Source organism: Anolis carolinensis, chromosome 4 (assembly GCF_035594765.1).
Source record: "Anolis carolinensis isolate JA03-04 chromosome 4, rAnoCar3.1.pri, whole genome shotgun sequence".
Classification (NCBI taxonomy): domain Eukaryota; kingdom Metazoa; phylum Chordata; class Lepidosauria; order Squamata; family Dactyloidae; genus Anolis; species Anolis carolinensis.
Genome location: NC_085844.1, coordinates 92,235,461 through 92,307,549, shown reverse-complemented (window position 1 = coordinate 92,307,549; position 72,089 = coordinate 92,235,461). Strand labels below are relative to the sequence as shown.

Below are 72,089 nucleotides of genomic sequence, written 5' to 3'. Positions count from 1 at the left end.
ATAGGTTGCAAATTGGGCAAGAAAATTGCTATCAATACTAAATAGCAAAAATAAAATATCTGCAGAAGGGTATTTATTTTAAATCATTGACAATAATATAATCATAATATCTATTAAGAATATAAAATAAATACTGTGCCACAGATATAAAAACTGTAAAACTGTAAAACAGATATAAGGGGTAGTTTCATTTTTTTCTCTGTTTATCTTAAACACTGTAGCCATTTACATGCGTTGAAAATTAGTTATAATTCTACTGAATCATATCCAGATCAGAACCTCATCAGTTCTGAGCTTTGGCAGAAGTTTCATTTAAAGGACAAGCATGCTGAAGTTAGAAACATGTTTGTGTCTTTTTTTCATGAATAGCCCATGTCTATTCTCTATGAAATTGATGTCAAAAAAGTATTATATATTTTCTGTGGGAAATAGAAGGCTGCCCTCTACTATCCTTGTCAGGTCGTCGTATCCTTTTAATCATACTTTTCATTTCAGTACATTGAAATTTCCGTTACCAAGGACAACATCATAAATAAAAGTGTTTGTGAAATTTTTACCTGCAGCTTCCTAACTTTGTGCATTAAGCATGAGACTAGCAGAGAGGTGGTCAAATGTGAAAATTTATAATCATTTATTACGTACGGCTGAAGCGAGAAGGGAATAAAAGCGTGAAGGCATACATCTATAAACTGGAGCAGAAAAGCTTAAATGAAAAGTAAAGTGAATTTCTGTGTCTTGTCATAAAGTAATGAGAAGCTAGAGCTTTTATTCATAGCAACCAAAGATGCATTTACTCTCAATCTAGCTTTAGCAGTAAATGCTCCCCTGATGTATTGCTTCGGACTTACAAAGAAATATTTGTGCTCTACATAATCGTATAGTTAGGAGAATTACTGCATGGTTGAGAAGATTCTATAAAGGTTTATAGCTGGTGATGTTACTGTAATTTAATCGCGATGTAGCTAATGTAGTACTTTAATATCGTAGGTTACTTTTTTTTATTTACCATTTATTAGTAACTGACAGAGTCAATCATCACTACATCATAAACAAATCACAGAGATTCTGCCAGAGCCCTACAATCTTGGAATAGATGTACTGTAGCCTTTTTATCAAAAACACTCCATAATGAGTCAACCATGAAATTATTATTTAACCGAGGAACCGTATAAGTCAGGTTTCTTGTTCCCAGTCCATTGGCCACAGAAAACCCTGGCGCGTGGTTTACTCAATGAATACAATTAGTGTTCTGTGTGGTGCAAAGCATACCAAAACATCTTGTCAATCCATTATTGGTAGTGTCGGAGATGTCAGGTTGGGAAAATTAAGCATGCTCCAGTGAAGAAGACTTTTTTTACACTTCCTTTAGCATCTGAATGGTTTTACCCTAATGATCAATACTAACTGCCACGATTTGTTAATAAGAAGAAATTGTGGTTGAAATTTCACTGATACTACATCTTCCACAAGGGTATTTCCAAATGCTGCTCAGGATCCACTCAACATATAGATCCTATGGGATGATAATCTTAACTGGCAAGTATTAACTGACAGGTGACAATGGTAGATGGGGCAAAAACTGAGAATATCCAATCTTGAACCGCAGGGAAGGGATGAATTTCTGGAAAGTGGGGAACCAACATGAGAATGTTGTTTGGTCATATGCTTGGAAAGTTGTTTAATTTGGATAGTAGAGGAGACATTGGGTGACAGTGAGCTGACATGTTATTGGAAAATTGTTTTATAGGGAAATGCCAGGACTCTTTACTCTGAGATAAATCCCACCCAATTCAGATAGAAGTAGGGAATGTGTAATTTATGAACTCAGAATGGTGGGGCTGAAGCTTGTATGATTTCTAGAACCTCTTCCTTGATAATCCTTCATCTAAAATATAATGGTAGGAATGCTGATGCCAAGATAAACACAGAGCTTTGTGAAGCTACTTTTTCTGATCATGCTTGATGATGGATTCTGGGAATTGTAGTTCAAAAAAGTATCATTTTGAAGCTGACAATAGACACATTGTGCACATACTCAGATATTTTCACAAGAACCAGAAATGATCCCTGGCACTAAAATGACAACTGGAACCGAGATCAAAACAGTATATGACACAGGTTTAATTTTATTTTTAAACAGTCACAACCTCAGGGCTGATCAGTCTCTTTACACCATTTCCACACATTGTTCAGATCACTACCAGTACCAGAAAGAGAAAACAAATGTACAGGGCAGCCCACTGATAGTCTGATGCAGCCCAGTTTAGTCATTTCATAATAACAAGGCACTGTAAACCCAGAGAGAAGAGGACCAGTTTAATTGTGACCTTGCAGAATTTGTTAGACTTTTCTAACCAGCACAGCCAATGGTGAGAAGTATTGGAACCTGCAGTCCAGACTCGTGCTCTGCTTATAATTGTCTTATAAGACAGAATGATGAATAAATACAAAGGAATGAAAATTTGATTAAGATAATTAGTTTTGTGACTTGGTTTTGGTGCCTAGAAGATCTTTGTTTATTGGGTAGAATATAAATTGTTAAACAAACCAACTAATACATATCTCCATACACCCATATTCCTAAAGTGTCCACTGAATATCAGAAGGGCATGTCTTTGTCAACTTTTAAATGTGCATATCGTAGAAAAATGGTCTCAGATGCTATCATATCTACGAGAAAAGCAATACATATGAGTTAGAGCATGTTTGTAGTTTCATCTACCGTGTTTCCCCAAAAATAAGACAGTGTCTTATATTAATTTTTGCTCCCAAAGATGCGCTAGGTCTTATTTTCAAAGGATGTCTTATTTTTCCATGAAGAAGAATTCACATTTATTGTTGAACAAAAAAGCCCCCATTTATTATATACTGTACAGTAGTTGTCATCACAACCAGACAAACTGTGAGTCCTATCAAGAATTTCTTGTTACTACCACTATTTCCATGTACAACACTCTATGGTACTTACATTTACCAATCCTGCATGTTCTGGTGTTCTGTTCGTTGGGCATGCTTCCAAACAAAAACCTTACTAGGTCTTACTTTTGGGGGAGGCCTTATATTTAGTAATTCAGAAAAACCTCTACTAGGTCTTATTTTCTGGGGATGTCTTATTTTAGGGGAAACAGGGTATATATATAAAAGGGTAATGAAATTTCGGCCTAGGACAAAACAACAAAACTACACATCCCAGAAACACTAAACTTGGCAGCACAGCCCCTCATCCATGCCTCTACGTTCATACAACAAAAGGAAAAGAAAAATAAAGTCCTAATTAGAGGGAGAGGAAGAATTGTTTTATCCAATTGCTGCCAGTTAGAAGGCTAAGCTCCGTCAGGGGAAAACCTTTACCCTTTACCTTAACTACCACCAATACCTCAATACTTTATTTCCCATATCACCATACTTCGCCACAGCAACGCGTGGCCGGGCACAGCTAGTGATTTTAAAATTCTTTGGCTCTTCTTTATTGCCCATGGTTTTTCAAAATACCATACCACCCAAGCTTTTCTTTGAAAGAAAAAACAGCTATTGAGCACATGGGAGGAGGGGCATTAAAAGTGATTAAAAGCTACCCTTTTAAATATCTAAACATCTTCTCATTTTGGTGATGCTGCAAAGTTGTCTTCTTCTTTACTTTTTGTGTCATACGTGTTTCCATATTGCACACTTGAATAGTAAATCATGGAACAGGGATTCCTGTGTCCTGCGGGTGGATTTCAACTTACCATTGTACAATTATTATTGAACCACAGTACCCCCCCCCCCCCCCAAGATTTATAGTTTCCCAAGGACTAACAAATATATGATTTTTTTCTTTTTTTATATTAAAAACCTTTTTCTGGAAGGTCCGGAGTTGTGCAAATTCAAGGTTTCAAAAGATCAAGAATAAACCCAACAGGAGCTGTACCCCTATAAACTATATCGTATCTAACCTTTTAATAAATTGTATCCACTTTATCATTTGGTGTCGCTTGTATCTTTCAACTGTGTACTGTATCTATTTCTTGTATGAAATATATATGAACTGCTTTATACCATGTATCAAAATGTAGCTCAGAAAAAGCAACTTCTTCATGACCCTGCTGAAATAGTTCCCTGAGAATGGAAAGGTTGGGCAAATCCCTCTGGCTATTTCCCGAGCCAGGTAATAATCAGATTCATTGTGTGTATGCGGAGATAGGTGATTTCGTTTGCCATCAAGATAAGCCCAAAATGTGTGTAGAATTCACATGAAGCTGAGAGTCTGCTGCTCCTTCACGGAAATAGAAACTTAGAGTATGTGCATTCGTAAACTCTTTTATTTACAGCCAAGCCCTTGATTACCTAAGATCAGCACCTTTGTCTCTTGAGTCTTGCACCTTTGTTTTCTGAGCTCCATACCTTTGTTTGGCATGGAACTGGTAATTGTTATTCCTGAACTGCACCCTCCTAGAGGGCGTCTCTGTAGCTGATTGGTCCTTTACTCTGAACCAATTCCTGGCTGCCATTCTCCCTTTGAGCCAATCCCAGCGCGGATCCGAGCCTGCCTCCTTTTCAGCCAATCGGGGAGGGAGTGCGAAGTTTGAATAGCTGTCAGAACTGTATAAGAGCATCAGAAGGTGTGTATTTCTTTTTATTCCTAAGGAAACAAAAATGAGGTGGGTTTTTTTGGGAGGGGGAGAGAAGTTTTAAAAAGCCTTTTCTGGCTACTTTTAGAGTTTGAAAAAGGGAGAAAGAAAAGAGGTGGGAAAGGGCAGGAGAAAAGAGGACAAAGTTGTTTTTAGGGGGGTTTTGCTTGCATTTCTTCCTTGAGCAAATGCATGCCCCAAAGCTTCTAAATATTTATACAGATGTTCCCCCTACAAATACATTAATATATGAATTTTCCCCTCATATGTTTACAGGTCTTTGCAAATCCTATGTAAATATAGATAACTAGAGATTTCCATGTACCTGTATATCTGTTCCTATATGTATAATTAATTTTATATATGAATTTTATATGAATTTTACCCTCACATGTTTGCAAGTGCAGAAGGAAAATGCGCGTAGACACACACACACACACACACACACACACACACACACACACACACAGATGTCTAGATAGATATAAACATTGATAAATCGGGTTTGGAAATATTGCAGGAGGAAAATGCACATAGGATTTGCAAAGGTTTCAGGGGGAAATACACATGTGAAATTAGTATATATAATGATAAATCTATATCTAGCTCTGCATTGTTTATGTAGGCATTATATGTTTGCCTATTACTATGTTGGAAGCTGGCCTGAGTTCCCCAGGGGAAGATAGATAGGGCAGGGTACAAATGGAGCTGTTGTTGTTGTTGATTATTATTATTATAAAGTTATTGTTGCTTTTCCACTTATAGAGTTAGTTTACTGTTTTTCTTTGAAATACAGTAAATATTCAAAACATTTAACCCACTGATGCCTCAATTAATGTAATTTTATTGGTATCTAATTTTATTTTTGAAATTGACCAGTAGCTGCTGCATTTCCCACCCTTGGCTTATACTTGAGTCAATAAGTTTTCCCAGTTTTTTGTGGTAAAATTAGGTGCCTCGGCTTATATTCGGGTCGGCTTATACTCAAGTATATACGGTAAGTTGTTTCTCCAGTATTTAGTGTTTGAAAAGTGTTACTCTAAAGTGTACTGAAAGTGTTTTCAGTACAAATTTGCCGCATTTCAAGGCCTTCCAGAGAAGTATGTGTGTTCAGTTTTTTTCACTTTTCTTTAGAATTTCTGCCTAATTATGCAGATACATAATTATAACACTGATCAACTCACAGTTTGGTGTTTCAAATATCAGACTTGTTTCTGGGTATAGTTGACCTGCTGGTTCCAAAAATGGCAACTTTTCTCCCTTATCAGCTTTAATTTTTGAGATACAGAACATATCCCATCTACCAGTCACCATCTGCTCACCAAAAGAAAATCATGATGACCATACCTAAGAAACTAGAGAAGATGTGGTCTATCCAATGCAATTTTCTGAATCAGTACCCCAAATAACTCTAGGAGCAGGCCTAAAAACCAAGTCACCAAGTCACCAATCTAGAGATGGAAAAGTCACCAGAAAAGGGGTTATTTAATTGATCATTGTTAAACAAACAAACAAAACCCCAATTACCTGTGTATTACTTTTCATTTAATTAATTACCAACAGAATAAATATGAAGATAGACATTATTTTCAGCATGACCCTCATAACTTCATCCTGGAATTATGTTATTGCTGAAATTCCTACTTAAGAAAAATCACTTTAGTTAAAATAAGCATACAGTAGAGTCTCACTTATCCAAGCTAAACGGGCCGGCAGAAGCTTGGATAACCGAATATCTTGGATAATAAGGAGGGTTTAAGGAAAAGCCTATTAAACATCAAATTAGGTTATGATTTTACAAATTAAGCGCCAAAAACATCATGTTATACAACAAATTTGACAGAAAAAGTAGTTCAATGCGCAGGAATGTTATGTTGTAATTACTGTATTTATGAATTTAGCACCAAAATATCACGATATATTGAAAACATTGACTACAGAAATGGCTTGGATAATCCAGAAGCTTGGATAAGCGAAGCTTGGATAAGCGAGACTCTACTGTACTTCTTTTCATTAGTAAATCTCTAACTTTATTGATAATTTTATTGATTTTATCAGAGAAATTGCTCTTTAAACTACTGCTTGTTGTTGAGGTTTCCTCATCCATGTTTGTAAACTACACAATTCATGTCATTTCATGCAATTTTCTGTAAACTTGAACAACGTATCCTAGCTTTTACTTTGAGATATAAGATCAAGATCTAACATGTAAGCCATGTCTTTCTCTGTGTGATTTTTTAAAAAGAAATACAATATTTTAATTATCAAACTGAAGAAACAACCCTATTAGTTTGATTAGTAAGAGCCTGCATTTAAGATAGTGACTCATTCATACATATATGAAGATAGCTTGGAGTATGTTGTCAAGCCCGGAAATGATAAAATGTTTTATACCTTCATCAAGAGGAACTTTTGATATAATTTCCTGTACTCTTTGCTGTATTATTTGTATAAATAATATGACAAATATTTGTCTAATCTAAGCAAGGATGTTTTTTAAAGATTCCATTTGATAAATACTTAGGAAAATGTGCCTTCACATTGGTTCATAGACTAATGAGCATAATGAATTCAGGGTGTCTTCATGTAAAGTATTATCTTTCTTTGTCTATCTCCCCATGCTGTATGTATATAACAGTAAGTATCTTTCAGCGTAGGAACTTATTCCTCTAATAAACAGTTTTATTAGGTTGTTAATATTAGATGCAGACATTAAAGTGCTATTTATTTGTTCATATCAATAGTTTATTTGCTGAGGGTGAAATCCTGATTTTGTATGTTTCCTTCCTGTTTTATTTTTAGTAATTGAAAAATGTAAACATTAAAGTTAAAGCTGTCAACTGCTACGAGGCATTCAAGTGTCTTAAATGTCTTTATTTTTAACTGATTGGTCAATTAATATACAATTAAAATAAATATTGCAGCATCCTAGCTCAAGTTAACATTTTGAGAATGTCTAATCAGCTGAACCATTTAAAGACTAGCAAATCATTCCTTCTTTGAGATGAAATGTTAAAGATGTTATTTCAAGGAGGAGAAACAGGGAAACAGCTTCGAAGCAATGACATAGAATTTGCTGCTCTACATTTCTTGAAAAGAATGAGGTGAATTTCTTGTGAGTGTCTCGAGTTCATTCCAAATTTAGCTCATTTAGTAGAAGATCTTGCCTGTTTCTGCCCAGCATTCTCAATATTACATCCAGAGCCTAGGAAAATTATGTTTTTGGCCCACAAATCCATGGGCATGCTGATCAAGTAGTCTACACTCTGTTAAATCAGTTCAGGGGAGAGTTGAGATTTTTGGGAAATGGAAATCTCCATAATCTTTTGGAGAATTATGATCTTTGGAGAGGCATGACCTTGTTAGAAATCATAACTCTTTGGGAAAATGATGCCATAACCTTTTGGAAAATGGCATTCACCACCAATTTGAGAAAATCAGGAATCTCCCTGGGAAAAGTTAAAAACTCGTTTGAGTAAACCTTCTCCAGAATGGTAAATAACCACTAGTATTCCTGCAAAGCAATTAGGTTTCTGAGCTGTTAAATCAATATGCCTAGATATCTCTTTGAATTGTTAGGGACAAAGATATGCCAGTGCACGAATACTATATACAGTAGAGTCTCACTTATCCAACACTCACTTATCCAACGTTCTGGATTATCCAACACATTTTTGTAGTCAATGTTTTCAATGCATTGTGATATTTTGGTGCTAAATTCGTAAATACAGTAATTATTACATAGCATTAATGTGTAATGAACTACTTTTTCTGTCAGATTTGTTGTATAACATGATGTTTTGGTGCTTAATTTGTAAAATAACCTATTTTGATGTTTAATAGGCTTTTTCTTAATCTCTCCTTATTATCCAACATATTCGCTTATCCAACGTTCTGCCGGCCCGTTTATGTTGGATAAGTGAGACTCTACTGTATATCTAATAGAGTTTCAGAAGTGTTCTTTTCAGTTGCCTAAAAAATCTTCTCTTCCTTAAAATATCTTGGTTTAAATCATGCTCTCAAGAGTAAATAGATTTCTTTAAAAGTAACATAGTTGGTTTATTCACAAACTTCATACAGGTTCATTGCTTATCTATCCAATTACATATATAATTTGAATTAGTTTCTCTGTGCAGATAACACAAGACATCTTTCTTATAATCTTAACAGTCCATAGTCTAAAGCAGTGGTTCCCAAACTTATTTGGCCTACCGCTCCCTTTCCAGAAAAAATATTACTCAATGCCCTGGAAATTATTTTTTTAATTTTTTTTTTAATAGCAATTAAACAGAAAGATATATGTACCTGTGGCCATCACCGCTCCCCTGGATTGCTGCAGCGCCCACCAGGGGGCGGTAGCACCCACTTTGGGAATCACTGGTCTAAAGCATCTCTCTGTTCTGAGAGTCTAATAGAGTCTCTGTCTAGTCTGAAAGTCCAATGGAGTCTGCTTCTACTGCATCTAAAAGCATACTGTTTCTAAAATGTAGTCTGAACCCTGCTCAATCCCAGATCTGATCACATGATCTGCAGCATCTCCCACAACATAGAGTCAAAGAAAACTGCATACCAATACACTCATATACAATACAGTAAGCAATCTAAATTATATACAAACTAGTGGAGGCTTGAAGAAGGTTGTGATTTCCAACAGAGATGTGTGTTACCCTTTCAATAGGCCCAGGCAAATTAAACTGCTGCAGCCCTTTTTAACGTGTGTGTTCTTTATCATTAAGAAGTTTTGTAATTGAGATCAAACTGTAAGTAAGCATTTGAGGTCTTTCCATTAGTTGCAATTTTAATAATAATACAATATAATAATATTATGTATGATATATTACATGTAAAATTACTAATAATATTGCATCATAGTGGTATAGTACAATATAGTAATATATATTGCTTATATTGTGCAATGCCAATAATATAATATATTGTATGTACCTATAACTTGTAAGCCGCCCTGAATCCCCTTTGGGGTGAGAAGGGCAGGATATAAATGTCGCTATCTTCATGACCGTGTCATCCCCTATGAACCCACGCGATCTCTGAGATCTTCCGGGGAGGCCCTCCTCTCGCTTTCACCCTCTTTACAACTACGTCTGGCGGGGGCGAGAAAGAGGGCCTTCTCGGCTGTGGCCCCCCAACTCTGGAACTCCCTCCCCAGGGAGAACAGGTTAGCTCTCTCGCTATCCTCCTTCAAGAAGCAGCTAAAGACTTGGATGTTTTGGTTGGCCTTTGGTGAGACAAGCATTAGATAGCAAACCCCATACAGTATTATCTGGTATTTATTAGGTCCCTATTTTATTATCTATGCATTTTATCTCATTATTTATCTATATTGCATAGATGTTTCAATTCCTCCACTTGCGTAGACGACAGAACTGTATTTGGTGGTTGACTGATACTATTAGCTATTATAATACCTCTGTTTTATATTGTATTTTGTTTTTATCTTGTAATATTGTGAATTGTATGTATGTTGTTTTTATCTGACTATGTTGTTCGGGCTCTGCCCCATGTAAGCCACCCTGAATCCTCTTGGGAGATGGTGGCGGGGTATAAAGTATTAATAATAATAATAATAATAATAATAATAATAATAATAAATACATATAACACAAATAGGACTGTAGTGCGTTCTTCATAGAGAGTGCGTTCTTCACTTTTGATTGAGGGGTTTGCAAATATGACCATATAAATCAGCTTAACCTTTTCCTTTTACACAACAATGTCTGCCTCACTGGCAGTACTCATCCTATATTTGCCAACTTTAGTCCCTTCACACCATTTCTTCCCCCTCCTCCTCACCCTTCCCCTTCACCCCGCCTCTAGCATTTTGCATTTATAATCTATAATTTTCTGTTTGGCTCAGGGCCAGGCAATTTGCAGGGTGATGTCTTCTCATTTGGGTCTGCTTGAGCTTTAAGATCTTTAGGTGAACCACTTCTTCTCTTTCTGAATGCCACACGTGGAACGGACCTATTGCACCAAGGTTTACTTGTCTTGTGTGTTGAAAACACCATATTCCTTTTACCTGGTTCTGACAGCATTTAGAGGCAATTTCATTTCAATGGGAATTTACTATGCAACACCTATATTTATTCCTACTGGACACAGATTTGAAGTTCAAGTCTTAACTTCTTTATGTAGGCTAGGGAAAAACTATTCCTGAATTAGAGCACTATTGACTTTATGGACTGCATTGAACTAGCTAGATCAGCTGCCAGAAATCTTAAAATTATAATACAGTGTTCCCTCACTACTTCGCGGTTCACTTTTTGCAGATTCGCTGTTTTGCGGTTTTTTAATAAACTCTAAAAGACTATTATAAATCATAAAAAATTACAATTTACAACCTAAGGAAGGGAGGAAGGAGAAGCCAAAGGGAGAGAAAAGGAGCCCAAAGCGGCAATAGGAGGAGAAGGAGGTGATTTATTAACACACTATTGGTTAATAAACTATTAAAATAATGTATAAATATTAAAATAAATATAGTGTCCCTACTTTGCGGATTTTCACTTATTGTGGGTGGTCCTGGAACCTAACCCCAGTGATAAGTGAGGGAACCCTGTACTACTTTATTTGTATTCCGTCCTATTTCCCTGAGGGGATTCAGGGCGGATTCCAGCAAACACAGACACAAGGCAATCATTCAATGCCTAGAAACAACAAACACAGATGAAGGGAAAGGTTTCCTCTTCCAGCTCTGAGGAATGCTGTTCATCTCCGGCTCTGGGGGGTGGTGCTCATCTCAATTTCTAATCTGAAGAATCTGTGTCGTCCATAGACACCTCCTAAGTCATATGGCCGGCATGACTGCATGGAGTGCATTTACCTTCCCGCTGAGACAGTACCCATTGATCTACTTGTTTTCAGACTGCTAGGTTAGCAGAAGCTGGGGCTAATAGAAGGAGCTCATCCCACTCCCTGGATTCAAACTGCTGACCAGTTTCGCAATTATGGCAAAACAAAAACAAAATAAAATCCATTGAATGAAATAAAAGCAATGTTTCATGATGTCCTCTTTGTCATCCTGGTTGGGAGTGGGGGAGGGGATGAGCTCTGCCCTTGCTCTTGCAGTTTTAAATGTGCCACTTCTCGGTCCTTTGATGCTTATTGATGTATTTTTGATGCTTTTATTCTGTGGTCTGATGCTTTTATTACCCTATATACTTGAGTATAAGCCTACCCGAATATAAGCCGAGGCACCTAATTTTACCACAAAAAACTGGGAAAACATTGACTCCAGTATAAGCCGAGGGTGGTAAATTTCAGAAATAAAAATAGATACTAATAAAATTACGTTACATCAGTAGGTTAAATGTTTTTGAATATTTACATAAAGCTGAAATTTAAGATAAGACTGTCCAACTCTGATCAAATCATTATTCTCATCTTCTTCAATGTAAATGTGCTTATGTATCCTTTTAATAATAATAGAGTAAAATAATACATGTAATAATAATAATAATAAATGCAGGAAAATAATACATGTAATAATAAATAGAGTAAAATAATAAATGCACTAATAATAATAATAAGATCAGAGTGAAATAATAAATGTATTAATAATAACAATAATAATAAAAATAGAGTAAAATAAATGTAATAGTAGCAACAATAATAGAGAAAAATCATAAATGTAATAATACCAATAACAATAGAAAAAAATAATAAGTGTACCATAATTTCTCGAGTATAAGCTGACCCAAATATAAGCCAACCAGGACCCTCACCCGAGTATAAGCCGAGGGGGGCTTTTTCAGTCTTAAAAAAAGGGCTGAAAAACTAGGTTTATACTCGAGTATATACAGTATATTGTTGTTATGCATCTTGTTTTGTGTTACAGTGTTCCCTCTGTGTACTTCGCGGTTCACTTTTTGAGGATTCGCTGTTTCGCGGTTTTTCAATAAACTCTAAAAGACTATTATAAATAATTAAAAATACAATTTACAGCCTAAGGAAGTGAGGAAGGGGAAGCCAAAGGGAGAGAAAAGGAGCCCAAAGCGGCAACAGGAGGAAGAGGAGATTTATCAACACACGATTGGTTGATAAAGACTTAAAACAGTGTATAACTACTAAAATAATGTATAAATATTAAAATAAATATAGTGTCCCTACTTCGCGGATTTTCACTTATTGCGGGTGGTCCTGGAACCTAACCCCAGTGATAAGTGAGGGAACACTGTATTTTATATCTTGTATACCGGTACTTCTTTTCCGAGCTTCGTCCCCATGTAAACCACCCCAAGTCCCTTCAGGGAGATGGAGGCGGGCTATAAAAATAAAGATTATTATTATTATTATTATTATTATTATTATTATTATTATGAGAACCATGCACACTCACCTTATTTGATTGCTAGAATAGCAGAACTGCAGCAAAATGAAGCTAATGCACCAGGAACAATAGTTGAAGAGTAGCAATACTGGAGCTATTAACAGGTGTTTTTTTTTACCATCACTGAAAATATGGCCCTATATCCCAGGTTCCGATCCCAGGTTTTCTACTTTAAACTACGAGGGTTGAATGAAAAGTAATGCCCCCACCTTCGTTACTTAGGTTTGGATAGGAGTATTTTAATAAATCAGACACAGAAACAATCCTTGGGATGTGCTCTTTAACCACCACTATTCACTTTCCACATAATCACCAGACAATTGGATACATTTCTGACAACGATGAACAAGTTTTCTGAAGCTGTCACGGGAAAAGTCGACACACTGTTTCCGCAACCAGCGTCTCACAGTATCCATCGTGCACAGATCTTCTGATGCAAAGCAAGACAATAATGTGACCCACACGTTCTTGTGAAATGCTGATTATGCTTGAAATTTCTCTCCAAGTGATACGACGATCGTCCTGAATCAATCTGTCAACCTTTTGCTTGTGAAACTCGGTTTTTGTTGTCACAGGACATCAAACTCTTTGTTTGTCACACAAGTCAGATGTTCCCACCTCAACATCTTTAAACTTACTCACCCAACGACACACATTACCACATAAACACAATTACCATAAACAGCTTGCATTCTCTGATGAATCTCCTTTGGGGTGACAACGTCTGCTGTCAAGAATTTAATGACTGCACGTTGCTTAAGTCGCATTGACTGACCATCTGCGCAGGATTCCATACTTTGCACTTTAACAGCACAACCGTTCAATGCTAAGGGTTTCTGCCGAATGGGACTGTAGAGGAGAGTCTACTGAACAAGCCAGTACCTGCCACATACCAGTACTGTCATCTGTTGAGGAGTTACGAAGGTGGAGGCATTACTTTTCATTCAACCCTCGTATGAGTCCACACTGTCAGATAATCTGAGATAAACAGAAAACCTGGGATCAGATCCTGAGATATAGGGCCTGTCAAGAAGAGCCCTACGTTCAACAAATGTGATCAAATGTATTATGATGGCTAACTTGATTCTCATGGGTTGCAATGCAGTTTAACCTTTGATTCTACATACAGTAGAGTCTCACTTATCCAAGCTAAACGGGCCGGCAGAAGCTTGGATAAGCTAATATCTTGGATAATAAGGAGGGATTAAGGAAAAGCTATTAAAAATCAAATTAGGTTATGATTTTACAAATTAAGTGCCAAAACATGTTATACAACAAATTTAACAGAAAAAGTAGTTCAATACGCAGTAATGTTATGTTGTAATTACTGTATTTACAAATTTAGCACCAAAGTATCATGATGTATTGAAAACATTGACTACAAAAATGGCTTGGATAATCCAGAAGCTTGGTTAAGCGAGGCTTGGATAAGTGAGACTCTACTGTATCATATATTTTGGAGTATGCATTAGTACTTAATGGGAGAGCTGGAAGCTATGCACAAAGCAAAACTTCAGTATGAAATGTAGATAAAATAATTCTTACTTACAAGGGCTCAGAGCAACAAAAGCTTTTTTGTGAGGTGGATTGAGACTTCAATTGTTAAAAAAATATAGACTTTAAACCTGACAACAGTGTTTCACTGTAGTTACGCAGCTGATCTGCTGTGTTCATGTAGGGCTTATTGCACCTAAATATCTTTAAGGTTGAAGCCTAAGCAAATTCAGTTTTGTGAAGAAAGAGAGAACATGCCCAATTGATGGGATTTTAATTAGATGCCCCAAAGTCAATAAATGTAATGAATGGGAATTGTGACATAACATGGCATCCATCAAAGGTGAAATCCTATGCATATTTAAGGAAGACACCACTGATCAGATGTCTGGATATACTCTAATACCTTGATATTGAACACAATGTAGGTATTATTCAGTCATTACACGTTTACATTATAAACATTCATGGTATAATTTTCTTTTAGTGAAATTAAAGGCAAAAGTAGAAGTATGAGGAAATAAGAAAAATCATATTATGAAGATGAAGACTAACCTTTGATCTTTTGTTAACTGGCAACTGCAACTGTGCTTGTAGATACAAAACAGCACCAGTGTTTTATAATAAGAAGCACATTTTTGAGGAGGGGGATTGTTACAATTTCTACAAAGTGCTTCCTGGAAGTAGAGGTGATTGTGCAAATTTTCTTCCGATTATTTCCTCTTGATTTTGAAGTGATTACAAAAATAATGTTAAACCGAGTTCAGATTTTGGATGCATTTCACTGGCTGATCCATTCTTTGTTTTCATAAAATATGTACATTGTGCTGTGATAGCCTCGATAAATATAGCACAGAAAATAAAAAAAGCCATTTAAATGAAGATAGTCAAGCAGTTTGTAACAGGTCGGTGAATTAATGACATTTCATATTCTGTGTTTCAGAGTGGCTGCCCACAAAAACCCAAGAATGACTAGAAAGGCATGTGATTAAAATATTTACATTTTTAGGAAAGTGTCAAAAATGGTGTATATTTTAAAATATTATGATACTTTACCTGTTTAGATAGATTTGGCACTACTTTGCACAGTTGGATGATGTTATCCTGATGTGTACAGAGCAGACGCGTGACAAAGACAGTGAATTCAATGAGTTGTAAATTACCCATCATTTGTTTCTTCTGTGGCGACTGAAATCATTCTATTCTATGGAATTAAAGTTTGGAAAGTGTATTATCTGAAAATCTGTTTTTATCACCTCTTAATCTGGGTAGGAGAACTATTAAATGAGGCAGAAAAACAGATCGCATTTGCTCTTTTTAACATTTTAATATCTCTGAATTATTTTTATTTGTGACCAAGCAACGTTAATTATACAAGCAATGTTCATTTAAACATTATTGTGATCCTGTATCTTTTGTAAACACAGCAACAAAAGGAGCATGTTACTATTTAAAAATCCAAAGATCTGCTTGTCATTTAATGTTTATATATGCACACGTTTACAATCATTTAGGTATTATGTTCGTTTCTCTAATTAACGTTGTGCGTTTTTGATGTCTTTCATGCCAAATTGTTCAGCAGCGGCTCACATATGGTAGGCAATGTACTCCCACGTTCTCAAATAAATGCTCAAGGTGCAGCTTATAATGTTGAAAAATAGAAAAATAAATTGACCTTGATGAAGTGTGTCTTCTTTTGTCTGTTCCCAGGAAAGTTTATTTCAGGTATTTCTACTGCTGAAATGATTAGAGTTAACAGCTTTTTCCCTCCATTTTATTTTACAGGGTCTCTTCATCTTCCTGATATATGGGGTGTACAACACAGAGGTAAGTCTGCTTCGAGTATCTCAAGGCTGACAGAGTGAATGAGAGAAATGACAGGTTTCTTATCTTGATAACTGAGGGACAAAGTTGGCTTTCCATATGAGTGTCCTACTGCCCTTCATGCTTGGACTAGCTTATATGCATCCCGGCTTACCATTAAACACATACACCCTGAATAAAGGGACAGACTCATTTCTCATAGACATTGACTAATATTTTACTGCCGCTTTTAAGTTTTTGAATTCCTGGGCTTTCTTTTTTAACACTTCGCTACACCTGACAGTCTTTAAAAACTTCCCCCCAAATCAGGTTATCGTTTATACGCCGCAAAAAAAAAAATGAAGTTTCTCATATTGTTTAAGAGGGGGAGTCCGGTGGGGTGGCATTTATATTGTCACAAAGTGTAAAAAGTGTGAAAAGGAATGGGACTGAACAGCATGCAAATTGAGCAGAATGCATTATGCTCTAGCTTGCCCTGTTTTGTATGTTATAGACGGGAATTTCCTTCTTTTTCCAATTTCTTTCAGTGTAACAGCCAACCTTGTATAAGTTATGCCAGATAAACCTTTCCATGGCCATCAATTAGAATTGAATTAGAATTCTAATTAGAATTAGAATTACTTCTGACACACCTGATTCCTAAAAGATTGGCATGGATGTGAAACTGTACACTATAAACTTTTAGACACCACTGGAACAAAAGTTGAGACCCCTTTTAATTTAAGACATGGCATTTTTATTTAAAACATGGTGGTCTATGCTCTCAATACATCTTGAATAGACTACTGCAACACACTCTTCGTGGGGTTGCCTTTGAAGACTGTTCGGAAGCTTCAAGTAATCCAACGGGCAGCAGCCAGGTTCCTCACTGGAGCGGCGTACAGGGAACATACAATCCCCTATTGCGTTGGTTCCACTGGCTGCCAGTATGCTATTGAGAATAATTCAAAGTGCTGGCCTTCTATATATATAAAAAATGTAATGTTCATTTTACTGTAGAGTAAACAGCAAAACCACTGAACCCAATCGCACCAAATTTGGCCACAAAAGACATAGCCATCCAAAATATGTCTTCAATTAAAAAAACCCTAGAAAAATAGTCCAAATTACAGAGGATGAAGAAGAGCCTTTCTCCCCCTAACTGCCAGTTAGAAAGGTGGGGTCTTCTGCCTTTAGGCCCTGCCCTCTTCGTATCCTAGCAACTCCCTCAGCCAAAATGGCACCCAGGGCACAGGCAGAGTGCACTTAGGCCTGATCCACACTGCCTATAAAATACAGATTATCTGATTTGAACTGGATTATATGGCAGCGTAGACTCAAGGTCCTTCCACAGCTATATTACCCATTTATAATCTTATATTATATGCTTTGAACTGGATTATCTTGAGTCCACACTGCCGTATAATCCACTTCAGTGTGGATTTTATACAGCTGTGTAGAAGGGGCCTCATATAATCAATTTCTAAGTGGATAATATAAGATTATAAAAATAATATGCAATAATTACTGTGGTATAATAATACAGAACAATATAATCTCTAAAACCAGGAGAGTAAATAAAGAGCAACACTCTGAAAGCAGGGAAAATTATTTATTTATTTATTTGCAGCATTTATATTCCGCCCTTTTCACCCCGACGGGGACTCAGGGCCGATCACATTACACATATAAGCAAACATTCAATGCCTTTTAACATAGAACAAAGACAAGACAAACATAGGCTCCGAGCGGGCCTCGAACTCATGACCTCCTGGTCAGAGTGATTCATTGCAGCTGGTAGCAGCTGGCTTGCTCTCCAGCCTGCGCCACAAATTGGGAATTCCAGAAAGGAAACAATCAGGGCCAGCTAACACTTTCCAACAAAGGATTCCCCCAGGCAGGAAGCAGCCAGACTTTGAAGCTGCAAAGCCATTAAATGCTAATCAAGGTGGCTAATTGCAGCATTCATACCTGCCACACCGAGACTATTAATTGCTATTCAAACTGGCCAACCAAGGATTCTGCAAGGTAAAAAGCGGCCAGGCTTGCAAGCAGCAAGGCTATTCAGTGCTTTTCAACCTGGCCAACCAAGATTTCCCCTAGGTGAAAAATCCCCAGGCTTTGAAGCCACGAGGCTACTCCGTCCCATTCAACCTGGCCTAGCAAGGATGCCCTATGTAGAAAGCAGCCAGGCTTTTAAGCTGCAAGACTATTCAGTGCAATTCAAGCTGGCCAAATAATGATTCCCCTACAAGCCAGGCTTCAAAGCGGCTCTTTGATTGAGGGTGCTACTCCAGCTACTCCAGAAAACGGCCAGGCTTTGAGGCTGCAAGGCTATTCACTGCTATTGGCCAACAAATGATTCCCACAAGCCACAGCAATGGGTGGCCAGGAAAAGTTAGTAATCTATAAAACCCTAAACAGTTCTGGCCCAGCTTACCTGTCTGAACGTATCTTTACGAACCAGTTCGAGCGTTAAGATCAGCCGGGAAGGTCCTGCTCTCGATCCCACTGTCTTTGCGGGGATGAGAGACAGGGCCTCCTTGGTGATGTCCCCTTGGCTGTGGAACTCCCTCTCCATTGAGATTAGATTGATCCCCTCCCTCCCGATGTTCAGGAAAAAACTTAAAACCTGGCTGTGCAAGTAGGAGTTGGGCGAGTGACAGAATATAACACCTATAGACATAATGAAGCAGCTAAATGATGACTATGGAACTGGTACAATGTTTAATATGTTTTATGTTATGATGCTTTTATAGATAGTGTTTTAATTATTTAATTCATATTTATGTTATTGGCTTTAGTTAATGTTATGTATCGCTTTTGTATGTGTACTAGCTGTGCCCGGCCACGCGTTGCTGTGGCATTTTCTTAAGTGGGCTTTTGTTTGTGGAGGTAAGTATGAATGTTGTAATTAGTCACCTTGGTTAGCATTTAATAGTCTTGCAGCTTCAAAGCTTGGTTGTTTCCTCTCTTGGGGAATCCTTTGTTGGCAGGTGTTACCTGGCTCTGGTTATATCCTGTCTGGAATACCTTCATTTTCAGAGTGTTGTTTTTTATTTACTCTCCAGATTGTAGAGTTTTTTTTAATGTTGGCTGCCAGGTTTTGTTCATTTTGATGGTTCCTAATAATAATGATGATGATGATGATGATGATGATGATGATGATGACGATTCTGAGGGGGAATCCTTTGTCGGGAGGGGTTAACTGGCTCTGGTTGTTTTCTGTCTGGAATATGTCTATCTGTGCTTGGCCACGCATTGGTATGGCATACTCTGTTGTTATGGAAAATAATGTAATGGGAAACAGCCTGTGTTCGTATGTGTGGTTAGTAATTTTTGGTTTTGGAGGGTTTTCTGTAATTTGGACCTAATTTTATAGGGGTTTTTTAATGGAAAGACATAGATTAGCTGACTATGTCTTTTGTGGCCAAATTTGGTGTGATGTGGTCAAGTGGTTTTGTTGTTTATTCCATGGGAATTACGCACATTACATTCTTATGCAGTAGAGTCTCACTTATTCAACATAAACGGGCTGGCAGAACATTGGATAAGCGAATATGTTGGATAATAAGGAGAGATTAAGGAGAAGCCTATTAAACATCAAATTAGGTTATGATTTTACAAATTAAGCACAAAAAAACATCATGTTATACAACAAAATTTGACAGAAAAAGTAGTTCAATAGGCAGTAATGCTATGTAGTAATTACTTTATTTACGAATTTAGCACCAAAATATCACCATGTATTGAAAACATTGACTACAAAAATGCATTGGATAATCCAGAAGGTTGGATAAGCGAATGTTGGATAAGTGAGACTCTACTGTATATATAGATTGCGGCATTGAATTTTGCCATGTTGTACACCGCTCTGAGTCCTCCTCAGGGTGAGAGAGAGCAGTATAGAAATGCATCAAATAAATAAATATCTTGTTCAGCCGCAAATCTAAAGAGGAAGATGGGAGAAAGAAAACCAACACTTTTATTCCAACTATACTTGTTGGAATAATTAGTAGATGAAATAAGATACGGAGTCACAAAGCTGAATTGGACTTAACAACCAAGTAACTATGCACAGGTTACTGCAGGCAGCCCCTGAGTTACAAACATGTGACTTAGAAATGACTCATAGTTAAGAATGGGGCTGAGAGAAAGGGAGATAAATCTACCCCTTGGAAGGGAAATTCACTCCTGAAAGAGTTGTCCTGGGGAAAAGTTATCTCCACTGAAGCTTTATCCCCAATCTTTGTTCCTACAACTAGCTATTTTTTTTCAAAATCCAATTATCACAGAGGCAGAAAGAGATGTGATATCTTCTAACAGGGGCACAGATAGGGGTATTAATCCTCCTTCGCTATCGCTATGTATTTTTGGCTGGAGGTGCACTTAAAAAAGGTCCCTGATCCGACTTACATACAAATTCAAGTTAAGAACAGACCTATAGAACCTATCTTGCTCATGACCTGGGGGCTGCCAGTACAACCTTGTTAAAAATTGAATCATTTTTGTAATACTTGCCCTAGGGTATGCTTGCTTGGATGATAAGTGTTTTTAAAAATTGATAATAAGTTGCTATTGCATTTCTAGGTATATTTAACATCAGTGAATTGAACTGAAAATGTATTTGGTGAGGTACACCAGTCTTGGAAGGAATCATTTCCAAGTGTCTCCACGAGGAGATATATATATATATATATATATATATATATATATATATATATATATCCCCCGGTGGCTCAGTGTGTTAAAGGGCTGAGCTGCTGAACTTGCAGACCAAAAGGTCGCAGGTTCAAATCCAGGGAGCAGAGTGAGCGCCTGCTGTTAGCCCCAGCTTCTGCCAACCTAGCAGTTCGAAAACATGCAAATGTGAGTAGATCAATAGGTACCGCTCCAGCGGGAAGGTAATGGCGCTCCATGCAGTCATGTTGGCCACATAACCTTGGAGGTGTCTACGGACAATGCCGGCTCTTCGGCTTAGAAATGGAGATGAGCACCAACCCCCAGAGTCAGACATGACTGGGCTTAACGTCAGGGGAAAACCTTTACCCTTTACCTTAACTACCACCAATTCCTCAATACTTTATTTCCCATACCACTATACTTTGCCACAGCAATGCGTGGCCGGGCACAGCTATATAGCCAAGTGTCTCAAGTGTTCTTGTGTGTGATTAATTGGCAAGAAAAGACACACCTTTTCTTTTGTAATAGCATTTTGATACAATTTGTTCCTTGAAGTGCAAACTGGAACAGTGGGTTCTTTATCTCATAGACCAGCATTGCTGTCATTGTTTTCATATAGACATTATTGTTAGCTGCCAGCAAGATCATCAGCTTGAACTTGATTCTCTTGATCTAGATTTTAGTCTAATTAGTGGTTAAGTGATAATGCAGAAAAACATCAATGTACATAAGTAATCTGAATAAGTACAGAAGCAATTGCTCATAAGCAGGAATTTTATGATGAACAGGACTAGGATTTTTAGTTGTGGTAGTGTATGTGAATGTGTATGTAAATCAGTGTAGGACAGGTAGAACATAAATAAGGGTAAAATATATATAATTAAATTTTATTTAATTTAATAATATTATGTTCATCTTTCTTAATACTATTTTTTTCTGTGTCAGGAGCAACTTGAGAAACTGCAAGTCACTACTGGTGTGAGAGAATTGGCCGTCTGCAAGGATGTTGCCCAGGGAACACCAGGATGTTTGATGTTTTACCATCCTTGTGGGAGGCTTCTCTCATGTCCCTGCATGGAGCTGGAGCTGACAGAGGGAGCTCATCTGTGCTCTCCCTAGGTTGGATTTGAACCGGCAACCTTCAGATCAGCAACCCAACCTTCAAGTCAGAAGTCCTGCCACACAAGAGTTTAACCCACTGTGCCAATAGAAGCTCCTCAATACTAAAATAATGTTACTAGTGTTGGAAACTGCCCTGAGTCCCTTTGGGGAGATAGGGTGGTATATAAATAAAATTTAATTATATTATTATGGTGCTTATTGGTTATCCCAATACATTTGTAGAACATAATACACATAGTAGACATTTGTAGAACATAGTAGAAAGAAGAAATGGGTTTAAGATCTTAATGAACATTTTGTACAGAATTTGGTATTTTTCTCCACAAGCAAACATGTGGAAGAAAAATGAATACTGAATGTTTAGTGAAGTGAACCAAAATGTACTGGGGAATTACAGATCTCTGTTTAACTATACTGCAGATAGAATCATATAAACATTTGTAATAATAAAATAATATCTGAACATGATAGTTTTGATTTAATATAACCATAATGTGTATAATATAGGCTCCATTACTGGAAACATTTTAATAATACTTTTTTTTCTTTAGTGGGCTCCAGATTGAAAAAACCCAAAGTATAAGTTGTGCTATAGCTATGTAACTAATTTCCATAGAAATACAGTAGAGTCTCACTTATCCAAGCCTCACTTATCCAAGCCTCTGGATTATCCAAGCCATTTTTGTAGTCAATGTTTTCAATATATCGTGCTAAATTCGTAAATACAGTAATTACAACATAATATTACTGCATATTGAACTACTTTTTCTGTCAAATTTGTTGTACAACATGATGTTTTGGCACTTAATATGTAAAATCATAACCTAATTTGATGTTTAATAGGCTTTTCTTTAATCCCTCCTTATTATCCAAGATATTTGCTTATCCAAGCTTCTGTCGCCTACTGTACATCTAACTTCATGTATAACAATAAAGAATGCTACAGGATATCAAAAATTATAATTAAATGCATTCTTCCGCACATGGATATGTTTTAGTATAATATTTAAAAAGGACAGGGATATATTCTGGTATCAATATTCGACTCTTTAAATTTTAGGCTTCACATCGTATTGAAATAAGAATGTTTCCTCCACCCTAACAAGAAAAAAAGGTTCTGAATATTGCCCCGGTGGTGCAATGGGTTAAACTCTTGTGCCGGCAGGACTGCTGACTGCTGATACGTTGGTGGTTCCTGGGAGAGCGGGTGAGCTCCCTCTGTCAGCTCCAGCTCTCCATGCTGGGACTTGAGAGAAGCCTTCCACAAGGATGGTAAAACATCAAACATCTGTGCGTCCCCTGGGTAACGTCCTTGCAAACAGCCAATTCTCTCACACCAATTTTTCTAGTTTCTCCTGACATGAAAAAAAAATTGTTTTAACATTGCACCATCTTGAAATATATTGTGATTTAATAGCACTGCTCACTACCAAACTTTTTATTGCAATTTCATGTAATTTTATAAAAAGCTGTGTTTACTATGCATCCCTCCTGGAATGCAGCCAGAACACTGAAAAGTACAAATCAGCCTAAGAACACTGTGTACAGAAAAGATATTTCCGTTGCTATGGATAAATGGATATTTTCAATGCCTGTAGTCTGGAGACAATCTGGTACCTTTTGCTGCAGCGTTTTCAGATCCAAAATGCACATCGCATGCTACTTATACGAAACCATAGCTAAAGAAAAGAGTGTCATTTGCTGTACATGAGATTTACTTTTAGATCTCTTATGTGATTTTTAAAAATACTTATTTATTTTAATTCAAATATACATACATTTGCGAGTGTTTGTTACATACAGTGCAATACTTTTTATCTCTTATATGATTTTAACAACAACAAAATGTTTCTTGAAAAGTAAAGTAAAGGAACTTGGAAAAATGGTACAATGAATACATTTTTCTAGAGAAGTTAATAGGATGGCAATAATATTTTCACTTGATGTCTTTAAGGTGGGAGGTTTATTTTTTTATTTTAAGATTGTTGTTTTTAGGTGGGGAAGGTAGGAGAGGTTACATTTAATGGGTGCATAGGTGGTATAAGAGAGGAAAAAAGGTGGTATATAAATAATAATATTAATACCTTGCTAACTTCTCCTGAATAACTTCTTTATTCTACCACTACCACCTCCACTACTACTACTTTTTACTTCATCTTCTTCTTCATCTCTTCCTCTTTATCCTCTTCCTCCTCTTCTTGTTTTTCTCCTCTTCTCTTCTACTCCTTCCTCCTCTTCATCTTCCTCCTCTTCCTCCCCTCCCCCCTCTTCTTCTCCTTCCTTCTCCTTTTCTTTCTCCTCTTCCTCCTCCTCCTCTTTTTCTTTCTCCTCTTCTTCCTCCTCCTCCTATTCATCTTCCACCTCCTTTGTCTTCCTCTGCTCTTCTTCTCCTTCCTCCTCTTTCTTTTCCTCCTCTTGTCCTTTTTCTTCTTCCTCTTCCTTCTCTTCTTCCTCCTCTTCTTGTTGTTCTTCTCCTCCTCTCCTTCTTGTCTTTCCTCCTCTTCATCTTCCTCTTCTTTTTCCTCTTCTTCCTCTTTCTTTTCCACCTTCTCTTCTTCTCCTTGCTTTTCCTTTTTCTTTCTCCTCCTCATCTTTTTCCTATTCTTCTTCTTCCTCCCCCTCTTTTTCTTCCTCCTCTCCACCTCTTCTTCTTCTTCTTCTTTGTCCTCTTCTTCATTTTACTTCATCTCCTCTTTTCTCCTCTGCCTCCTCCTCCTCTCCCTCCTCCTCTTCCTATCCCTCTTCTCCTTCCTCCTCCATTTTTCTCCACTTCCTTCTCCTCCTCCTCTTCTTCCTCTTCCTCCTTTTCCTCTCTCCTTCTCCTTCCTCCTCTTCTTGTTCTTTTTCGTCCCGTCTTCTTCCTCATTCTCTTCTCCTTCTTCCTCCTCCTCCTCTTCCTCTTCTTGTTCTCCTTCTCCTCTCCTCTTTTCCTTCCTCCTCCTGCTCTTTTTCTTTTTCCTCTTCCTCCTCCTCCTCTTCCTGTTAATTTCCTCCTCCTCTTCTTCCTCCTCCTCCTTTTCCTCTGTTCTTCTTCTCATTCCTCTTCTTGTTCTTTTTCTTTCCCCTCTTCTTCCTCATTCTCTTCTTCTCCCTCCTCCTCTTCCTCCACTTCCTCTTGCTCCTCTTCTTGTTCTTCTCCTCTCCCCTTCTCTTCTTCCTCTTCCTCTCTTCTCCTTCCTCCTCCTACTTTTTCTTTCTCCTCTTCCTCTCTTCTTCTCCTTCCTCCTCCTTTTTCTTTCTCCTCTTCCTGATCATCTTCCTCCTCTTCCTCTTCCTTTTCCTCTGCTCTTCTTCTCCTTCCTCTTCTTCTTGTTCTTCCCCTCTTCTTCCTCATTCTCTCCTTCTCCCTCCTTCTCTTCCTCCACTTCCTCTTGCTCCTATTCCTGTTCTCCTCCTTCTCCTCTCCTCTCCTTCTCCTTTTCTTTCTCATCTTTCTCATTTTCCTCCTCCTCTTCATATTTTATTATTCTAATTATTATCATATTTATTTATACTCCACTTTATTGTCCCAAAGGGGTCTCAAAGCGGCTTGACATCAAAGCATTAGTATGCAATTTAAAATATATATACAGTAGAGTCTCACTTATCCAACACTCGCTTATCCAATGTTCTGGATTATCCAACGCATTTTTGTAGTCAATGTTTTCAATACGTCGTGATATTTTGTTGCTCAATTCGTAAATACAGTAATTACTACAGTAGAGTCTCACTTATCCAACACTCACTTATCCAACGTTCTGGATTATCCAACGCATTTTTGTAGTCAATGTTTTCAATACATCGTGATATTTTGGTGCCAAGTTCGTAAATACAGTAATTTCTACGTAGGATTACTGCCTATTGAACTACTTTTTCTGTCAAATTTGTTGTATAACATGATGTTTTGGTGCTTAATTTGTAAACTCATAACTTAATTTGATGTTTAATAGGCTTCTCCTTAATCTCTCCTTATTATCCAACATATTCACTTATCCAACGTTCTGCCGGCCCGTTTATGTTGGATAAGTGAGACTCTACTGTACATAGCATTACTACGTATTGAACTATTTTCTCTGTCAAATAAGTTGTATAACATGATGTTTTGGTGCTTAATTTGTAAAATCATAACCTAATTTGATGTTTAATAGGCTTTTCCTTAATCTCTCCTTATTATCCAACATTCTGCCGGCCCTTTATGTTGGATAAGTGATACTCTACTGTACAAACAAACATCATCTTCCTCCTCCCTTCCTCAACTTCTCCTTCCACCTCCTTTTCTTTCTCCTCTCCTTCCTTCTCCCCCTTTCCTCCTCCTCCTCTTCTTCTTCCTCCTCTTTTAAAGACCAAAGCGCAGTGTTCTAGCCAGAAGCGTTTCCTCTGACTCTGCCTGGATTGCATCCAAGGAGAGGATTCCGAGTTGATTCATCCAAGAGCAGCTCCTGGGACTTCCAGCCCGCACTGATAAAGGCCATCCACTTGGAAGGAAGGGGGAACCTTTTACGCAGTCAGGAAGCATTTGCCGGCACCCAAGGCAGGCATGTAGACAGGCATTCGCCGCGGGGTTTGCTTGGCAAGGCGGGCGCTGACTCAGAGCTTGGCTGCCGCGCTGATCATCTCCCTGCCAAGTGATACAGGGCGGGAGTCTGGCTTGTCTGTTCTGGGGCGCTAAGCAGGGCCAGCCCTGGCTCGCTTTTGGATGGGAGAATATAATTCTCCAAGTTATATTTCACAGGGACAGGCGAAGAAATTATTGCTACTATGTGTCCATTCTGTATCTGCGTTTGGTGCAAGTTATAATGTGGTTGGGTTTTTCATCTACAGTAGAGTCTCGCTTATCCAACGTAAACGGGCCGACAGAACGTTGGATAAGCGAATATGTTGGATAATAAGGAGAGATTAAGGAAAAGCCTATTAAACATCAAATTAGGTTATGATTTTACAAATTAAGCACCAGAACATCATGTTATACAACAAATTTTACAGAAAAAGAATTTTCTGCCTTGATAATCTGGGATACAGAGTGGTCTGGAAGGGCCCTGAGTTTACACTGCCATATATTCCAGTTCAAAGCAGATAATGTGGGATTTTATTCAGCTGTGTGGAAGGGGCCCCTCAGACAACCCAGTTCAAAAACGATATTGTGGATTATATAATAATATAATATAATGATAATATAATACAATTCAAATGTGGATTACAGTAGAGTTTCACTTATCCAACATAAACGGCCGACAGAACGTTGGACAAGCGAATATGTTGGATAATGAGAGATTAAGGAAACACCTATTAAACATCAAATTAGGTTATGATTTTACAAATTAAGCACCAGAACATCATGTTATACAACAAATTTGACAGAAAAAGTAGTTCAATACACAGTAATGCTATGTAGTAATTACTGTATTTATGAATTTAGCACCAAAATATTACAATGTTTTGAAAACATTGACTACAAAAATGCGTTGGATAATCCAGAACGTTGGATAAGCGAGTGTTGGATAAGTGAGACTCTACTGTACAATAAAATGAGACCGGGTTGTCCCTGCCAAATTAGAACAACTGGAGAACATAAAATATAGTAAAAGCAAGTGGTTTCCATTAAAAGAAACAAAACATCAATATTAGCATCATTTAGTATTAGTTCGATACGCAGTAATGTTATGTTGTAATTACTGTATTTATGAATTTAGCACCAAAATATCATGATATATTGAAAACATTGACTACAAAATGTGTTGGATAATCCAGAACGTTGGATAAGTGAGACTCTACTGTATGTGATTTATGTTCATGCTTTCGACTTTGGCCCCTTTTACATTGCCATATAAAATCCAGACTATCTGCTTTGAAGTGGATTATCTGGTGGTGTAGACTCAGGCCCCTTCCACACAGCTGTAGAATATCCACATTGAACTGGATTATATGGCAGTGTAGACTCAGGCCCCTTCCACACAGCTGTAGGATATCCACATTGAACTGGATTATATGGCAGTGTAGACTCAGGCCCCTTCCACACAGCTGTAGGATATCCACATTGAACTGGATTATATGGCAGTGTGGACTCAGGCCCCTCCCACACATCTGTAGAATATCCACATTGAACTGGATTACATGGCAGTGTAGACTCAGGCCCCTTCCACACAGCTGTAGAATATCCACATTGAACTGGATTATATGGCAGTGTGGACTCAGGGCCCTTCCATACAGCCCTATATCCCAGAATATCTAGGCAGAAAACCCCACAATATCTGCTTTGAACTGGGTTATCTGATTGCACAGTCAGATAATGCGGAATTTTCTGCCTTGATAATCTGGGATACAGGGTGGTCTGGAAGGGCCCTGAGTTTACACTGCCATATATTCCAGTTCAAAGCAGATAATGTGGGATTTTATTCAGCTGTGTGGAAGGGGCCCCTCAGACAACCCAGTTCAAAAACGATATTGTGGATTATATAATAATATAATATAATATAATGATAATATAATACAATTCAAATGTGGATTACAGTAGAGTTTCACTTATCCAACATAAACGGCTGGCAGAATGTTGGATAAGCAAAAATGTTGGATAATAAGGAGAGATTAAGGAAAAGCCTATTAAACATCAAATTACGTTAAGATTTTACAAATTAAGCACCAAAACATGTTTTACAACAAATGGACAGAAAAAGCAGTTCAATAAACAATAATACTATGTAGTAATTACTGTATTTATGAATTTAGCACCAAAACTTCACAGTGTATTGAAAATTTGACTACAAAAACATTGACTAATAAAATCAAACCACGCTGGATAATACAGAACGTTGGATAAGTAAATGTTGGATAAGCGAGACTCTACTGTATCTGCTTTGAGAATCTGGATTATATGACAGTGTAGAAGGGGCCTTTTTTGCTCCCCGTCTCTAGCCAACAGGAGAGATAGGTAATAAATAAAATGTATTATTATTATTTGTGCCCATCTATGGGAGAAACCAGCACATGACATAGGAGACTTCCACAAAGCCATATAACCAAGAATGTCAAGACACATAATCCACAATATCTGCTTTGAATTGCACCCCCTTCCACACAGCTGTATAAAATCCACATTGAACTGGATTATATGGCAGTTTGGACTCAGATAACCCAGTTCAGACCAGATATTGTTGATTATCTTTCTTGATATTCTGGGTTAAACTGTGTGGAAGGGCCCGGACAGGCTCTATATCCCAGGATCTGATTCCAGGTTTTCTGTTTCTGGCACTGTGGACTCAAACGATATAATCCAGTTTAATGCAGAAAACCTGGGATCAGATCCTGGGATATAGGGCCGGTCTGGAAGAGCCCAGAGGCCTCTTCCACACAGCTGTATAAAATCCACATTATCTGTTTTGAACTGGATTATATGGCAATGTGGACTCAGGGCCCTTCCACCTAGCCATATAACCCAGAACATCAAGGCAGAAAATCCCACAATAATAATAATAATAATAATAATAATAATAATAATAATAATAACTTTATTTTTATACCCCGCCCCATCTCCCCGAAGGGACTCGGGGCGGCTTACATGGGGCCTTGCCCGATACAACAATCAAATAACAATAACAGAGCAATAACACAATTATCCCAATAATTGGCTTTGAACTGAGTTATCTGAGTCCACACTGCCAGATAATCCAGTTCAATGTGGATTTTATACAACTGTGTGGAAGGGGCCTAAGTCCACACTGCCATATACAGTAGAGTCTCACTTATCCAAGCCTCACTTATCCAAGCTTCTGGATTATCCAAGCCATTTTTGTAGTCAATGTTTTCCATATATCATGATATTTTGGTGCTAAAGATATAAATACAGTAATTACAACATAACATTACTGCGTATTGAACTACTTTTTCTGTCAAATTTGTTGTATAACATGAACTTTTGGCACTTAATTTGTAAAATCATAACCTAATTTGATGTTTAATAGGCTTTTCCTTAATCCCTCCTTATTATCCAAGATATTCACTTATCCAAGCTTCTGCCGGCCCATTTAGCTTGGATAAGTGAGACTCTACTGTATTCCAGTTCAAAGCAGAAAATGTGGGATTTTATTCAGCTGTGTGGAAGGGGCCTAAGTCCACACTGCCATATACAGTAGAGTCTCACTTATCCAAGCTTCTGGATTATCCATTTTTGTAGTCAATGTTTTCAATATATCATGATATTTTGATGCTAAATTCATAAATACGGTAATTACAACATAAAATTACTGCGTATTGAACGACGTTTTCTGTCAAATTTGTTTTGGCGCTTAATTTGTAAAATCATAACCTAATTTGATGTTTAATAGGCTTTTCCTTAATCCCTCCTTATTATCCAAGATATGCGCTTATCCAAGCTTCTGCCAGCCCGTTTACCTTGGATAAGCGAGACTCTACTGTAGTTCCATGTGGATTTTATACAGCTGTGTGGAAGGGGCCTCAGTCCACACTGCCATATATTCCAGTTCAAAGCAGAAAATGTGGGATTTTATTCAGATGTGGAAGGGGCCTAATTTACCATCTAGCACAGTGATTCTCAACCTGGGGGTCCCCAGATGTTTTGGCCTTCAACTCCCAGAAATCCTAACAGCTGGTAAACAGGCTGGGCTTTATGGGAGTTGTAGGCCAAAACACCTGGGGTTGGGCTGGATGACTTTTGGGGTCTCATCCCACGCTGGGGTGCTGTGGTTGCCCCTGGCAACGCGAGAGTGGATGCCCAAAGCGAGGGCGATGCAGCCCAAGACACTTACTGGCCGAGCGAGGCGGTGAGGGGCTCACTCCCGCGCCTGCGCATTCGCACCCTCCCTTCTCATCCCCCCCCCCTCCCATCTCCAATAGCGGGGCTATTGCCCTCACGACTGGGCAAATCCTTCCCGGCATGCCGCGCGGGGCGCGCATGTGCAGTCGAGGCCTGAAGAGAAGGAGGAGGTCGAGAAGGCGGGGAGGGGAGGAGGAGGAGGAGGAGGAGGAGGAGGAGGGGGGCACGGGACCCCGCTGGGCTAATTCCATTGTGGAGCCGAGGCGGCGGTCTTGGGCCTACCTAAGGAGAAGAGGAGAAGGATGCGCCAAGCCGGAGGAAGAGGAGGAGGGTGAGTGAGACAGAGAGAGAGAGAGAGAGGTAACGAGAGACTGACTGAGGGAAAAACGAGTGGCTCGAGGGCCGCCTTTCTTCTCCTGAGGGAAGATGAAGCTCAGCAGTGGCTTCCTAGGAGGAGGAGGAGGGGGCGGAGGGTCGTCGAAGAGGCCGGCCTCGATGGAGCCTGGCGCCTTCCCTGGCGGCATGGTGATGTTCAACCACCGCCTGCCGCCCGTCACCAGCTTCACTCGCCCGGCCGCGCCCCCCCAGCAGCACCCGGCCATGGCTCCGGCCTCCTCCTCCTCTTCCTCTTCCTCCTCCTCCTCTGCAACGACCACCGCCGTGTCTCCCCCTCAGGGCATGACTTTCAAGAAAGAGCCGGCGGGTGGTTTCCCCCTCACAGCGCCCTCCTCCTCTTCCTCCTCCTCCTCCCAGAGGAACCCCTGGGGCTTCTTCCACTCCTTGGTGAACATCAAGCAGGAGAAGCCCAGCGAGCAGGAGGAGGAGCAGCACCACCACCACCACTATGGAGGCCTCTTTGGCATCGCAGGGGAGGAGAGGCCCCACGCCATTGGAGGAGACGGAGGCGCCAGCCAGAGCAACCAGAGCGTCATCCAAGACCTCAGCCTCTTCCACCACTTGCACCATCATCCCCATCTGCTGGGCCTCCACAGAGGAGAGCCTTTGGAGGAGCCCAAGCCGGACCTCCAGGCCAAGAAGGCCAAGAGGCCAAAGTCAGAATCTCAGGGAAGCAAAGCCAAGAGGAAGGCGGCGGGGGCCAGCGCCCCGTCCAACCGGCCTCCGACGGGTGATGAGGCCGCCCACCAGAAGCCGCACGTCTGTGAACACTGCAGTGCTGCCTTCCGGAGCTCCTACCACCTGCGCCGCCACGTGCTCATCCACACAGGCGAGCGGCCTTACCAGTGCGGCCAGTGCAACATGGGCTTCATCCAGAAATACCTCCTGCAGCGGCACGAGAAGATCCACAGCCGGGAGAAGCCCTTTGGCTGCGACCAGTGCAGCATGAAGTTCATCCAGAAGTACCACATGGAGCGGCACAAGCGGACCCACAGCGGAGAAAAGCCATACAAATGTGAGACCTGTCAGCAGTACTTCTCAAGGACCGACCGGCTCTTGAAGCACAGGCGCACGTGTGGAGAAGCCATAGGGAAAGCAGGCGCCGGGATGGATTTGGGGCCATCCAACCACGGCATGGGTAGCTTGCCGATGCTGTCTCAGGGAAATACCGGCTCGTCGAGGAGGAAAAGTAAAGCAAAGTGTCTCCCAAGCGAAAGCAAAGATCTGAAACCAGGCCACAAAGGGTCAGAATCCCACATGGCGTCGAACATGGCCTTGCAGAATTATGCCGTGGAGTTTCCTATCATGTCAGCTGGTAGCGGCTTAATTGGGCCTGGGATAGAAGATCTGCAGAAAAAGGTGCCAAAAGTAGTCTTCAAAAAAGGAAACAGGAAAGGCACAGACAAGGGTTTTCTTAACTTTGTGTCACCCTTGCCGGACCTCCTTGGTCAAAAACAGTTGTCTGGGAAACCAGGTGCCTCGCTAGGCATAGTTGCAAATAGCAGTGTCGATGCCATTGGACTTCTCCAAGCTGCAAGTGGTAAACCAGGTCAATTAGGCAGCAATTATGATGATGCCATGCAATTTTCAAAGAAAAGAAGATATTTGCAAACTGCCAGCAGTAACAGTGCCTTTTCTATAAACGTTGGGCATATGGCCTCCCAACCGTCTGTTATTCAGTCTGCAGGTGTAAGTGTTATGGACAGTGAAACCCCGTTATCCCTTATTGACTCTTCCTCTCTAAATGCCGACATCAAATCTTGTCATGACAAGTCTGGCATCCCCGATGAAGTCTTGCAAAGTCTTCTAGAGCAGTACTCTCACAAATCTGAAGGCCAGAAGGAAGATCCCTTCAGTATCACCGAACAGCGTGTGGACATGCATGCTTCAGGAGAACATTCAGAGATGGTTCAAGAGGACAACCTGAGCCCAAGCTCCCAGACGTCTTCAAATGACAAAGCGAGCATGTTGCAAGAATACTCAAAATACCTCCAACATGCTTTTGAAAGAACAACCAATAGTGCTGGTTTTGCTTTTGGACCTAGTTTCCAATTTGTAAGTTTGTCTTCAAGCCTTCATAACCATTCTTTGTTTCAAGATAAACAAATATACACTACGTCTCCACTTGAGTGTGGTTTCAGCCAATCTGTTACCTCAGTGTTGCCATCTGCATTGTCAAAGCCTCCCTTTGGGATGTTGCTTGGATCTCAGCCAGGTTTTTATTTATCTGCTTTGGAGGCAACGCATCAACAGTTGACTCCTTCTCAAGAGCTAGATGATCTGATAGACTCTCAGAAAAATGTAGACACTTCATCAGGCTATCAGCCTACACCTCAAAAACTGAATAGCCAGAAAGAACAAAAATCCCTAGAATCTTCATCAAGCTTTCCAATTCCATCTCAGGAGCTAGCTAACCAGATAGATCCTCAGAAGGAGCTAGAGCATCGAGCAACGTATCAGATAGAAACCTTTGCACAAGCATTTGGTTCTCAGTTTAAGACGGGCAGCAGGGTGCCAATGACATTTATTGCTAACTCTAATGGGGAAGTGGACCATAGAGTGAGGACTTCAGTATCAGATTTCTCAGGGTATACAAATATAATGTCTGATGTAAGTGAGCCATGTAGTACAAGAGTAAAGACCCCAACTAGCCAAAGCTATAGGTAAAAGTCCCAAGTGTGACTAGGCTTTGGGCTGGTCTTAATGTATTAGTTTTATTTTGATAACACTGCCATTGGAATGTTTTTACATGAACCTAATACAAATAATGTAATGCGCCCTTTCAATGCAACTTTTCATACTTAGTTTTTGTTAATGGAATTTTAGATCAGTTTGTATTATGATTTTTAATCAGATCAATAGACTTGATAGTTTTCATTTTTATGTTTACGTGACGGTGTTTAGCAATCAAACTTACATATTTAGATTGTCAGGGAATAGCCCAAAAGTTGCAAATGCAAAAAAAGAAAAAAAATCCCTAAAAACTAAAAAAAACCCCAACAATTAACAACACCTATGTTCCTAGGATTAAGGTTTATTTTAATTGCTTTACTCTCAGGAAAATGTAATGAAGCAAGGAATTTCTGTACAATATTGGTGTACTAGAATTTCCAATTTACAAATAAGTGGCAAATCTACTTCACCATTTAACAAAGGGAGCGAAGACATTAGAAGTTGCTGTTTCATATCTGGGTGATAACAATGTCTGAGAATTTAGCTACCTACTGATTGTTTATAATGCTTAATGTACTTCTTTATTTCTTCTTCCAGATGATGATACTCATTCCAGACTGGCGTGGTAGATAGTCTCAGATACTTGGTGTAAGCCTGGAATGATAGCTTTAATAAATACAATAATGTTCATCCCTTATTGCTCCCCACCCCCCGGAAGACTTTTAATTCTATAAAGAGAGTTTAGTTGCACAGTTCACAATAAGAACTTGAATAAGCAGTCTGCTGTTATTAGATCCCCAAACTAAAATAATAGTAATAATTTGTATACATTTTGGGATGCATTATTTATTAAAAATGTCCTCCCTCTGGTTGGCATCCAGTCCCTTCCTCCCCTTCTTACTTAAATATTCTTACATTGTGACTTAGATCTCTTCCTTTATCAAGTGTTTTCTATACCAAGTCCATGCTCTATGATTTGGAATCATTTTCTCTTCCCTTTAGCTTAACAGCTGGAATTTTAAAACATGTACATTCCAGAAGTTCACATAACTTATTATGTATTTGCTGATGTCATGTGATATCAAAAGAAGACTTAAAAATAAATGAATGCCATTTAATGTAAACAGCCATAAAGGTTTCCACACAAAAATCTAAGAAGGAGTGATTTAATTGTACATAGAGAGGCCCTCCCAACTTGCATTAAGGACTGATAGCTTAGTCATCCATGTCTACAGCCAGTCTCCAGTATTTTAGGCACTGAGGGCTATATCTATATGTGGCTACAAAGATGCCAGAAGGACACTTTGTAGGCTTAGGTTTTAAGATTTCATTTCCATTCAGAGCTTGGCCTAAATATGTGAACTGCACGACCAGTTCTGTTTGGTTGGTTGTAGCTGGAATCTTCCCAAGGAATTTTATTGCTCAAATTCATGTATATTTTGTGGTACATTATTTATGATACGTGAATCTTGATTAGAGCCTGTGGAGCCACAAAAACCTGCTAGAAACCTAGTGGCTATTTTCAAACTGCTCAAGAGCAGTTGCACTGCCCAGAACTACTTTTTTGTTTTTTTTCCAGATGTATTTTTTTCTAATTAGTTTTTTAAAATGTAATTTTGGTGATGCTTATACAGATTTTTTTTTAAAATGTACTGTTGGTGATGTTTCTGTCTTACGTACTTTCTGAAGGCAGAGAAGTACCAGTGGTTGTTTGCAGTCTTGTGTAATTGGCCTATTGCAGGCTTCCATGTATAATAAAGTAATTTACATTGTACAAGTGTAAAACACTTCCGTTATGAAGATGCTGTTGTAAGAACTATGAAATTTTTAAATTGCTAAAGATTTAAACATACCAATTTTCTCTTTATCCTGCCCACCAAAACAATCTGAACACTGTTTCACCAACTGACTCGCCACCTTACTACTAATGCATAATTAATTATATTCCATTTATACAGTACATGATTATGTGTTTCCCATCCTTCAGATTAGTCCTGTTAATTTACCTTGCTATCCAGACACAGAGCACAATTTATCATCAAGAGATGTACTGTACCTTAACCACTGTTCTATTATGGGCTTCTTTTTTCTTTGTTTTGGTGGCATTTTATTCCACAGTGGTTATGATTTACTTTTTTAAATATTATGTGTACTGGATAGTGTGTATGTTCTGGGATTATTTACTTTAGACTGTGACCAATTAAAATGTATTTGAGAAAATCTTAAGGAAGAAAGAAGAAGCTGTTGTACCATCTATCCAGTTAAGCTTCTGGTTTTGTCAAAATTCCATAAAGTGTTTTAAACAAAATTGCTGGAACAATAGAAGATGAATTGACATGCTTGCTTTTAAAAGTATTTTTATTGTAAAACTTCTTCAGGTGAACAATAAAAACCACTCTTTTTCGTTACTTTGGGATTTAAAAATTTATCTTACTGAGACCTGTAATTTGGAGATGCCATTTTGAATGAATAGCTTTCATATTTTAGATTCATTTTACTATCATGCATGTGCTTGGATTCTTAGGGTACATCTACGCTGTAGAATTAATGCAGTTTGATAACAGCCGTGGCCCAATGCTGTGGAATCACGGGAATTGTAGTTTTACAAGGTCTTTGGCCTCCATACCAAAGAATGCTGGTGCCTCACCAAACTACAACTCCCATTATTCCATAGCATCGAGACTCAGCAGTTAAAGTGGTGTCAAATTGCTTTAATTCTACAGTGTAGATGTACCTAAAGTGATGTCTAGCAGAAAGTAAAAATCCCGTTTTATTCCTTTCTGCCATATATATCTGTTGAAAAGTGTGCTAGAAGCAAAATGAAATTATAATATTGCTTTCCAGTTGTGGAAATATCAGGTAGAGGTTTCGTAATGTAATTTTCAAAAAGTTGATTGTTAACTACATGAGTGCATTCATTCTGGAAATTCTGAAGCCATGGAGTATGCCCCTCCTCTTCCCAGGAAAAAGAAAGGAAAATCATATTCTCAAATCAAATTGATTTTACTGCTGTAGGAACGTAAAATGACACCCATAAAATTGTATTGTGTGGCATAATGAATGAAAAATTAAAATTTAATGGCAGTAGTTTTGTGCAAGGAAATATGCTAAGACAGTGGGAAGTGGCTACATGTATCTTACGGACATGTATCTTAACATTTTGAAGTTGTGAAAAATGAAAACCAACCACAAATTTCCCAATAAAACTATTTTAAGCAGAAAATATAATAGCCTAAAGCCTAGCAGCATATTGGAAATGAAATTTAATTCAGTGTTGAAAGTCTTGAACTGTGATAAAGTGTATCACAGGCAGTGTCGCATCCCAGGTATGCTCACCTCATGAAGATAGTAGCACTAAATTTGTTGCACATCTTTTGTTTATTTTTGCAAGTCTGTATTTGGTACAGGTTCAACTAGAATATGTTTTAACATATTTATTTGTAATAAATGCACAGGAACAAGAGTTACCCAATTTTGTGTAGAGTATTACACGCCAGTCTTCATGCTCTATACTTCCTGGTATTCATACTCTGCAGTTTGCAGTGTTTCTTTAAATTTCAAAAGAAAAACATTCTTGGATCCTTTCCCAAAATTTCTAATTCTCTAGTTAAAGATTTCCCCCGAATTTTGGCACCCCTCTTTTTTTTAGCCCTTTATGTCTCGGTGAAGCAGAAGAATGGATACGATTTCATTTTCTTTCCCAATTCCATCAATAAGGGACTAGAGATACTAGCTTCAGTGTGTGCAAGGTATTAAACTGGAATATTATTGTGTAAAAAAAGGTCCTGTAGCATCTTGGAGACTAATTGAGAGAACAAAGTTTGTAGAAAGCTTTCATAGACTCCAATACATCTGAGGAAGTAGTCTACAAGAGTTCACCAACTTTGTTTTCAGTCTTTAAGGTGCTACAAAATTCCTTTGTGCACGGGAATGATATACATGCATTTAATATTGAAACTGACTAAGTCAAGTATTATAAGTGACAAGTTACTTGTGCCAGAGATCCATGGATGTGATTCATTGAATATTAGAGTAAGAGTGAGATTTCAAAAACAGTTTGTAGTAGTCTCTTCTGTAATAGTAAAGTGGGGGGTGGGGGCGGGGCAGTAAAATGATTTTAAAATTATACCAAGATGATTTTTGCCATAATTGGCAGTAGCTCTTTGGTTGGATCTGCAGTGCCATATTATGCAGTTTCAGAATGCAGATTAAATACATTAAACTGGATTATATGGCAGTGTAGACTCACATAACCCAGTTTGGTGCAATTAATCTGCATTCTGAATCTGCATTACATGGCAATATAGATCCAGTCTTTGTATCCCATGCAGGTTGGTTTAGTTTCCCCCGATAATAATGATTGCTTATCAAATTCCTCACCCATATTGTACCAAACAATTCTGAAGTTACATCAGAATTTTGATTATATTTATTAAAATATATCCCAGTTTTCCATTTTTAAAATGCTCATGGGAGTTCGTGGCATATATGAATAAAGCAAAACAAGAAAATGGGTAATTAAAAAAAAGATGGAGGCAGATTATTAGTATAGCATTCAATCCTCCCATTAATATGCACTTATTGCAGATAGGGAGCCAAGACAGTGTGATTTAGCAAATGACATCATGAGCATTAAGTGGAGGAAGCAAGATTTCAATTCCACCTTTAGGAGAGAGGAAGTGGGATATAAATACTACTGCTACTACAACTAACACAATTGCTCAGTCAAAGCTCACACTCAATTCCAGAGAAATCTGGAAGTAAGCCCTACTAAATCCAATGGAACTTCTTAGTACAGATGCTTAGATTCCTACCAAATGGCTCTGTGCATCACTGCTTCTTAACGCTGATAAGATAATTGTTTACAAATAGGAGTCTCAACAAGAATGTTCTGTTAACTTAAGTTTTGTAAAAGTCTACTTACTGCCCAAAAGGAAAGGTGCCTTTGGATATAACAAAGGACTGTGGAGGAGACAAAGGGACAAAAACAAGGAATCTTGTGATCTTAAAACATGAACATTGTATTTAGTGTAAGGCGTTGTGGAGTGAGCTTTGAACCTGCAGCCTATTTCTGTAAAATCAAACTTGTCAGTCTTTAAAGTGCCAAAATGCTAGTTGTCCTCCCTCTTCCAGTGCATGAATACAGCTACAGCCCCAATAAAGTTTCTAAATAGGTACTCAATTCAAATGTTTTGTGTGGCTACTCTTTCTAGTTTAACATCATTCAAGCTCGACTTCACAGCAAATATACACTCTTCTTAACGGGTGAAAAGGAAATGAAAAAGGTTGCCATTACTTTATATAAAATTAAGGTTTCTGTTTCGTGGACATAAAAAGTGTTGATATTAACAACAAGTGGAATTTGAAGACTACTATAGTGAGAATCTAACAACCTCTGACAGTTTTCATTCAATATGTGGTTGGAATTTTAAGTCAATGTATTGGGCTGTTAAAAGTCTTTGTGTGTCCAAAATAGTTGGATATTAAATAGTTTAACTGTTATTTAAGATAAAGTAGAAAACAAGGGACATTTGGAGACCAAACTTGCAGGCTTTTACAGGCACTATAAACAAATTTCCTTCCAGTAGCTGTTACTCTTCTGCTTTATTGTGACTGATTCAGAATATAATCTAGTTAGAGTTCTTATTTTCAGGAATAGGCGGAATAATCATTTTGCTGCTCTACTTTATGCTCCAGTCATAAAAATACAAGAAGCAAGGACAGAGTTGCTTTAAATATTTGAATGAGACTTGAAGATATTGTAAATTGGAACAACTCTGAAACAGATCTACTGTGATCTGCCTTGAAAAGGGATGATGCCCCATGTGAAGGTTAACTGCCTCTGCCTTTTATTAGTGTAAGTGAAATTTGGCCAGTAAATTTGAGCAGTGCAATAAGAGATTATGAAGTTATACAATGACAAATGGACCAGCCCTGGAATATGATTTGGATTGCATGATTTTAATTGATGTTTTAATATCGATGTTTTATTGTTTTGGATTTTAATGTGTTGTTTATTTATTGATATGTATATGTGTGGCATCGAATCATTGCCTTTGTAAAGCTGCCTTGAGTCCCCTTCGGGGTGAGAAAGCAGGGTACAAGTGTGGTAAATAAATAGTGAATGGATGAGAGTAACAAGATGGTTTAAAAGGGCCAGTCCCTAAGCTAGGAACTGGAAAACCTTTTTTTGATCCCAAAGGTAGTAATCAGCTGGCTACTGAAAACAAATACTACCATACATTTTTAAACATCCCTTTTTTGGATTCTGGTACTTTACACTGCAGAAACTATCGTGTATGAATTATTATTATAATCAGGTGTGGCTAGTTTCTGGCATGTACAGCACAGGTCATATTCCCTAGAATAATATGTCCCAAGACCACAGAGATTACAACCTAGAGAAAGGCTTCTAGTGCATTTGCAGCCTTGGTGGTAAACTGATAGCTGAGTTTTACTAAGATGAGGTGTGTGTGTGTTTAATAAAGTTGAAAGAAGTGCATGGGGTTATTGATGAATATGAGCCTGCAAGAAGATGCTTTTCTGTCAGCTGGAATGGGAATATTCATTTGTATATTTCTATAAATAAAGTATAAAGCTTTCCATTCAATTTTAAGAGCAGCTTCCTGTTTAAGCATTTTGGGGGCAAGAAATTGGTGCCGGTAAAGCTATTAGGTTGGTGGAGGAAGGGTGAAATGCCTAGCACAGACACCAAGTAGGCTGCTGGAGGTGGAAGCTCTCTTTGGCTAGCATAGTTTTCCCCATAATGCCCCCATTCACTCCCCCCTTTTAAAGACTGGTTTCAGTACCTTCCTAAATACATCTGGTAATAATACAGGAGAGGTCCTTCTCAGGCCCCTTCTAGGGCTCTTCCACACAGCCATATAACTCAGAATATCAAGGCACAACAACCCACAATATCTGCTTTGAACTGGAGTATCTGAGTCCACACTGCCATATATCCCAGTTCAAAGCAAATAATGTGGGATTTTATTCAGCTGTGTGGAAGGGGCCCTAGACTGCCATATAAAATCTTTAGCTCTCTAGGTAGTTTAATATAATAATGCTATATCAAAATGTATTCATCTACATTTGTTTTAGTTTTTGAAATTAAAGCTTTGAGGACAAGTTGAGATATGACTGAACAAATGAATGAATGGACAACATATCTTGCAACTATTCCAACTGAACAGAGGCCTTCCACCTTTTTCCCAGTACAGAACTCCTTTTTCTTACAGCAATACCTATACAGCAGTCTATACAGACAGGGCCCTTCTCAATTACTTGCCAGTTCCTTAACTAGAAAGATTTTTTTTTTGTCTGAAGGAAGAACAGGAAAGAAGTAATCTAGCTTCCACTGGCAACTTGAGCCAAGATGAAAACGAGTGGGGTGCTAATTAGATCGATAAGTTAGGTTACTTCTTATTGATCTGCTTTCACATTATTTTGTAACTCAATTGTTTTGAATTGGGTTTTTAATATTTTCACCTTTTGTGTTTTAAATCTTTTTTTAAAACTTATTTAGAGCTACCCTGAGTCCAAGTATGTAGTAAGGCGGGCTGTAAAATTATGAGTGCATATGGTCCCTATGTGGCATGCAGTACTCATACTAGGAATGAACAAATTGAGAGTATATACAGTAGAGTCTCGCTTATCCAACATAATCGGGCCGGCAGAACGTTGGATAAGCGAATATGTTGTATAATAAGGAAGAGATTAAGGAAAAGCCTATTAAACATCAAATTAGGTTATGATTTTACAAATTAAGCACCAAAACATCATGTTATACAACAAATTTGACAGAAAAAGTAGTTCAATACGCAGTAATGCTATGTGGTTATTACTGTATTTACGAATTTAGCATCAAAATATCACGATATATTGAAAACATTGACTACAAAAATGGGTTGGATAATCCAGAATGTTGGATAACCGAGTGTTGGATAAATGAGACTCTACTGTAGATGGTTGGGACTCTGTTGGGATAGAACCAGACACAATTTTCAATGGCTGATTTTGGTAGGGACAGTCCTCCAGCCATATCTGTTAGTTTTCTGATACATAAAATACCATGCATACCTATGTGGGGAAAAATATGTTTGGGTTGTGAAAAACAAAGAGGACAAGTAATGCCTGATTTTGTCACTTGTATTCCAGAAAAGATACTGGAATTTTTCCGTTTGAGCCATTGATTTCTTATTTATAGTTAAAAAATGAATCGCTTTGATTTATGAATATTTTCATCTTTTCCCTTCTTTGTTTTCACATCCATCAGAATCATTACTGTTGTGCTCACACCCCAGTTCCCTTTTGCAGAAAGATCAGTATTCCCCTTTCCCCTTGCATTAATTTTACTGCATTTAAATTATGAGATGGCAGGTCATAAAGCGACCATCCTGGGTCTGATCTCTTGCCTTTGTGAACTTCATGCTCTAGTCTACGGTCTGCTTTGGGATTGGGCAAGCACACCAAATCATCTGGTAAGCTGATCATCTGTTGTTGTTTTTGTGGCATACTCTCAACATTTCACAGCTGAAAACTGGGGCACATGTTGCCAAGCAACGTCAGTGTGTGGTCAAGATGTCAAAAGGTATTAAGGAGGAGAAACCCGGGAGTTAGGAAATGGTTGCTGCAGTTTGCTTTTGCCTTTGCCTTCACTTGCAAGGATGAGATTTGTTTTCTCTCCTCTGATAAATTTACTGAAGAGAAACTACTGTTTGGCTTTGAACTCAGTCTGCAGTAATGGAAAAAAGCTAAGGATAAAGGAGGAAAGGGAGAGGAAGAAAGAGAAATTTGAGGGCATACTTACACTGACCATTTAATGCAGCATGGATGCAGCTTCAAAGTGCAGCAACTATACAACATATGCTATGAAAGTGCACTGAAGTGCATATTAAGCCATTTAAACCAAAATAAGTAAAATTGAGCCCGTAATCTGTCTTGGCATACTCTTATGTAAAGCACAGTGCAAGGCGAAATTGGCTCCGCAGAATGCGAATCACTTTGAGGACACCCTGTAACTGCTTTCTTTTATGCCAGCTTGAATCTTACCTAAGTAGTCAGTGTAGATTTGCCCTAGGACATTTTAAAAGCAGTTGAAAAATGGAATGGCAACATATTATAATCTGAATTGCCCCTGATAAGGTGGGACTTTTAGAAGATATGTTGTCCATTCGTTCATTTATATTCCAATTTATTGGTGGAGGCTTTCACGGCTGGAATCACTGGAATGTTGTGTAGTTTCTGGGCTGTATGGGCCTGCTCTAGCAGTACAGTAGAGTCTCACTTATCCAACATAAATGAGCCGGCAGAACGTTGGATAAGGAAAAATGTTGGATAATGAGGGATTAAGGAAAAGCCTATTAAATGTCACATTATATTATGATTTTACAAATTAAGCACCAAAACATCATGTTTTACAAGAAATTGACAGAATAAGCAGTTCAATACACGGGAACGTTATGTAGTAATTACTGTATTTACGAATTTAGCACCAAAATATTGCAATGTATTGAAAAGATTGACTACAAAAACACTGACTACTAAAAGGCAGACTGTGTTGGATAATACTGAACGTTGGATAAGCGAAGGTTGGATAAGTGGGACTCTACTGTATTTTTTCCTGACGTTTCGCCTGCATCTGTGGTTGTTAGCTTCAGATCCTCTGAGGATGCTTGCCACAGATGCAGGTGAAAGATCAGGAGACAATGCTGCTAGAACATGGCCATACAGCCCAGAAACCACACAACACTCCTATTTTCCAATTTCCTGCCAAACTGGGACTCAAGGTGGATTTAAAAAATTTAATGAAATATAGATAAAAAGCAAACAAAGAGAATTTAAAAAATCAAACCTGAGCATTAAAATGCAATTAAATTATCTATATAATTAAATCATTTTTCTGGAATATGAGGGTAGGCTCATATATGAAGATGCAGCCCATCAGATAGCATAGACCATTGTCTCATAGATCATAACTAGCGCTTTCAATTATGCCCAGAAATGAACCACTGTGCAACATGATTTTTCCTGGGTTATAACTTTATTTATCATTTTCTAATAGATTCTATCATAAAATCATGGAAAAAGTTTATTAAATTGCAAACATTTTGCGTTCACCAGACATCCTACAGCACCTTTGGCTCTAGTTTTTCAATGAATCCCTCATCGAGTCCCAACGAATTCAACATCATTTGTGGCAGTCACAAAAACAAAGTTTCTGGAGTATAACCAGTTTCAAAGTAAGTACTGTGCAATTAAACAGGAAATAACACTTTTAAATTTGGTTACATACAATAATCAGTGGAGTTGTTAACAGAAGGGAGTTCTATGTAATGTCCCCAAGCAGACTGCTGACATTTTTGGGCACTTTTCAATAGTATATGTAAAAAATATAACTGTAATCTCAGTGGAATGTTGCTAGCATATTTGTCACTATAGACAGATCAGATATCTCCAGAAATGTAGCTTGTGCACTAACTTTCATTGTGTGATTGTACTCCTGGCCATCCAAGGTTAGGACTTTATTCAGGATTATACCCAAATGACAAACCTGTAGCTTCAGAGTGACTGGAAACCCATCTGGCAGTACTCCTTAAACCCACCACATAGCGCTTGCCTTCCCATTAGTTGAACGAGGCAGTTGCCTCAGGCGGCAGATGCTGGGGAAGCAGTGGGAGTCCCAGAATCATTCATTTGGGGTTCTGCCCAATGCCAGAATTCCAAAGGATGATGCCACCCATGGCAGTTAAAGTGGTATCAAACTGCAATAATTCTGTAGCTTGAATATATCCTTGTTCCTTGTAAGAAGCTTTTTATGCCTGCTGATATTGTAGACATCAGGCGTCTTTGAAGTACAAGCTACAATAGTCAATTTATTTCTGCATTTTGAGAGTCTGTGACTAACACTATGTAACACGACTTTTATTCCTGGTGTATAAATGTCATTTCCTAATTGGTTCTATCATAAAAACATGGAAAAGGTTTATTAAACTGCAAAAACTTTTTTTTGCAGGACATCCTGCAGGACATTTTGCTATATTTTTTCAATGAATATCTTATCGAGTCTCAACTAATTCAATATAGTTTGTGGCAGCCACAAAAGTGATGATTCTGGAGTATAGCAACTACTTTCAAAGTAAATACCACAGAATTAAACAGGAAATAACATGTTATTTATTATTTATTTACTAGCTAAACCTGGCCTTGCTTCACTGTGGCTCATTATGAAATGTAATGAATGTGTAAATAAATAGTAGTATTGTTGTGAATATAGATTCACCGAGAAAACACATCATTCAATTCAATTCCCTGCCTTGTGTTGCTGTTTCTATGTGGAATGAAATGAAAGGAAGGGAAAAGTATTTTGTAACCAAAAAACATTTTTATTGTAAAGCTAGTGGATTGACTACATTTTTGGTTTGTCTGTTTTCTGCATAAACATTTAGTTCAGACAGTGTACTGACTCTAGAGCATACGGCATATCATTGTCCATAAGAAAAGCCTTTGTTTTCACATTTCTAACTGCACACATGCAAGGATTGCCCCTGTGCTTTATTGATAGCCATTGTGAATGCAAGGTGTATTGGTAATTGTAGTTGTTCGTACTCAAACGCCTTGTCAGTCGGAATGAGTGAGTTTCCCAGGGCAATTATTCCTAACTCCTACGTGTATGTAGAATTGGCCATGTTGGGTCTGTGTGCCAAGTTTGGTCCAGATCCGTTGTTGGCTGGGTTCAGTGCACCGTGGGTAAGTGTGAACGACAACTCCCATATTCAAGGTCAATTCTAACACACCACAGCAGTATGTTTAGCAGTATGGGGGTTCTCTGTGCTAAGTTTGGTCCCAGTCCACTGTTGGTGGCAGTCTCAGTTTCTCTGGATGCAGGTAAACTATAACTCCTGGAAATCAAGGTCAATATCCTCCAAACCTATCCAGTATTTTCTGTAGGTCATGGGGTATCTCTGTGCCTTGTTTTGTCCTGGTCCATCATTTGTGTGGGTCTCTGTAGTCTGTCGAAGTTGGAGCTGAATCAGGTGAAGGATTCTTGCATGTATGTAGAGTTGGCTATGTTGGATCTGTGTTCCAAATTTGGTGTAGGTCCGTTGTCAGTTGGGTTTAGTGCGTTCTTGGTAAGGGTGAACTGCAACACTCATAATCTTGGTCAATTCCAACATACCACAGCAGTATGTTCAGTTGGTCATGGCGGTTCTCTGTGCCAAGTTTGGTCCTGGTCCATTGTCGGTGGCAATCTCAATTTCTCTGGTTGCTGGTGAACTATAATTCCCGTAAATCAATGTCTGTTTCCCTCAAACCTTTCCAGTATTTTCTGTTGGTCATGGGGATTCTGTGTGCCTAGTTTTGTCCTGGTCCGTTATTTGCGTGGGTCTCTGTGGTCTGTTGAAGTTGGAGCTCATCCGGATGAAGGTACTGCAAATCCTATCATTCGTGGTCCATCCTCCTCCTATCAGCACCAGGTTGTGAAATGGGTAATGGGGTGTATGTGTGCCGAATCTGGTCCATGTTTGTCGTTCGTGGGGGGTCGCAGTCGTCTATGTGGGCCTTTTTGAATGAAGGTACTGCAAATCCAATCATCCGTGGTCTGAACTCTAACTGCACCAGGACGTAATGTGATTCATGAGGGGGGGGGGGGTCTGTGTGCCAGATTTGTTCCTGATCTGTCATTGGTGCAAGTTGCAGTGGTCTGTGGGAGCTGAAGTGATTGTACATACTGCACATCCCATCATCTGTGATTCTCCCTCCCTCAAACTCATTTTACTCTAAAAACACGCACGTATTGGAATGCTACGTTGTGTCAAATTTTCAAGTTAATTAGCTAACTACTTTTTGAGTTCTGCGTGCACAAACATACGCAGGTTATATTTTTATATATAAAGATTTCATTTATATACCACTTTTCTCATCCCTAGGGGGACTCAAAGCGGTTCAACAACATTGTAAATGGCAAAGATTCAATGCCTCACAATCATATAAAAGAAAAAACCCTCAGGTCTATAAACAATACATATAAGCATGAATTAGCTAATTAAAAACTATATAAATCATCAGACGTACCAAAAACATTTAACATTAAGGCATTTAAAGCAGTCATTCCAGGAATAGGTTTTTTTTTCAAATTTTGTTACATAATGTAATTATTCCCTTCTCAAATATTGTGTTCAGACAAATTTTCCTTCTTTCACAAGAGATTATATTATTTTACCATATATCCATGGTGCCAGGTCCCAGTTAACCAATACAATTAATCTGGTCGATTCCATCACCAGATTCATTGCACTGGTTAATTGGTATCTGGCATCTTGGATGTGTGGTAAAATAATACAATCTTTTTCATTATATTTGTCCCTATTTTAAACTTCAAAAAGAATTAATTGGAAAGACTCTTTTGCCATTTTTGGGTGAGTCTGAATAATCCTTCGGATTTGTAATGCTCACAGATCCAATGGGGAGCTCAAAGTCCCCTTTGGTATTTTTTTTCCATCTTTGCGTGCTCTGCTATACAGCTATCTATATAAAAATATTTCACCTGAGCATACTGAATATAAATATTTGGCTTTAATATCAGTTCTATGTGATATTCGTCTAGAGGGGATTTAGCTCAATTAATCATCTCCAGCAAGGCTAGAACCTCTCAGTTTATGAGTCCGCAATCAAATTCTGAGCAGGTGAGTTCAAAACTGACTCCTGTAGAAATAGAGGCTACTTTTGTGCACGAGAGAACATATTTATATTTTATTTCCATCTGGACCTCTATTCAAATCAATTTCTTTTCAGAGGTACATGGTAAGTTCAATAGAGTGTTAAAGGCCAAAATATTTTGCACTACAGCTGTAGATAAATCTTGATGGAGGAAGATGGAGCCTGTGTAAGGTGAATGTTGTTCTCATAAAATAAAATAAAATCTTGGATAAGTTGGCCTCTCTAGACTCTAGCTGGCAACTAATTATTGATTGAGTTTAATACTAACAATCTAATATGCAATCAAAAATATACATTAAAAAGGGGGAAAAGATACCAAAACACAGTAGGATACTGACCCTACGTAATAAGAAAAATTAAAAAAGAAATATATTATTCTAACATTACAGTTCCAATGACATAATCTAAAAAATACTAATAATCATAACCACAGATCATTACATCATTAGATTCCTTGTTGCTAAAAACACGTATACACAGTTTTCAATCTTTCAAATCAATCTTCACTTGGGTTATATTTCAAAACAAGTTAAGTTTGAATCCAAATCTGACAAAACAATACTCCTGTTGCTGTTGTCATGTATCAAAGAAAAAATCCATATTTACTATACAGTTCTTTCGCTCTAAAGTCCAGAAAACAACAAATCTGATAACAATGCTAAATTTATCTTTACTTTTTTAAATCACCGTATACATCCTAGACCACTACCTTGTTGATTTCTTACAAGTCTACTGCCTGAAAAACAAAACCTATCTTGATAACTTCAACCTTGGTTGGAAACATTCTGCAACATTTTCGATGACTTGTTTGGGGTTAAATACCATCTCTATATCATCGTATGCAGGTTTGCTTTTTAATTACTACACAAAGTCAATTGTATATCTTTGGACCACATTCTGGTATATAAAGTTATCTGGCCATGAACATCAACTCAGTCCCTCACTGAACAACAAAGTTTAGGATTTGTTGGGAAGGAATTGTGGCCGTTAAAGTGGTATCCAAGTGCTATCATTGTGCAGTGTGGAATCACCTAGTGTTAAGCTCTCGTGAGAGATTATAGTAGTCAAAAAGTAAAGTTTGCAGGCTCCATGTATTTGAAAATATGCTCCAGCAAAATAGACCTTTGTACTGAAATAAGCTTATGCTGCACCATATCTATGGCCTTTTGAATTGACTGGAACTGGATCATATAGATTGCCTATCCCTTCACAGCTTGTTAAGCAAGACTAGCTGCTGATAATGTTGAAAATAATCGATTTTTTGTTTATTTTCATTTTAATTATATATATTTGTATTACGTTAAAGTCTGACAGATCTATATCTGTGTAAATACAAATATTTGTCATTTAATATGTGAATATGTGTGTATGTTTATGAGGCAGGAATAGTCTCTGGAGTAATTTTTGGGCAATTTAATTTGATTCCCCCTCTTGTTTTAATGTGACTTTTTATCCACACAACTGTTTTGTTCATTAGTATTCTTTTCTTTGAATCTAAAGTGTAACAGTCTTTCTATGAATGATTGTGCAGTCATGACACAGCTGAGGTGAAGATTTAGCTTCAAATAAATCATTTCCACATTCTTGCTTAAGTGGCTATTTTAGAGTAGGGAAACACATTTTCTATTGGGATGTGATACTGCAATTTCCTTGACCCAAGGTCTGAACAATTTTTGAGCAATGTAGGTTTAAAGTAGTTAGTTTAACCACCAGCACCAACCTCCCTCAAACAATTGTAAATAAAAGCATTCCAAGCTGCAAAGAAAGAATGTTTTATTCTCACAGATACAGAGTTTGAAATGTCATTTAAGGTGTCAGTGCCAATAATTTGGAATTAGACATACATTTTACTTAGAGAAGACATGGTGAAATCACTGAGATATAAATTAGTCATATCCAAGTTCAGTGCATCCGCTTCAAGTCTGAATACATTCTATCCATCTAGGTTGCCAGATAAAGACTCAAATGTTAGGGTCCAGATCTGAGATATAGGGACTCTCCTTTGTGTTGTCCCAAAAGTGAGCCCAAAAGTGAGGCTATCAAGGGGTGAGGGTGCAATTAAACATGATCTATTAAATATTACTGTTTCACAATGCAATTCAAATTTTTAGAAAAGCAACCAAGTCTAAGGGCTCTATCACACAACTCCACAAATTTAAATCACCAAACATCCAAAAAAGATTGTGGTCGAGTAATTCTGAATACATTACAATAACGATTTTTAATGGATAAAATTGGAGCCTCCGGTGGCCTAGGGGATAAAAGCCTCATGACTTGAAGGTTGGGTTGCTGACCTGAAGGCTACAAGGTTCGAATCCCATCCGAGGAGAGCGTGGATGAGCTCCCTCTATCAGCTCCAGCTCCATGTGGGGACATGAGAGAAGCTTCCCACAAGGATGGTAAAACATCAAAACATCCGGGCGTCCCCTGGGCAATGTCCTTGCAGACGGCCAATTCTCTCACTCCAGAAGCAACTCCGGTTGCTCCTGACACGAAATTTTTTTTGATAAAATTAGAATAATGGAGAAGTATTAGAATTAGAAATACTCTGCTATATTTTTATAATGCTGTATAAAAAAAATTAAAAAGGAAAGGAAGAGAAAAACTATTTCATATTTGGGTTGATGCATAGACTCTCTTTGTTTGGAGAACTGTTTTAGACATTACTAATAAATGTCTGCATCTTTTCTCTCCCAGCCCCCATATATTTAAATGGAACTTACACAAATGTAAAAAATCTCTAGTTCTTAGCAACAATCATTAAAATCCCCATTGTTTGCAGAATTGGAAAACAGTAACAAAGTAAAATTAAAATTGCATGGTTGCTTAAGAGCAGACATATTCCAGCTTGTTTCTTGGACAATTATTAGTGGTTCTTACAATTGTTTAACGTTCTTTTTCTCATTTGTTCCCATTCAATAGGAAAGCCATTCAAGCTAAATGTAAAATTTTCAAAACACTTTGGCCTTGAAAAGCTCAAAAAAGAGATATACAGATAGCTAGAAGATAGTTTTAAAATGTGTCAATTATTATTATTATTATTATTATTATTATTATTATTATTATTATTATTGCTATTGAATAGATTCTAAGTCTGTCTGTAAATATCAACTAATGAAGGTACATTATTGTGTTGTCCTGGTTATTTTTTTTCTAATCTAAAAGCTGTTACTGCAATGGCTAAAGAATGCAGAGCAAGCATGTAAATGTAAAAATGCATTTCCATTAAGTTTCTTTGATGAAGAACAATGCATTATTATGTTTTCATAATTATGCTTTAGATTTTATGAGTTTAGTGAAATAAATTACGTGGCTTTCCTGGATCTTAAATGGCTTTGTTTCACATAAGACGCACACAGCTGGAAGAAATTAGGAAGATCCCTCTCTCTCTTTCTCTCACTCTCCCCTTTCAGGAGAAATCTTTATAAAATTACTGCCTGATCCTATGCCTGTTTACACTGAATGCAGTGGGACTTACTCCCCAATTATGTGTATATAAGATTGCAGTCTTAATTGCTCTGCTCCGTTCTATGACTGATCCACAGTCAGGAAATCAAGAAAACATGAGCTTTAGTTGCATGAGAAAATATGCACAACAAAGAAAGATCTGAAAGAAGAAGGTTTAGATTCCAGTTCAGGTCTGCTTCCTTTTGCTTTGGGCTGGGAGCTTGCACCTCTCTCCAGATCCTTCTTCGAATCCCTGTGCATCCAACCGTGTGTGATGCTGAATTAAGGTTGCCATCTCTCTGGTTTTTTGACAAGTTCTCCCTCTTTAATGACTAAATTGCAGGCAAGTTGAGCATGATCCTCTCTGGTATCTATTGAATTTGACCAGTGCAGATGGTTGAGAATTTCATTTGATTCCTTTCTGATAACAACATCCCAAAACATACCAAGCGAAGATAACAGGCTTATCAAATCTAGTACTGACAGTACTGATCTAGATGGACCCATACTCTAATATGATAAGGCAGCTTCTTAAATTAATACTGGGCACTTCATTTTTCTTTACTGTGCGTCCTGCAGAGAAGTATTCCACTTTTGCCATGGCTGGCTAAATAGAGGACATGATTTTTTTGCTGCTGCTCAGTCCTTTAGTCATCTCCGACTCTTCGTGACCTCATGGACCAGTCCACGCCAGAGCTCCCTGTTGGCCGTCACCGCCCCCAGTTCCTTCAAGGGCAGCCCAGTCACTTCAAGGATACCGTCCATCCATCTTGCCCTTGGTCGGCCTCTCTTCCTTTTTCCTTCCATTTTCCCCAGCATCATGATCTTTTCCAAGCTTTCCTGTCTCCTCATGATGTGGCCAAAATACTTCATCTTTGCCTCTAATATCCTTCCCTCCAGTGAGCAGCCGGGAATTATTTCCTGGAGGATGGACTGGTTGGAGCTTCTTGCGGTCCAAGGCACTCTCAGGATTTTCCTCCAGCACCAGAGTTCAAAAGCGTCTATCTTCCTTCGCTCATGATTTTTTAAATTTAGTGTCTAAAGCATTGCATAATTAAATAAGTTTAAAACTGATAAGATAAAGGCATCACAAGCAGCTAAATAGTTTTTGACCAAAAACGGGCAACTGTGACTGCATTGTCTGTAGCGGGGTCTTCAAACATTTTAAGTGGAGGGCCGGTTCACCGTTCCTCAGACTGTTGGGGGGCTGGATTATGATGAAATGGTCTAAAATTAGGATTGTTTTTATTATGCGCCTTCAAGTAATTTCAACCCTAAGTCTAAAGTTTAGGACAGGGGCCAGGTAAATGACCTTGGGGGGCCGCATTTGGCCCACGAGCCTTAGTTTGGGAACCCCTGGTCTGTAGCTTTAAACAGTTCTTCCTCTGTGCATGAGACAGGGTATTGTGGGCAAGCATACATATGCTGAGTTGTTTGTTCTGCTCCACTGTCGCACAAGATGGAAGATTCCTTCAGGTAGTGCCATTTTGTCAGGTTGTCTTTTGTTCTCCCAACCCCACTCCAGAGTCTGTTCAGGGACTTCCGAGTTGCCCATTCTTGATTTGCTCCTGGAGGAAGAACCTCTTGGGGGGCCATCCAGTTGGAATTGACTGATTTTGCAGCCCACAGGGATAATCTTGCTGTTGCTGGAGGAACATTTAGAGGAGTGATGCCTCTCATGAAACTTTTCCTTGGTTTAAGTCTACTGGGAGGAGGCTGATAACCATACAGTGGGTGGCTTTCACAGTGTTTAACCTTATTTCTCTTGCAATTGGCAGCAACTTGATCAGTAGGACCTGATAGCACAAAAGGAATGGATATAATCAGTGACCCCAGATTCAATCCGAATGTGTTGAATCCAGGGCTTCTCTGGGGTCAGGCATGTAGCGGGGGGGGGGGGGGGGGGGAGGGGGCTTGAGAGGCTTCAGCCCCCCCCCCCCCGAAATTCTCAGGGTGGTCCGCAAGAAGGCCTTACATTTATTATTTAAGCTGTTATTTTATTCATATCATGATCGGATCACCATGCTCAATATATCCCATATTCATGGGGGGTATTGGGATAACAGTACAAAGGGTTTGCTAGGGTAGATCCCCTCTCACCCAGACTCAGTCCCCCCCCTCCCCCCAGATTAAAATCCCAGCCCCGCCCAAATCAAAATCCTGGCTATGGGCCTGTCTTACCTAAACTGTCCAGTGTAGATGGGAACTAAGTCTCCCACATATATTTGGATCATTTGTATTGCTATAGGATTAGGTAGCATGGGGTAGTTGTTTTAATGCTGGATTAAGACTTTGGGAGTCCAGTGTTCAAATCACACCTCTGTAATGGAGATCCATTGGATGGTCTTGCAATCTCAGTCTGAGTGGAAGACAAACTTGCTCTGAATAAATCATGCCATTCTATGCCTTCGCGTTACCATAAATCAGAAACTACTTAATGGCACACAACAAGGATCGTGTTGTTGTTTATTCGTTTAGTCACCCTTCATGACCTCATGGACCAACCCATGCCTGATCTCCTTGTTGGCTGCCACCACCCCCAGCTCCTTCAAGGTCAAGCCAGTCATTTCAAGGATACCATCCATTCATCTTGCCCTTGGTCAGCCCCTCTTCCTTTTTCCTTCCATTTTCCCCAGCATCATTATCTTCTCCAAGCTTTCCTGTCTTCTCATTATGTGGCCAAAGTACTTCATCTTTGCTTCTAATATCCTTCCCTCTAGTGAGCAGTCAGACATTATTTCCCAGAGCATGGATTGGTTGGATTTTCTTGCAGCCCAAGGCACTCTTAGAATTTTCCTCCAGCATTACAGTTCAAAAGCATCTATCTTCCTTCGCTCACCCTTCCTTATGGTCCAGCTCTCGCATCCATAGGTTACTACAGGGAATACCATTGCTTTAACTATGCGGACCTTCGTTGCTAGTGTGATATCTCTACTCTTTACTATTTTATTGTGGTTGGTCGTTGCTCTCCTCCCAAGAAGTAAACGTCTTCTGATTTCCTGGCTGCAGCCTGCGTCTGCAGTAATCTTTGTGCCTAGAAATACAAAGTCTGTCACAAGGATTGTAGATACTTTCAAATGGACAACCTCATTAGACGGACCAAATTTGGTGGCATACACCAGTTTCTTTTCGGTTTTGCCACGGAGCCCACCACCTCCTATCCCACGATGTATATCTACTTCTGGCAGGGCTCCATGGCAAAATTGCAGAGGAACTGGTGTACACCAGGGGAAGCTGGGCGGCGGATGCTTCCTCCCGTGGGATGGGGTAAGAGGGAAGCTATGGGCCATGGAGCAATGGGTTTCCCCCGCTAGGCACTGCTGGATTCACCACAATCTGTAGTGATTCCAACAGCAAATATGATGAGGTCCTTGGTGATAGTTTCATTATCTGCTTTGAACTGGATTGTATGGGTCTACACATAGAATCATAGAATCATAGAATAGTAGAGTTGGAAGAGACCTCATGGCCATCCAGTCCAACCCCCTGCCAAGAAGCAGGAAATCGCATTCAAAGCACCCCCGACAGATGGCCATCCAGCCTCTGCTTAAAAGCCTCCAAAGAAGGAGCCTCCACCACAGTCTGGGGGAGAGAGTTCCACTGCCGAACAGCTCTCACAGTGAGGAAGTTCTTCCTGATGTTCAGGTGGAATCTCCTTTCCTGTAGTTTGAAGCCATTGTTCCGCGTCCTAGTCTGCAGGGCAGCAGAAAACAAGCTTGCTCCCTCCTCCCTGTGACTTCCCCTCACATATTTGTTCATGGCTATCATGTCTCCTCTCAGCCTTCTCTTCTGCAGGCTAAACATGCCCAGCTCTTTAAGCCGCTCCTCATAGGGCTTGTTCTCCAGACCCTTGATCATTTTAGTTGCCCTCCTCTGGACACATTCCAGTTTGTCAACATCTCCCTTCAACTACCATATAACCTAGGATAAGTAGATAATCTGGGATCAGATCCTGGACTGGTAAAGAAAGTCAAGTTTGTCACATCTGTATGTTGCTAGATCTAATATTTACATAACAGTAAGAGATTTCTTTAGGACATGGCTGCTGGTGCAGCATTGAAATCCTACAGTTGTCCCTGCTGGGTTTCTTTTAATATGCTTTGTCTCCATATCCATTGCTCAGGGGTCCCCAAACCTGGAACCTTGCCTTAAACTTTAGACTTATGATGTCATCAGACATGGCTAGATTCGGCGGCAAATGCCAATCTAGCCAGATGTATGAAGAGGTCCCTAGGGTCGTCCTAAGTTGGAAATGATTTAAAGACACACAACAGCATCAATCCTCATTAACTTGACTATCTCATCAGTCTAAAGCAGGCCCGTACTTCCCACTGAAATACTGGTAAATCTCCATAGGAATTGTTTCTTTTTTTTCAAACTATAGTCCAACTCCCAACAGTCTGAGGGACCATGAACCGGCCCTCAGCTTAAAATGTTTGAGGACCCTGTTATAGCTGAAGCCATTCTTTTGCTATCAGATTTGCCAGCTCATGAATACTCCTTTTACAGAATCTCCAGATTGCTTGAATGACTTTTGTTGTAAAGGCGACGACCTGATGGTGGTTGAGTAATGATAAGATCCAAAGTTAATACTCTTGTTTGTTTTTCCATGGGGTTGTTATGTTAGTCATACTAATTAGCCACACACTCTACTGAAGAAAATATTACAGAAATCATGTACACCAATGGAGGAAGTGAGCTATAAGAGAATTTCTGTAGCTGAAGCAGTTTTGTATTAAGAGTGCACGTTATCTTGCTCCTTTGAAAAATTCACAATAATGGCAAGACATGTTCTAGAAGCAAAACTTTTTCCATGGCTTTGACTAACTTAAACTTGATTCATGTATTCAGAACTTAACCTTAATATCTATAGTTCACAAATCCATGTCCTTCACTTTGCAGTCAACAGAATGGAAACAGAAGAGGTGGATGGAACAACTCAACAACAAAAAAAGAGAGATGACAATTAATAAAAAAACCCAGTAGAAGCCAAGATTTATTCCATTATTGGAAAAAAATGTTGTACCCTTGTTAGTATTAAGTGTGTTGATGTTTTTAAGTGCCTTCTAGTCAACTAGTTTATCGTCATCCTATTTCATACTTCTGTTTCTTTGGAAGAAATTTTCCATTGCCTTCCTATGAGGCTGAGAGAATGTGACTTGCCCAAGCTCACTCAGTGGGTTTCAATGGCTGAATATGGGTTTGAACTCTTAATCTACCAGAACCGTAAGGCTGGATGTACACTGCCCTATATTCCAGGATCTGATCCCAGATTATCTTCTTATCTCAGATTATCTGGCAGACTCATATAACCCAGTTCAAAGCAGATAATTTGGGATCAGATCCTGGGATATAGAGCAGTGTAGATTCAGTCTCAGACTCAAACCAATACACCAAAGTGGGAGGTTGCAAGTGTTTCCCAGTCATGTAATGAGCCCCAGGGTATTTCAGTATTCCAGACCCATTTACAGTAGAGTCTCACTTATCCAAGACTCGCTTATCCAAGGTTCTGGATTATCCAACACATTTTTGTAGTCAATGTTTTCAATATATCGTGATATTTTGGTGCTAAATTAGTAAATACAGTAATTACAACATAACATTACTGCGTATTGAACTACCTTTTCTGTCAATTTTGTTGTATAACATGATATTTTGGTGCTTAATTTGTAAGATCATAACCTAATTTGATGTTTAATAGGCTTTTCCTTAATCCCTCCTTATTATCCAAGATATTCGCTTATCCAAGGTTCTTCCGGCCCGTTTAGCTTGGATAAGTGAGACTCTACTAACAAAGATTTCATGTTTTTGTAATGACACCTTTGTGGAAAATAATTGGATGAACCTTTCACTACTACTTTTTCTTCATCCCAGAAGTGTTTGCTGCTACTAGAGAGCATTTGAACAGCGCCAGTAAAATACTAGGAGAAGCATGTCTTTATGGGAAACTTGTTCTGCTCTTGATGTTTGCTCAAAATAGAAAGCCTAGTGTGTAAGGCTGTATTTACACCATAGAAATAATGCAGTTTAATGCCACTTTAACTGCAGTGGCTCAGTGCTATGGAATCATGGGAGGGAGTTGTAGTTTTCCAAGTTTGAGCGTTGTTTGCCAAAGAGTGCTGGTGCCACACCAAACTACACATTCCAGGATTCCATGGCACTAAGTAGTTGAGATGGTGTCAATCTGCATTAATTCTACAGTGTGAATGCACTCTAAGTAATTGTGTAAGGCTCTTACCCTGTTTCCCCTAAAATAAAACATCCCCAGAAAATAAGACCTAGTAGAGGTTTTGCTGAATTGCTAAATATAAGGCCTCCCCTGAAAGTAAGACCTAGCAAAGGTTTTGTTTGGAAGCATGCCCAACGAACAGAACACCAGAACATGCAGGATCGGTAAATGTACATACCATAGAGTGCCGTACATGGAAATAGTGGTAGTAACAAGAAATTCTTGATAGGATTCGCAGTTTGTCTAGTTATGCTGGTTTATGATGACAACTACTGTTCAGTATATAATAAATGTTAATTTTTTGTTCAACAATAATTCTTCTTAATGGAAAAATAAGACAGCCCCTGCAAATAAGACCTAGAGCATCTTTGGGCGCAAAAATTAATATAAGACACTGTCTTATTTTCGGGGAAACACGGTAGCAAATCTTGTTTCCATGTAAGTCATGCTTCTGCAGGACATTTCAGGAACTTTTCAATAATGGGTCTTCTTTGGTCTGACAGTGGAAAGGGCAAGGGCTGAAGCAAACAATTGTGTCTTTTAATATAATAAGTCTTTTCTTTCTTCCTTTTACTATAAATGCATGCATTTGCTAACATTTTGGTAAAAGAAAATGGAAAAAAGTTCTTCATAAGAACAGCCTTCCATGACCAGTCTCCATCCAGAACAATGCTCTGATTGTTTAGCAAGAACTAATTATCACTGTCTTTAGAAGGCTTAATTCGCCATAAGTGTTCATAGGATTGCAACTGTTTTCTAGCACTGCCTTCAACAACATCTTGCCTGGTTTCTTTTGAAGCTCACAGACAAAGTGGTGATGACTATTTCATGTTATTTATTTAGTTACTCACCACGTAACTCATGTTCTCTGCCAAAACAACTTGGAGGTATGACAGTGAGTCATCCTGATGCTTTGAGAACAAAGGAATGGTCTGGGTAGGCTGGTATGTTGATTGATTTATAGTCCAAAGGGGAAAACTGAGAGATATGGCTTTGGGAAGAAAGTCCAAATCTTTGGGAATCAGGAGTGGGAAAATGCAAATGACTTCTTCAATCATGCAAATTGTGGTAATCTCTAGTACAGTTGAGACAAACAGAATATCCTTAGGCAGTCAAATCAAAATGTTGATTCAATGAACTTCCATAAATACTCTACCCTAATGAATCAGGCTTCAACTGGAAGTTAGGTCTTAGAATAGTAGATATATGAGAGACATGAGTGAGTTCAGAAGACATATGCTGAAACCTTACGGATCCTATTATCTCAACCAAGAACCTATTTTGAATAGATTAACTTAACTGTCATTGTACATTGTACAACAAAATTAAATGCTTTGCCTAGCACACATTGACCATTTGGAGCGCCTTCCTATCTGCCATTGTGCAGTTACAGTAGGTAACCATGCGCAGATGCAGTAGGTTAGGACACAGCGGTAGAAATTTACCAGCAGTTTTTCATTTCGTTATTCGTTCTTTAAAAGTCTCAAGTGCTGGGCCCTCTTCACCAACGCTGCCGTATGGGTGCCCCAGATCAGATCCTCCTTAACAATGACACCCAAGAAATTGAAACTGGCCACCCACTCCACTTGGTCTCCATTTATGACCAAGGGCTGGATTTTCTTTCTGTTCTTTCTGTAGTCCACAATGAGACCCTTGGTCTTATTGATACAGAATGGGGGATGTCTGGCTTGACAGCAGTACGTGTGAAAAAGATCTTGGAGTCCTCGTGGACAACAAGTTAAACATGAGCCTACAATGTGATGCGGCAGTGAAAAACACCAATGGGATTTTGGCCTGCATAAATAGGAGTCTAATGTCTAGATCTAGAGAAGTCATGCTACCCCTCTATTCTGCCTTGGTCAGACCACACTTGGAATACTGTCTCCAATTATGGGCAGCGTAGTTGAAAGGAGATGTTGACAAACTGGAAAGCGTCCAGAGGAGGGCAACTAAAATGATCAAGGGTCTGGAGAACAAGTCCTATGAGGAGCGGCTGAAAGAGCTGGGTATGTTTAGCCTGCAGAAGAGAAGGCTAAGAGGAGACACGATAGCTATGTACAAATATGTGAGGGGAAGTCATAGGGAGGAGGGAGCAAGCTTGTTTTCTGCTGCCCTGGAGACTAGGACGTGGAACAATGGCTCCAACCTTAGGAAAGAAGATTCCACCTGAACATCAAGAAGAACTTCCTCACTGTGAGAGCTGTTCGGCAGTGGAACTCTCTGCCCCGGACTGTGGTGGAGGCTCTTTCTTTGGAGGCTTTTAAGCAGAGGCTGGATGGCTATCTGTCGGGGGTGCGTTGAATGAGATTTTTCTGCTTCTTGGCAGGGGGTTGGACTGGATGGCCCGTGAGGTCTCTTCCAACACTACGGTTCTATGATTCTATGATGTTAAGAACCAGATTATTGTCGCTGCACCACGAAAGCAGCCTATCCACCTCATCTCGATTGGCAGACTCATCCCCTTCAGAGATAAGCCCCATCATGGTTGTATCATCTGCAAATTTGGTAATGATATTGTTATGATGGATGGTTTGTACACTTTGTACAATCATGTGTGTACAAAGTGAAAAGCTGAGGACTCAACACACAGCCCTGTGGCCTCCCAGTGTTGAGACTGAGAGCTGAAGAGGCTTGATTGCCTAATCTAACTCTATGGGCTTCTACAAGAAGTCCATAATCCAGGAACAGATTGAATATGACAATCTGAAATGACAATTTCTTTGAGACAGAGTGATATAAATGTGCTCTTAGTTCCTCTAAACATCACCTATGGGGTAAGTGAGTGCTTGTCTTACATGTGGCAGCAGAGAAGGGATAGGAAGCTTTGGCCCTCCTGATGATGACTTCCATTACCTTTAAAAGGGTAAAGGTAAAGGTTTTCCCCTGACGTTAAGTCCAGTCGTGTCCGACTCTGGGAGTTGGTGCTCATCTCCATTTCTAGGCCGAAGGGCCGGTGTTGTCCATAGACACCTTCAGGTCATGTGGTCGGAATGACTGCATGGAGTGCCGTTACCTTCCCGCCGGAGCGGTACCTATTGATCTACTCACATTTGCATGTTTTCGAACTGCTAGGTTGGCAGAAGCTGGAGCTGACAGCGGGGCCTTTCGGTCTGCAAGTTCAGCAGCTCAGTGCTTTAACACACTTCCCCATCGGGGCTCCTTTAGCCCCACCCAATTTGGCCCAGTATAGTAAAAGACTGTGCAAATTGAAACCCAAAATAACTGATTGGCCAAGCATTCCCCACCTCTGTCACGTAAGCCCTTGTGTCAATTCACAATGTACTTCTGTCTTTTGAAGATGGCAACCTCACCCTTGGCTGTTCTGCCTTGGGTTTCTGGGAGTGGCATTTAAATAAATAAATATACCCTCAAATCTTCAAGATCCGGACTGACTGTAGTGCAAGAAAGGATTATCTATTCTTTTCTGTCTGCTTTGATAATGACTGGGTTTGATATGTTAATCACAATATTCACGTGCAATGCCCTTGCCTCCAGACATGTGGGTTGCTTTCTATCTACTCACCATTGCTGACACCTCATAGAGATTTTAAGGGGAAAAAAATCTTTACATTTAAATAACAATGGAGTTTCTAAAGAAATCAGAAACAATACATTCCTTAGCATTCTTACTCAAAAATGCTTAGTAGGAATTCAGAGAAGAGATTCAAGTTTCTTGAACTCAGAATAATTTGGAAGCAAGAGGAATGAGTAAGGTTGGATCTACACTGCCCTTTATCCCAGGATCTGATCCCAGATTATCTGCTTTGAACTGGATTATATGAGTCTACACTGCCAGATAATCTGGGATGAGAAGATAATCTGGGATCAGATCTTGGGATAAAGGGCAGTGTAGATCCAACCTTACTCATTCCTCTAGCTTCCAAATTATTCTGAGTTCAAGAAACTTGAATGTATAGAAGAATCTGTAGATAATTAACATAGTGGATGTAGAGTTAATCCATACTTATTGAAATCTGTATCTGTGTGTATGCCTTCACGTCTCCTCCACAGAGATTGATTTTAATGGGTCTACTGTAAGAATGACAATGCCTTGATCCAACTCTTTAGAAACAATATTTTAATTTTTTTAAATCATTTTTATTGCAAGATTTGTGAGCAACTTTGATACAGTTCTTATTACAAGAATCGTTTTTTCTGTATACAATAAAAGCAATTGAACAATATAACACAGACAATGTGAAAAAAAGGTGTGAGGGGCGTAGGAAGGGCAAGTAAATAGGAAAAAGAAGAGACAGATCAAAAATAAACAAAGAAAGAAAGAAAGAAAGAAAGAAAGAAAGAAAGAAAGAAAGAAAGAAAAAACCCAAGAGATATATACATATAAACAGTTGCTATAGTATTCCTATTACAGTACAGTCTCACTTATCCAACGGGCTGGCAGAACATTGGATAAGCGAATATGTTGGATAATAAGGAGAGATTAAGAAAAAGCCTATTGAACATCATGTTATACAATAAATTTGACAGAAAAAGTAGTTCATTACACATTAGTGCTATGTAGTAATTACTGTATTTACGAATCTAGCACCAAAATATCACAATGCATTGAAAACATTGACTACAAAAATGCATTGGATAATCCAGAACGTTGGATAAGTGAGACTCTACTGTACTTCCAGAGCCTGTAGCGTGGCCATTTTTATTTTTCCTTTTTACCTATATATTTTATCCTTTGTTGTAGTATAATTAACAATACATTTACTTTATAGTTCAGCCACACACTCAATACATTTACTCAATATATTTACAATACATTTACTTTATAGTTCAGCCACACACAATTAATAAATATTTTATTAATATTTATTTGCTTAACTTAATACATGGGATACCAGTTTTTTTTTTGCCTTTGCATCTTAATCGTATTTGTTATGATGCCTTCTAACTCCCCCTAACAACAAGAACTCTGATCATCATTACAACAGCAACTTTCATGTGACCTTCTTAAATAGTGCTTTCTTTATTCTTTACAAGGCCCAAGGAACGGAGTTTGTCCTAAGGCATTCCTTTCACTTTGCATGTTTAGCTCACTGAACAGCTAGATTAATGCAAAGAAAATGGCTCCCAAGGAAACTTCTCAACTTCTTTGCTGCTCTCTATGGACATTACTCTGGGGCCACAAGTCTGATTATTATTATTGCAGAATACCACGTTGACGCCAATTGTTTTACTGAAGAAATCCTTTGCATTTATATTAATGTTGAAATGTGATTTCCAGAGATGAGTCTCATCAGACTTTGTCTGAATATAAAACAATGGCAGGTGTGTATTTGATGAATCATTATGTAGGTCTTTTAGAAACAGTGTTTTCTTCTCACAGTGGAGGGAGTATGATTGTAGTTTATCATGGCCATTAGCTGCCTCATGTTCCACCCATGTATCCTGCAATCATACAACTTTTTTGCAATCTCGCAATCCTTAATTTGACATATGAAACCAGTATATATGTTGCACCCTAAGGCAGCGTGAACACTGGAAACTAGACAGAGACCAATAATCATATAATATCTTTATTAAAGCAAATATATATTCAGGAATGCATAAGCAGAATGGTTGAGTGGGAAATAGTCCTTTGTGAAAAAGTATGAATAAGTCCAAAAAGATGAAGGAAAATGTCCAATATTATTGTCCAAAGTCCAAAACTGAAACACGCTCAAACAGTTGGGAAGTTTGAGCGGGGAACAACAAGGAAGCAAGGCTGAATAAGAAGGTCCCCAGTCACTAGGAGATCGTGGATATCAAAGCAGGAACAAGACGAAGTGAAGATCTGTAAAGATGTCATGATCATTGTGTTTTATTCACGATTGCTATGTTTAGGTTGACTGTTTAAGGTTATATATATTTCAGCTATTCTTATACAGAAGTTGGGAGCCTCTAAGGCATGGCCAGGAAAAGGGGCGTGGCTTCACCTTGCTGGTGGAAGCCTTAGAATTCAAATTTAGCAGTTGGAATTGGGCAGTTGGAGTTTGACGGTTGATCAGAGCGGTTGGTTTTATTCAGTGGGAAAGGAGTGAGATCGAGAGACGAGATTGTGGGAGGAAGTTGAGCAGCTAGAGAGTTTTAGCGGAGAAGGGCTAAAATTAAAGTTGCTGAGCCCTTAGTAGGGATGACTAAAGAGCTGAGGCTACATCCCTAAGTCAAGGAGGACTAGGGTTAACCAGTTAAACTCCCCAGTCCAAGATTGATCGGGTACGGATCAACTAAGTTCAAGAAGGACAGTATTCCTAACTGAAAGAAACAAATCATATAAAGCTGATACCATACTAAGCTCAGAGAAACTATTGAGAAATCTTGCAACACTTACTGTGCAGAAGTAACATCGTTCAACTCAAGACATAACATTCTTGCGACTATCAAGCTTTGTGCTATAAATAAACAAGTTACTGTTTCTTCAATTGTTGCTTATTATTTGAGCAAAGCATCTTTCAAAGGTGGTGGCAGCGACAACATTGAAAAGTGGGTTACATAGAGGTAGAAGTTGAATCCTTCGCAATTTGGTGGCAGCGGTGGGATCCAAAAAGATTCCATTCCTGTCAAGATCAAACTTGATTCAGGAACAAGGCAAGGAAGTGAATTGATCTGGTTTAAATTGGGAGTTGCGGCTCGGCTTGGCTGCCAGAAACAGGAGGTTTGGCTTGGTGAAATCAGGGAACTGGAGTTGGTGAAGTGTTCTCAGGAAAACGCTATGTTGATACCGCAAATTGCCTGCAGTGCAAGGCACTTTTATGGAATGAAGATCAGATCCCAACGAAGGGAGACCAAACTCCCCAAAGGTTCCCAAGGGAATCTTCTTATCCACAATCCCCTCGAGATGCCAAGCGGTTACTCCTTCTAAGCCCTTGTTTTTCTGATCTCTGGCGATGCAAAAACTCCTTTCGGTTGAAGGCCACGTTCTCTGGGGAACTCTGGACATCTGGTTCAGCCAAGGGAGTAACATCTTCAGTATCTCTCCCAATTAAGAAAGCATCTGAACTATCAAGAGTCGGCAGCTGTAGCTGAAAGGAGCTCAGAGAACTGGGCATAAGCTTCATCCTGGTCAAAGTTCATTTCTGGATCAGGTTCAGAAGCCAAAGATTGCTGGGGTATGACATTATCCTCTCTCCCAGGGCCTCCCTTTAGCCCCCCTCGAGGACGAGGTTTGGAAGGGTAGGCATGATGAAAGCGATCCAACAAGTCCGGAGCATGTACGGAGGAGGCATCCTCCCAGGAGCGTTCAATCAATGAGATATTGAAGGTGGCGACGCCGGAAACGGGAGTCTAGAATGTCTTGTACTTCAAATTCCTCTTCCTCATCCACAACAGTGGGAGGCGGGGGTTTCCGTCCCACATCCGGCCGTACTCCATCGGCTGGGAGGAGGAGGGAGTGATGAAAAACAGGGTGAATGCGCATGGAGTGTGGAAGTTGTAGTTGAAAAGTCACGGGGTTGATTTGGGCAACCACAAGGTATGGCCCTATAAATCGGGCATCTAATTTCTGACAGGGCCGTTGAGAGGACAAATGCCTTGTAGATAACCAAACATGGTCGCCTACCTTGATCTCCGGTCCTGGTTGTCGGTGACGATCTGCGTTCCGCTTATAATCCACTTTAGCTTTTTCAAGCTGGTTGTGAAGTACTTCTTGAACTGCAGTCAACTCCTGAAGCCAATCCTCTGCCGCTGGTTCAGAAGCCAAAGGTGGCTGGGGTATGACAATATATGTAGAATTCGAAGACATAGTGGTACTATTCCATTATCCAGGCGGAGGCCACTAGGGGGCACTAGAGAGAGAAGAATAGTCCATTTTATGGGTCGTGGGGGAGTTGAAGGAGAAAAACAATTTCTCCTGTTTTTGCTGCTTATTCCCCTTCCCCACTTTCCATTTTAAAAATGAGGGTTGTTTCCATGACGGGGACATGGTTGGGGGGAATAACAGAAAAACAGGGGGAGATGGTTTACTCCTTCAGTCCGCCCTCCACCCCCATAAAATGGATTATTCTTCTCTCTCTACCACCTCCTAGTGGCCTCCGCCTGGATAATGGAACAGTACAAAAAACATGTTAGTCTGGAATATCAGTATATAAAGATATCTTGTACAGGATCCTTTGGTATAAAAGTAATGTAATGAAAAATTACTAATGGCACCTCACTTGAAAGTTACAAGAAAGCTGTTTGCCACCTTGAAGTGCATTTAAATTACTCATTTAGGAGCCACTTTGACCACCTAACTCAGAGATCTGCCCCATGGTCCAATGTAATATCTTGATAGCACCTAACATTTAGTGTGATGTGACCTCAACGGGGTTAGTATTGTACTCTTTCTTGCCCTGCTGATGGAAGAAGTTTTCTCAGGGCCCTTCCACACAGCCATATGACCCAGAATATTAAGGCAGAAAATCCCACAATATCTGCTTTGAACTGGGTTATCTGAGTCCATGCTGACATATATTCCAGTTCAAAGCAGAAAATGTGGGATTTTATGCAGCTGTGTGGAAGGGGCCTCAGTGAAACTCTCTTGATCCTAGTTTTCTAAGTCCAATGTTATTAATGTGTTGAGCCCCTAATATTACAATTGTTGTTGATGTGTTATTAATCAGCAACACAGAAGATGTGTCATGCTTTAGTAACAGCCAAGAACAGGGGTCCCCAAACAAAAGTCCTCCAAGGTCCTTTTCCGGCCCCTACCCTAAACTTTAGATTTAGGATCACCCTAGGTCTAAATGGACTTGAAGGTACACAACAACATCATTCCTCATTAACTTGACTATCTCATCAGCCAAAGGCAGACCCACAATTCCCATTGAAATACTGGTGAATTTATATTGGTTAAAATTGTTCATCCTTTTAAATGTTGTATTGTTTTTCTGTGGGTTTTTTTTTGCAGTACAAATAAGATATGTGCAGTGTGTATAGGAATCTGTTCATGGCCCCCCATGGAATCACCATGGTGTGCAGCGAATCTCATTGCCAATGTGATAAGGCCCTTAAAACTGTCCTGGTTGTTTCTATCAAGCCTGGTAGAGTCAAGTAATGCTTACCAAAACAAGCCCATGAATGGGCATTCACACTGGGGGGTCACACTGAGGTCCAAGTACCCAATCCAGGAGGGGATTGAGTGGAAAGAGAAAAAAAAGGAAGGAATGAATGAGAGGAGCCCAGCTTTTGGAAGTGAGGAGCCAACTTAATAGAGGAGAACCATCATGTCCTCTGCTTTGTTTTATTGTGCTCCTGTTTTTGTTTTTTTCTGTTATATTTGTTTTTTGTTGTTATTTAATGGATTTTAGTTTGCTCTAGTAGTTATTTTCTAGAGAATCTAAAATACATTTTATAAATCAATCAATCAGACAGAGCCCTGGACCAAGCAGAGAGCAATCCTAACCAGGCACTTTCTAAACCAATAAGGAGCCAGTGTGGTATTTTTGAATAGATACAAAATACAGTAGAGTCTCACTTATCCAACGTAAATGGGCTGGCAGAATGTTGGATAAGTGAATATGTTGGATAATAAGGAGGGATTAAGGAAAAGCCTATTAAACATCAAATTAGTTTATGATTTTACAAATTAAGCACTAAAGCATCATGTTATACAACAAATTTGAAAGAAAAAGTAGTTCAATACGCAGTAATGCTATGTAGTAATTACTGTATTTACGAATTTAGCACCAAAATATCATGATATATTGAAAACATTGACTACAAAAATGCATTGGATAATCCAGAACGTTGCATAAGTGAGTTTTGGATAAGTGAGACTCTACTGTACAATAAATATGTGTTGTATTTGCAATTGTGGTATGTCAGTTATTTGGAGTGTTTTCTCCACTGACATCCTCTTTGGCCACTGAGAATAAAGCCTCTGATTTTGCCTTCAACCAGTCTATGTCTCATTTGACCTGGGCTCCAAACCTGGGGTTCTTGTGGAAACAGAAATTCACATAACAGAATGAGATTTCAGGACCTTTCTGCTCATTATGTTTGCCCTTCTGTGCAATGTTTTTGCTCTTTGCCGATATGCTTTTCAATTGTTAATAAAAATATACTTGGAGAATAACTGCAGTACAATAAATGAATGTAGAATCTGTGCAGTGAAAATTTGGAATGGCCCTAGATTACAACTTTGGATTATGTGATTTTAATAATCGATGTAACTGTTTTTATATGTTTTAATTCTCCTTCAAAAATGTAGATGTTTTATCAATTGTATGTTTTTTGAATTGTTGTTGATATGTGAGGCTGTTGAGAAGGGCAGGGTACAAATACTCACAAAACAACAAAACTGCAGGCCCCCCAACCTTGAAATTTGACAACACAACCCATCATCCACGGCTCTAGGTTGATACAACAAAAAGAAAAGAAAAATAAAGTCCTAATGAGAGAGAGAGGAATAATTGCTTTTATCCAATTGCTGCCAGTTAGAAGGCTAAGCTCCTCCAACTTGGTCTCCTAGCAACCCAATAAAAAATAATAAAAAACACTAAAAATAATTAAAAACACTAAAAAATTAATACAATAAAATACTATAATAACAGAAAATAACTAAAAATAGTACAAGAAAATAATAAAATATAATAAATAAAAAGATAACTTACAATAAAATTAATTAAAAAATACAAATAACGTCAAATAAAAACTACACAACAATTTTTAACCAATACCACCACCACTTTGCCACAGCAACGCGTGGCCGGGCACAGCTAGTAGTAAATAAAAGGCCGGGTGGGGGAGGGAGGTTTCTGCCACTGGACCTTCTGAAATGATTTCTAACAAATGTCTCCCAATGTCAAAATGAGCGAAAGCGTTATAATTTTCACCATCTTCAGTTTGAAACATGAGAACTGGATTTTAAAGGAATTTAAAAATGAACCAATTGAGGAGGATGTTTCCTTCCAAAGGAAGATGAATGGTCCAGCACTCAAAGCACTCTGCTTTTAGGAGAGCAGAAGGAAGCTCTGTACTTGCTGGTTGATATCGGAATACTATGCAAAACACATGCAAAGTTGGTCCTCCAAGAAACAACCCCCAAAGAACCTTAATCCTTCCATCGACAACTGGACTATTGGGTTACACAGTTTTAATCCCAGAGGAGTTGTCTCTTGACATTAAACTGTCCAAATAGTATTTATATCTGCTGCTGCCTTGCAAGATCACTTAACCCTGCACAGCAGTTTAAAAGTAGTTAATGACAGCCCCAGCTTGACTTGCCCCTTATGAATGATCACATAAGTTCGACCTGTGCTGTCATGGTTTATGGAGGAAGGCAGTTTGTCCATAGCCTGCTGCTTCAGCCCCAGCAGGTAATTTGAAATGAAATGAGACAGTTTCTACAAGCAGATTGATTTGGGAATCTTGCCTGTTCTTCCCTTTGACCCTTGACAAGTTGACACTACAAAGATTGTGACTTTAAAAAATGATTGGGTGCAAATACATTTAGGTAGATGATTTACCGCGTGTTAAAGCAAGGACAGTGCGTTCGTTGCAAAGCTGCAAGGGAAGGTAATTGTGAACTTTTAACAACTCATGTTTTATGTTTCTCTATTTCATTAATTATCTGACCAGATGAATCTCCTGATCAAAAAAAAGTAGACTGGTGTGCACCCTCCATCAGGATCCACTTGTGAGACCTTGAGAAAAACTCAAAATCTGGCCATTAGCTAACAAAGGAATTTGTGAGTGGTTCATTAAAACACAACTGTACATATACCTTCTATAGCTGCTGTTGGTTGAAGACCATCACATTCAGCTGGTTGGAATAGATTGCAAATCTAAAAAAGACAAGATTACGTCTGAAAAAAAAATGCACAGAAAGTTGCTATTTGAAAATGTGAACCTTGGTCATGTCTCATTCTCTTGTTCCCGTCACTAAAAGCTGTTACAAAAGCACAAACTTGAAATGATAGAAAAAAAACTATTTCTTGCTTAAGAAAAGCTTACGAAATTTGTGAGGTCACCATAAGTGAACGGGTGATTTGAAGGCACCCACCCATACATCTAACAGATGGTAGGAACATAAAAAAAGGGTAAAGGTTTCCCTTGACGTTAAGTCCAGTTGTGACAGACTCTGGGGGTTGGTGTTCTTCTCCATTTCTAAGCTGAAGAGCCGGCATTGTCCATAGACATCTCCACGGTCATATAGGAAGTCAAATTATTGATCTAGTTTGGTGTTGTCATCACTGACTGGCAACAGCTTTCCTGGATTTTAGGCAGGAGTCTTTCACAGATTTACCAAGATTGAATCCAGGATATTTTACAGACAAAATATGTGCGCTGCTGATTGTACCTATCTTTCAAAACTAGATATGCAAAATACCCAGGGAAGTTAAGAGATAAATGCTGGAATGAAATATGTGAGACTAAATATTTTACATTTTAGCTAGATAAGAATAGATCACTGGGTACACATGTATTAAAATGCAAAAAGACACAGATTCAATTCACAAATAGAGCTTGGAAAGACTTTTCCTGGAGAGTTTAAAGCAGGATATAACTGCATGGCACTTCAGATGTTAACTCAATTTCCAGCATTATTCACTATTTACTATATTGGTTTGGGTTGCTGGGAAATAACAGTCCAACGTATTTGAATCTTCTCATGATTTCTTCCCTCCCCTTGTCTTAGGGCTTAGTAGCGGCAATGCTGGATTACTTGGGTTTTTGTTTTAATTGGTTTTAATAGTTCTGCGCTGCCTTGAATCCCATGCCAGGAGAAAGATGTGGTATAAATAAAATAAAATAAATAAATTGCCTAATGATTTTAGTATAAGGTAGTTTCCTAGATTCTTACTATTTTTCTTTTAAAAAGTGTGGCTTACACAAACATATTTTGTTATGTAATTTCTGCCAATTTGATTCTAGTATGAATTCGATGTGCCGTTGATAGCTAAAGCCTTAAATAGCTTGGGATCTCAGTACTTGAAGAGAGTGTGATTCTTTCTATATGTGTGTATTTATGTCCTTAGGTTGACATTTGATTTTTGACAGCCCCATCAATTTCATATAGTTTTTTTAGGCAAGGAATTCTCCCCATGCCACAACTGGCTTTGAAGAATCTTAATTCTTTTTATTGAAATCTTTTATTGAAAGGGGCATAATAATAATAATTATGCATTGTTCACCTACTTTTATTGTAAGCTATAAAATAAGTGGGTAAGTAAATAACTTTATTTTTCTACCCTGCCACCATCTCCCGACAGGGACTCGGGGCGGCTAACAAAACAAGTACAACAGTTAAAACATATTACAATAAATAAACCACAATAAAATTGATGTTATAGAACAATCTATTTATATATAAAAGGGTAATGAAATTTTGGCCTAGGACAAAACAACAAAACTACACATCCCAGAAACACTAAACTTGGCAGCACAACCCCTCATCCATGCCAGGTGTTTTGGACTTCCGCTTCCAGAATTCCTGGCCATTGGGCAAGCTGACCAAGGGTTCTGGGAGTTGGAGTCTCAAACCCCTGAAGGACCAAAGGTTGGACACCACAGGTATAGAGCTTATCTTTTGAAAAGTAAGGGTCTTGCTCATCCAGTCAACATCTAAGAATGCATTCCACAAGGAATGCAACTTGTGCAGACGTAATTGTGACACTTATGTTGAGTTGTTTGTTCTCCCTTATGGGCCATAGTAGATCAGTAGGTATTGCTCCAGCGGGAAAGTAATGGCGCTCCATGCTGTCATGCCGGCCACATGACCTTGGAGGTGTCTACAGACAATGCCGGCTCTCCGGCTTAGAAATGGAGATGAGCACCAACCCCCGAGTCAGACAAAACTGGATTTAACATCAGGGGAAACCTTTACTTTTACCTACTATGGGCCATATTACTTTTAACAGCAGGCCTGCACAACCTGTGTCCTTTCGGGTGTTTGGGACTCCAACTCCCAGAAGACCTTGCCAGTTTGTCCAAGAGACAAGAATTCTGGGTGATAAGGTCTAAAATATCTGGAGGGCCACAAGTTGTGCAGTCCTTTTTAACTGTAATAGGAAACCAAGTGGAGGAGAAAAGGAGGCTTCACAGTAGAACAAGTGCTCCTAACACTGTAGCTGTCACTAGTTAATGCACATAATTGTATTTTTTTTAAATCCCTTTGAAATCTACGCCCCATTTATCTTTAAAAAATAAGAGCAAAGAGGTTAACCAAAATAAATAAAAACATAGATTATAATAAGACAGTCCTATTGTATTAAATCATAATAAAACATTTCAAACCATTTCAAACATTTCCTTACTTAGTTTCTCCATACCTCACAACCTCTGAGGATGCCTGCCATAGATGTGGGCGAAACGTCAGGAGAGAATACTTCTGGAACATGGCCACCCAGCCCGAAAGACATACAACAACCCTGTGATCCCGGCCATGAAAGCCTTCGACAACACATTTCAAACCACAGTTGGCCCTCAACATTTGGTGGGGTTAGGGGTACAAGACACTCATGAAAGTGAAAAACAGAAAATGAAGAAATGGCTGTCAAAGGTTTTCATGGCTGGAATCACCAGGTTGCTGTGAGTTTTCTGGGCTGTATGGCCACATTCCAGAAGCATTCTCTCATGACATTTCACCCACATCTATGGCAGGCATCCTCTTGTGAGGTCTGTTGGAAACTAGGCAAGTGGGGTTCTAGCTAGGTAAAGCCGCCCTGAGTCCCCTTGGGGAGAAGGGCGGGGTAGAAATATTGGAAAAAAATAAATAAAGGTTTCCCCTGATGTTAAGTCCAGTCATGTCCGACTCTGGGCGTTGGTGCTTATCTCCATTTCTAAGCCGAAGAGCTGGCATTGTCCGTAGACACCTCCAAGGTCATGTGGCCAGCATGACTGCATGGA

At 39.0% G+C, this 72,089-nt stretch overlaps 1 protein-coding gene across 1 annotated transcript; it reads left to right on the top strand.

The window, feature by feature from the left end:
- The first annotated feature begins 30,964 nt into the window (after window positions 1-30,964).
- znf281 (zinc finger protein 281) lies at window positions 30,965-36,279 on the top strand. The gene has a single exon (XM_003223608.4). The coding sequence runs from the start codon at window positions 31,229-31,231 to the stop codon at window positions 33,863-33,865; it is 2,637 nt and encodes an 878-aa protein (XP_003223656.2). The 5' UTR covers window positions 30,965-31,228; the 3' UTR covers window positions 33,866-36,279.
- Window positions 36,280-72,089: the final 35,810 nt, after the last annotated feature.

What these genes read in the sequence shown, in the direction of transcription:
- znf281 (XM_003223608.4), top strand. Translation starts at nt 31,229, where the DNA reads ATGAAGCTCAGCAGTGGCTTCCTAGGAGGAGGAGGAGGGGGCGGAGGG.